This window comes from Pan paniscus, chromosome 8, assembly GCF_029289425.2.
Source record: "Pan paniscus chromosome 8, NHGRI_mPanPan1-v2.0_pri, whole genome shotgun sequence".
Classification (NCBI taxonomy): Eukaryota; Metazoa; Chordata; class Mammalia; order Primates; family Hominidae; genus Pan; species Pan paniscus.
The window spans coordinates 25,681,065-25,752,417 of NC_073257.2; the positions used below are offsets into that span (position 1 = coordinate 25,681,065).

The 71,353-nt window shown below is 44.2% G+C and overlaps 2 protein-coding genes and 1 pseudogene across 4 annotated transcripts in view; 1 reads left to right on the plus strand and 2 right to left on the minus strand.

Moving 5' to 3' along the window:
- Nucleotides 1–343: 343 nt before the first annotated feature.
- Nucleotides 344–2,271, minus strand: LOC100980495 (BTB/POZ domain-containing protein 7-like; annotated as a pseudogene).
- Nucleotides 2,272–5,087: 2,816 nt separating this feature from the next.
- Nucleotides 5,088–54,417, plus strand: MCM10 (minichromosome maintenance 10 replication initiation factor). 2 transcript variants are annotated; one of them, XM_003827823.6, is made up of 20 exons: nt 5,088–5,260; nt 7,790–7,870; nt 14,594–14,935; nt 16,039–16,143; nt 16,292–16,429; nt 19,189–19,360; nt 24,101–24,266; nt 26,598–26,765; nt 29,832–29,948; nt 32,528–32,727; nt 34,958–35,058; nt 35,906–36,016; nt 36,102–36,219; nt 38,691–38,919; nt 41,280–41,424; nt 42,341–42,459; nt 45,234–45,347; nt 48,046–48,191; nt 52,400–52,442; nt 52,536–54,417. In XM_003827823.6, exons 2-20 carry the CDS (start codon nt 7,864–7,866, stop codon nt 52,617–52,619), a joined length of 2,625 nt encoding a protein of 874 aa, XP_003827871.1. In that variant the 5' UTR covers nt 5,088–5,260; nt 7,790–7,863; the 3' UTR covers nt 52,620–54,417. The 2 variants fall into 2 exon arrangements, with proteins under 2 accessions (XP_003827871.1, XP_008951403.1); XM_008953155.5 differs by having other exon boundaries at nt 5,181–5,260; nt 16,289–16,429.
- An 8,888-nt stretch (nt 54,418–63,305) lies between these two features.
- UCMA (upper zone of growth plate and cartilage matrix associated) overlaps nt 63,306–71,353 on the minus strand; it is a 16,237-nt gene continuing 8,189 nt past the window's right edge. The window contains exons 4-5 of one of the 2 annotated variants that reach the window (XM_003827824.5): nt 71,171–71,269; nt 63,306–63,740 (exon numbers count right to left, since the gene is read on the minus strand). In XM_003827824.5, the coding sequence (XP_003827872.1) occupies nt 63,643–63,740; nt 71,171–71,269 (197 nt within the window). In that variant the 3' untranslated portion in view covers nt 63,306–63,642. Of the gene's footprint in view, nt 63,741–69,614; nt 71,270–71,353 lie in introns of those variants that run through there. The other variant, XM_034929974.3, reaches the window with a different exon arrangement.

Consider the following 71,353-nt stretch of genomic DNA (forward strand, 5'->3'; position numbering starts at 1 on the left):
TATGTAACAAACCTGCACGTTGTGCACATGTACCCTAAAACTTAAAGTATAATAATAATAAAAAAGATATATAGATATATATCTATATATAGATATATAAATTTATATATCTATATATAGATAGAGATATATATAGATATATAAAATATTTTATAGTATTGAGTGCTTGATTTTCATAGTAAAGAACCACATTAATACTGATGCTCAATCTGTCTCAGATGTCATAACTGAAGGTTCAAAAAAACTGACCCTGTAACATCCCAAACACTGAAATCATAGACTATGCTAGTTGTATTTTCAGTTTGGAAGATAAATACATAATTCTAGAAATCAAAATTAAAAATCAGAACTTCATACCTTGTGCAAGCATGTTAAATTCCAAGAACGGTGCTGTGTGGTAAAGTTCCATGGCTTTTCCTGCCCTGGTCATGTTTGGCTTCCCTGCGACGAGAGCCTGAACTTCACTGAGACTCCCCACAGAGGGGCTACAGTGCCAAACACAGAGGTCCACCGCTTCGGTATACATACAGTGTAATATCACTTTTGCATATTTTTGTGGTATAATGGACTCATCTAATATAATTCTTGTGGGAGTCCTCAAAGTTCCATCTGTGATTTCTTCAACAGTTTGTATTCTCCTTTGTAATAAATTTTGAAAAAATGGGGACCGTGCAGAAATAACAGCCTTGTGGGCTTTGAGCTCTTCATCTAAACAGTTCTGATTTCCACCAAAAGCTTCAACCAGTTCAGAGTCTGAAGAAAAACTAAGGACGACATCGTAATAACACATGTAATCAAAGAGTCCACGCATATCTACATCAAGGGAATTCTTCACTAAGCTGAACAAGGATAACGACATTTTGAAACCCTGAGTCTTCCATTCCAAACTCTCCTGTATAAAGATAGTGTAACAAAGCAGAAAACATGGGCATATCAATACCAGCTGTATTGATGTCCATTATTATCTCTGCCCCATACTCAGGTGAGGAAGAAAGCATTTAAAAAATGGACACCTTGCTGCCAAAATGGCACGATGAACAGGATAACAAGTTTCTTGAAATATGAAATCTGTATCAGTACGATACTTGTACTCATAAAGATCAGCCATATCTTTCTGCAATGTCCGGGCTTCCGGTCTAGCCAAACTGGCTTGTAGGGAAAGCTTCTATAATGCTGACCTTCCCTCATATTCCTCCACTAATGCACTGACATCTCTAATATCCCACCCAGAGAGGAGTTCTCGCATCTGCTTGGCATGATCGGCAGACCGATCAGATTTTCGACGCTTAATTAAGTTCTTTTTGAAGGTAGCAGGGCCAGAGGTCCTTTTTTTTTTTTTTTTTTTTTTGAGACAGTCTGGCTTTGTCGCCCAGGCTGGAGTGCAGTGGCGTGATCTCGGCTCACTGCAAGCTCCGCCTCCCGGGTTCCCGCCATTCTCCTGCCTCAGCCTCCCGAGTAGCTGGGACTACAGGTGCCCGCCACCACGCCCGGCTAATTTTTTGTATTTTTTAGTAGAGACAGGGTTTCACCATATTAGCCAGGATGGTCTCCATCTCCTGACGTCGTGATCCGCCCGTCTCGGCCTCCCAAAGTGCTGGGATTACAGGCGTGAGCCACCGCGCCCGGCCTCTTTTTTTTGTCCTGTGGTTTCTCATGGCCATGGTCAAGGCTACACAATTTTGATTCACAACCATAGCCTTGCTGAGAATAGGATGACGTCCCTATGAAAGTCTGTTGGGCCTGTGAATTTCCCCCTACCTTCGCGGAACATGGATGAGGATAATGAGATGCATTAGCACCCATTTTCTTCAGTCATTCAGGCATTCCGTCTGCGGGTTCTCCAGAGTATAATCCCAGAGGCCATTAGGAACCTTCAACCCTGGATCCAGCAGCCTCTTTCCATCTATTTCTATGAGAACAGGGCCATTAGACCTTACTTTAGTGCATACTATTGAAGTATGAAAGGCTGTGGGCAGCCACACACACGGACAGTGCATTCTGTAAGAACCACACAGCAAGCATCCTCAAGTGTTTACTATACAGTCTGCCCTTCGTATTCCGTAGGTTCCGCATCCACAGTTCAATCGACCCGGAGGCTCCTCCCGCCGCCGCTGCTGCTGCCGCAGGGACCTCGGCCGTCGCCCCCGCCGCCTCCGCCACCAGCACCGCGGTAGGCCCCGGCGCCAGCACACCGCCGCCATCCTCCTCCCACCGCCGCCGCCGCCCTCTCCTCTCCTGTCAGTGGCTCAGGCTCCGGGACTGCTCCAGGTTTCCCTCGCCGCCATTTTGATTCCTAGAGGGAGCAGGAAGGGCTCGGCTTGGCCTTTTTGTGTTTTTTTTGTTTTGTTTTTTGTTTTTTTGAGGCGGAGTTTTGCTCTTGTTGCCTAGGCTGGAGTGCAGTGGCCGATCTCGGCCCACTGCAACCTCCGTCTTCCGGGTTCAAGCGATTCTACTGCCTCAGCCTCCCGCGCAGCTGGGATTACAAGCATGCGCCACTACTTCCGGCTCATTTATGTATTTTTTAGTAGAGATGAGGTTTCACCATGTTGGCCAGACTGGTCTCGAACTCCTGACCTCAGGTGATCTGCCAGCTTCGGCCTCCCAAAGTCCTGGGATTACAGACATGAGCCACCGTGCCCGGCCCACTTTTAATACATTAAAGGGGTCTGTGATAAACATCCTCCTACCGCCCAAAAAAGGTTAAGGACCACTGCAATATGGGCTGTTTGCTTTAGATTTCATTTTAGATAGATGTTGATAACTGTCAGAGCTGTTCTTTTTTGGCCTTCGTTTGTATTCTAAGGAGAGTCCAGGCCTCTCCTTAGAACCCCAGATCTGGAGATCAAGCTGGCTACCGTGCCTTTCTTAATCAGTATCCCTCATACATCTCATTCTGAAATAGAAAACTAAATCTATCTTCTCCCCTAAACCTGTTCCGTTCTTCCTATGTCTCCTACTTCAGTGCACAACCTCAAAAACTACCCTTTGTATAAATCAGAAACCTAACAGTCATCCTAAACCTGTCTCCCCATCCCCTCTCTGCTTCCTTCTCGCTAATATCTCCACATTCAATGGATGTTTTAAAAATATAAACTCAAGATTTTATTGTCTTCATAATAAAAGAAAACATGACACTTAGAACTGGATCACTTGGCTGTTTCTCTTCTTACCTCCTCCCAGTTCAAAATGCTTGCATATTTTAATAGCCAGCACTCTCTTAGAGCTGCAGCTGGGCTCAACGCACTCAAGCCTTGGCACAATCTTCTGTAGTTTTAGCCTTTTCCTGGAAAATCGGCTTAATTTGCCCACGATAGCCACTCCGCTTCCTGTCATAACGCCGCTTTCCCTGGGCATACAGAGAATCCTTCTCCTTCGTGTACAGTGTCACTTTGTGGGGTTGGTGATTGCCACACTTCTTATAGAAAGTCTGGCGGGTTTTAGGAAACTTCGTAATGTTTGTGTGAGCGCTATCGGCACGGAAAAGCCACATTCAATGGATTTTTAAAAATCTATTTGCCTAATTGTTTCTCAAAATCACCACTTCTTTTCTCAAAGTCACCACTATACTAATTCCAATAAAAAGTGCTTGATTCTTCACTTAAGGAAGGTTTGCGGGCTTAGGTTGGTTCTGTTTCTGACTCCTTGCCCGGAACTGGATGCAAAGAGGACCTGGAAAGTGAAGGTGAAGAAAAGAACTTCAGAGTACTGATCAGAATTGGTCAAGGAATTTCTGCATAATGGCTAAGAATAAATCTATGACGAATCTTTTTTTTAATAACTAGATGTAGTGATGCCTTTATTTATTTATTTATTTATTTATTTATTTATTTAGACAGAGTCTGGTTCTGTCGCCAGGCTGGAGTGCAGTGGCGAGATCTCGGCTCATCACTGCAATCGCCACCTCCCAGGTTCAAGCGATTCTCCCGCCTCAGCCTCCCGAGTAGCTGGGATTACAGACGCGCACCACTACGCCCAGCTAATTTTTGTGTTGTGTGTGTTTTTAGTAGAGATGGGGTTTCACCATGTTGGCCAGGCTGGTCTCGAACTCCTAACCTCGTAATCCACCCACCTCGGCCTCCCAAAGTGCTGGGATTACAGGGGTGAGCCACCGTGCCCGGCCGTAGTGCCGTATGTTTAAAAGTATGCACTTAAACATACTTTTTCAATTTGATTACTAGAGTTCCTCCATTACTATGAATTTTTAACACTAGCAGCTCTCAGAAATGGTTGTATTCCTATTCCTGAGCCAATATAGGTTTAAGTAATAGGGCTGAGCTCATAAATGGAGCAGTAATATTCCATTAGGACACAGAAAAAAGTCAACGTAGATGGCATCAGGACTGTTTATCTTCAGTCTTCCTAAAGTCGATTTTAATTGTTCTGAAAATGAAAGTACGTAGTGGATAGAGATAGGATCTTATACCAAAGGGATTATTAGTGGGGGAACTGCAGTGCCTGAACAGTGCCTGCAAGGAGGAAAAGGGGGGAAAGACTTAAAGTGGCCATTTGGTCCATCAAAGTCTCTTCTGCTATCAATCCCTTGAAATTATGTAAAAGCTAAATGTTATTCTGCATTTAGAAACTATGTTCTTAGTATTATGTACAAACACTATTTTTTAGAATGTAAATACATAAAGAGGCCTGAATTTTACTGAAAAAAAAAAATCTTTGAAAGATATGGTCTGCTGATAAGTTCTCTTCAGCCCTGGCGCCCCTTAGAAGTCCCAAAATCTATGGAACAGGAATTACTCGGGAAATGGTGGCTTCAGTGTAAAAGATGTCATCTACCCTTTCCCTCACTGCACAGATGGTGAAGGGGAAACTCAGAGAGATAAGTCACTTCCCCAAGGTCAGACAGGGTAAAAGTGGACCGGATCTGTTTGGTCCTGAGCCCAAACATTTCGAATGGACATAAGGCTGACAAAGGAACAGTCGGTCCCAGAGCGTCAGGAGTTGAGGTGGGACCGCAGGGAAAATACTGGGTGGGACTACTTAAACTTCCCGGCACCAGGGGGCGCCAGACACTCTATTTTACCTAAAGGAGACTGGCTTCTGCCGACAGGAAGGTCCCTTGCCCCCAACAAAGAGGGCGTCCAATGACGTAAACTAATCCGATTGCTCTGCGCCAGGGCCGGGATTCGCTGTCGTAGCCAGTCAGTGCGGCCCCACAGCCGCGTGCGTCTGACGTCAAGGCAGGGGCGGGATCCGGTTGGAATTTTGGCGGGTTCGGCTGTGAACCTAGAAGGCGTCCCGGCATCGGGTGAGGAGCGCGGGCCCCGGGCGTGCGTGTGACCCTCGGGCGGCGGGGCCGGGGCCGCCTCGCACGTCTCTGCGCAGGTTGCAAGGGGTCCGAGGCTAGAGGCGCGGGGTCCCGGGAGCTCGGGTGGGCGCGATCTGGATTTGGCGGTAGCTTGGGACCGCTCGGGGCTGGCATGGCCGGGCCGGGGGCTGGGAGTTGCCGGCCGTCTACTAAGGAATCGGGTTCTTCCTTTTAAACGCAGCCTTTTAAGTGCTTGCCAAGTGCCTGCCGCCTGGGCTTTCTTTTATTTATTCATTCATTCATTCATTGATTTCACGTATTCATGATTTGCCAATGATTATTGAACGCGGACGGTGTGCAGGGCTCGGATCACATTTCCGCTGCCTTCACGGCGCTTACAGATTAAAGGCACGAGCAGGTAATAAACAAATGCACGACAGTGGACGACTCAGGGTGGTCCAGAAAGTCTCAGAAAGATGAGTAAGTGGAGACCGAAGGGCGAGAAGGACCTGGGGGGAGCTTTCTTCGACAGAGCCTGAGACCTCAAAGCAGCTTAGTGTGTTCCAGAAGGTGGAAGCGGGCTGGCCCGGCTGGAGCATCGTTTTGGGTGTCGGGGTGGGTAGAATTGGACGTGGTGGATTGTGGAAAATGTGAGGGAGTAGAAAGCTTGGAAAGAGAGAGAGAATATGAATCATTGCCTCGCAGGCTTTGTAGATTTTTTCTAAGGGCAATGGAAAATCATTAAAGAATTTCAATGAAGGGACCCCCATGATCTGATTTATGTTCCTAAAAGGTTACTAAGGAAAGGGAAGATTACCGTGGCTGTCGTATGCAGAACAGATTGCACGGGGACAAAGAGACCAACATAGAAAGCTAACAGAGTCATTGGGTTAAAGGTTGACGGTGGCTTGGCCTAGGGTTCTGGCAGTGAAGTTGGAGAGAAGTGGCAGATTTGAGCAGTGTTTTGGAGATGGGACCACAGTACTTGTCAGTGGCCGTGGATTTGAGGGCGAGGGAGGGTGCACAGTTTCATTTTGGGGGAAGGCGAGGCCGGTTACAGACTTGAACGAGACAGTTTGCTCCTAACGCTCAGGAAGCTTACTGTCCAATAGGTTCCGCAGTAGACAGCACAGTGTGTGGCACATGAGGGATCCGTGGAAATGTTTGTTGAATGAATTTTTAAAAAGCGGCCAGGCGCGGTGGCTCACGCCTGTAATCCCAGCGCTTTGGGAGGCCAAGGCGGACGGATCACCAGGTCAGGAGGTCGAGACCATCCTGGCTATTACGGTGAAACCCCATCTCTACTAAAAATACAAAAAATTAGCCGGGCGTGGTGGCGGGCGCCTGTAGTCCCAGCTACTCGGGAGGCTGAGGCAGGAGAATGGCATGAACCCGGGAGGCGGAGCTTGCAGTGAGCCAAGATCGCCCCATTGCACTCCAGCCTGGGTGACAGAGACTCCGTCTCAAAAAAAAAAAAAAAAAAAAAAAGCACCTTTGGGAGTCCAAGGCTGATGGATCACTTGACATCAGGAGTTCAAGACCAGCCTGGGCAACATGGCGAAACCCTGTCTCTACAAAAAACACAAAAATTAGCCGGGTGTGGTAGTGCACGTTTGTAATCCCAGCTACTTGGGAGGCTGGGGCAGGAGAATCACTGGAGCCTGGGAGGCGGAGGTTGTAGTGAGCCAATAGCACCAGTGCACTCAAGCCCCAGCGACAGAGCGAGATCCTGTCTAAAAAAAGAAAAGAAAGTACCATAATCACTGTAATTAGTTCCTTGGCATTGAACTTGCCAAAGAGCACATGTAAGTTAAATAAGAGCCTAGAAAAATTTATACTTTCTTACTTGCAGTTTAAAAAATAATCTTAAATGAAAAGAGAAGTGCACCAAGTGATACAACTTTGTCTTAATTAGCTACGCTGTTTCTCTGTGCTTTGCTGACTAGTATTGAATCAAAATCGTGATTGTCACTAAGGCTGCAACTAAGTAGAATCATACAGTAAGCTGTCGTGGATAACACACATGTCAGGTGTATTACCGCGAATAAAATGAAAGAATAGCCTAATTTAGATCAACCCCAATAATTTGTGTGTGTGTGTGTGTGTAATTTTTAAAAAAGACAAGGTCTTGCTATGTGACCAGGCTGGTCGCAAACTTCTGGCCTCAAGTGATGCGCCCACCTTAGCTTCCCAAAGTGCTGGTATTACAGGCGTTGAGCCACCGTACCTAGCCAACCCCAATAGTTCTTCCTCATAATTTATCTCATCCACGTAATCTAGTGTGATTTACAAACTGCTCTGCAGCTCAATAACTTTCTGTAACCTTAAAGACAAGTAAAAGTGAGCTGCTACATCCAAGGAAGGAGATGGCATTGGCGGTGTGGAGAGAGGAAGTGAGAAATGGTCAGATTCTGGATGAATTCTGAGGTTAGAACCCATAGGAGTGGTAGGATTCTGGGTTTGTTGGATGTGTGTTGTGAGAGAAAGAGAAGAATTGAAAGTGACATTTCTAATATTGCTTTCACACAGCCAAGATTCTACATTGCTCATCGGGCATCTGAGCCTCCTTTGAAGTTTCCTGTCACAACTGTCCTCTTGACAGCATGGATGGTAAGACCTGGCAGTTTTCTGTTTCTCTGTTTCAAGGAAAACTAACCTTTTGTCCATGGACTTGTTATTTATTCTACCTGTAAAATGGTGAAAATGCTCCCCAGCCCTCAGGTATCGTCTTAGTGGTTCTGAAGCAATCTCACATCTCACAGAGGTCACTGAATGTTACTTGCTTTTATCAGGGGAGATTTCTTCTGGCAACAGAGATTGTCTTTCATAATTACAATAGCTGGTAGGTGTACAGTGGGCCAGGCACTGCTCCAAGATCCTTGTGGAAATTAACTGATTCAGTCCTCAGGCAAACGTATTTTATAGGCAGGAAAACAGGGATGTTTAGTAACTTGTCACAGTTCAAGCTGGCATAGCAGGGCTTTGAACCAGGCAGTCTGACTTCAGAGTTTACATTTGATAATGAAATCTGTTGAAGCGATATTAGTCTAGCTCTGACTTAAGTTTTTATTAATATCATCCTTTCTAATTTTGTTCATTTTGCAAGGATGTGTACAAAATGTTTACCTAGAAAAGAGATGTTGCACTAATTAGCGATCACCTAAAATGATTGTGCTGGGCCGGACGCAGTGGCTCACGCCTGTGATCTCAACTCTTTGGGAGGCCGGGGTGGGAGGATTGCTTGAGCCCAAGAGTTCAAGACCAGCCTGGGCAATAGAGTGAGACCTCATTTCTATTTTTAAAAAATTAAAATGATTGTGCTGGTTGTGAAGAGATCTAGTTGCATAATTGAACTCATAATCTGAAACTGGGTTTTTAAAAAAAATTCAAACATATTACACTTTGCCCTTTAAAACAAAACTTGAAATTCCTCACACTGTGATGCACAGTGAACCCCCATTGTCCCTGAGAGATGTGTTTCCACACTCCCAGCAGATGCCTGAAACCCAGGATGGTACCAAACCCTAGGCATGCTGTGTTTTTTCCTGTACATACATACCTGTGATAAAGTATAATTTATGAATTAGGCACAGTGAGAGATGAACAACAATAATAAAATGGAACAATTATGACAATATACTGTAATAAAAGTTATGTGAATGTGGTCTCTCTCTAAAGTATCTATTGCACTCTCAAAATATCCATTGTACTGTCCTCAACCACAGTGACCATGGAAAATCAAAACCACAGAAAATAAACCCTCAGATAAGGGGTTATTCCTTATGTGAAACTCATTGCCTGATGCTATCATGGTAGTTTCCTGTTTCTTAAAATTGGCAAATTGCCTACAGGGCAGGTTATATAATACAAAGCATCACTTTTTGCTATCAGATTGACATGAAAATAAGAGGTGAATGGATACCTGTTCTCTAAGAAATCATAGTATCTATCTGGAAACAGTATAGGTCAAGAAAAAAGAAATCATAATGTTTAGGCTGGGTGCGGTGGCTCATGCCTGTATAATCCCAGCACTTTGGGAGGCCAAGGTGGGTGGATCACCTGAGGTCAGGAGTTCGAGGCCAGCCTGGCTAACATAGTGAAACCCCATTTCTACTAAAACTACAAAAATTAACCTGGTGTGGTGGCATGTGCCTGTAATCCCAGCTACTCAGGAGGCTGAGGCTGGAGGATCGCTTGAATCTGGGAGGCAGAGGTTGCATTGCATCGAGATCCCACTACTGCACCTCCAGCCTGGGTGACAGAGCAAGACTGCGCCTCGGGAAAAAAAAAAAAAAAAAAAGAGGAAAAAGAAATCATAATGTTTAGTAAGAAAATCTCATTTGATTGGCATGGGTTCACAATTTGGCCAGTGTAGAGGAAATCGGAAAGTGTATGGTACTTGGGATATACTGTTGAACAATGTTCCTGCTTATATTTTAGTGGAGGGAGCAAGATAACAAAATAATAAACTGGTAGTTAGTAGATGGGAGACACTGCTATGTCTTTGTATGCTGACAGGAGTGCTTCAGAGGAGAGGGAGAAACTGGGGATGCAGGAGCCAGAGAGGTGGTAATTGTAGAATGAAGTCTTTGAGAAGCTGAGAAGTGGGACCCAGTGTAAGAATGTAAGTGGAAGAATTGGCTGTGAATAGCACTAGATACTTAGTCCCAGGAGGGAAAGCAGAGAAGATACGTTCAGAGTTGGGAGTGAAGGATGAGGAAGTCTGATTGCATCTATTTTTTCTGTAAAATATAAGCCAAGGGCTGGGCGCTGTGGCTCACGCCTGTAATCCCAGCACGTTGAAAGGCCAAGGCAGGTGGATCACCTGAGGTCAGGAGTTTGAGACCAGCCTGACCAACATGGAGAAACCCCATCTCTACTAAAAATACAAAATTAGCCGGGCGTGGTGGCACATGCCTGTAATCCCAGCTACTCGGCAGGCTGAGGCAGGAGAATCACTTGAACCTGGGAGGTGAAGGTTGCAGTGAGCTGAGATCGTGCCATTGCACTCCAGCCTGGGCAACAAGAGCAAAACTCTGTCTCAAAAAAAAAAAAAAAAAAATATATATATATATATATATATATATATATATATATATCATCAGCTAAGAGTAAAGAGTGGGGAGTGGGCATAGGAGGTTTGAGGAGAGACAGTGTGAAGTGGTCAGAGCCTGGGAAAGCGAATGAATTGGGGAAGTGTGGGAATCTTTAAGCAGTGCTGAATGCTTGTTTGTTATGGGTGTGCAAAAATTTAAAGTTAGACTGAGGCAGGGTCTTGTTGATCACGCCTGTAGTCCCAGCACTTTAGGAGGCCAAGGCAGCAGCATCACTTGAGGCCAGGAGTTCAAGACCAGACTGGGCAACATGGCAAGACCCCATCTCTACAAAAAAATTTTTAATAAGCTGGGCGTGGTGGTATGCACCTCTAGTCCCTGCTGCTTGGGATGCTAAGGCAAGAGGATCGCTTGAGTCCAGGAGTTTGAGGCTACAGTGAGCTAAGATTGCAACACTGCACTCCAGCCTGTGTGACCCTGTCTTGAAAAATAAATAAATAAATAAATAAACAAACAAAAAAGACCAGTCAGCATGGTAGCGAGTCTTTCTCCAGGACCATTCACCAGCCAGGGAGCTGAGTCTTTAGAAGGCAGTGAGTATGATGGTGTTGAACATGGATCCACAGGGAGGGCATTAGGGGCAGGGGGTGATGGACAGGAAACACACTGTAGGTAGGCTGATGGGTTAGACATGTGGATGAAGCTGAAGAGCTGCTGGATGTGAATACTAGAGTGAGCGGGCTGAAAGGATGGGAGGTTGGATCACAGAGGGACGTTCAGAGGTCAGTTGTGCTTTGCTGTGATGAGTTGGAGTTACTATGGGAGTGGGTAGCTAAGATGGGGAGTGGATGAGAAACCCAGCGACCAAGATGTTGGCTGGATCATCCTTGCAGAGGTTGAAGTGCCCCAGGAGGGTGATAGCAGTAGAGATGGAGGGGAGGACCGGGGGGGCATGCATGATACACACATGATGATCAGCACATGACAGTGCCATGAGGGGTTCTTGATGCCAGCGTCTGGTGTCTTGAACTTCAGAGAGCTGTGATCTGGAAAAAGACTGAATCATTCCAAAGTGACAGTGATAAAGAAGACATCAGGAACCTGAAGTTGATCAAGTATTTATTGCATGCCTAATATGTGCCGAACACTATTCTAGACATTGCCATGTGAGGTGTGAACAATTAAACGCTTTCCATTCAAGAGGGTTCCAGGAGTAGCCAGATTTCTGTTGTAAGAGCCACTGGGGATCCGGGAAACGTGCTGATAGTAGATTTCACATCCCAGGGCTTTGAGAACAAAGAGGCTGGGAGATTGAGTCAGCGTAATACAGAGAAGACATGATTTTTGGTGGTGACTGAGGTAAACAGGGTTGTGAGGCACCATGGGATTAGCCCTGGTTCTCTTGTGAAGGGTTCAAAGTGAATGGTATGGGGTCCCCAGGCAGCATTTTCCACCTGTGGCCCCCAGTGGTGTGAGCCAGAGCCTCTTCCCGGGGTGTGCCCTCTTTGGCAGATGGGGAACAAGAGATGGTGGAGGCCTCTTTGCTTCCTTGCAGGCATGTGACATTCTCAGAGCACAGGGGGCTGCCTGGCCTCTTCTCTCTTGCACTGTGCAGTCTTGGAGTCTTCGTGGACTAAGCAACTCAAGCTAATCCTTATACAACCTCTGACTCTGAGCATTAGGCCCCATCATCAGATTCTAGGCCTGAAGTTTGGCTACTGGCTTTTTCCTTCTGGTAAGGGAGTGTAGAGTGGTGGAAAGGATATTGGTTTGCTGATCTAGAGATTCCTTATTAACCCAGCTCCTGAACTGATCTGTTTCTCCATGTGATCCTGAACAAGCCCCTCACCCTCTCATACTCTAGCCCCTGAATTTCAGACAGGGAGAGTAGGTCAGATATCCTTAATATTTTTCCATTGAATACCTCTGATTTTATAAACAAATAGTGCCCAAATAGGGGGGAAAAAAGAGCAAAGAAAATAGATAAATCAAGAAAGAAGAAATCCGATTGGCAAATAAACAAACAATTCTTAACCTCACCAGTAATCCAAGAAATGCAAATCAAAACAGTGAGATGACTTTTTAAATCGTCCATCAGATTGACAAAAAAAAATTTAAGTGACATATCAGATATTGATGAGGTGGTGGGGAGAGTGGCCCTTGTGTACAGCTCTAGTGAGAGTGATACGGATGATAGCAATTATTTAGGGAGATAGTAAGGGCAACAGAGTCCTCAGCAGAATTTCCCTTTTAACAAAAAGCAGCCCCCAATAATTTCTAACAAAGGCCAGCCTGAAAAATCAAGCGGCAGACATAGAAAAGCAAGCTAGTAATTTGCACGGATGAATACCTGCAGCTGTGCCAATAGGAAAAGGCTCCCTGGGGGCCAGGCGTGTTCAACATGGCGGCCCCTTTTCTGTGTCAACCACGTGTACAGTAAAGAAACAGACAACATGGCGCTGGCCAGGTAGAGAACCACCTACATAATAAAAGATTAGGGTGGGGCAGCCAGGTTTTCCACCCTATGCAAATGGCATACCTAGTCCAGCCAATCTTTTATGTCCTATGTAAATCAGACATTGCGTCTTCAAGCTCGTCTATGAAACCCCATGCATTTTGCCATGGAAGCGGCAACCTGTTTTTCTGGGACCTCTCTGCTGCTGAGAGCTCTTCTCTTTCTTTTGCCTATTAAATCTCTGCACTTAACCTCACTCCTTGTGTGTCAGCGTCCTTGATTTCCTTTGCATGAGACAACGAACCTCAGGTATTACCCCAGACGAACTATGCCATTTCAAGAGTGCATCCACTTTGAGAACAATTTGGCAGCATCTAGCAAAATTGGAAAACGTGGATACCCAGCAATCCAGCAATTCCATTTCTGATAGATATTCCCAAGAAACACATGTGCGAGAAGACGGATACACGATTACAGGGTATTTAGTAGTGGGGAAAAATTAGAAATAGCCCATATTGTCCTTTATTGGAAAATGGATTAATAAGGTGTGATACAGTCTTATTATAGGATACAATATAGCAACGAAGAGAAAGAAACTAGAACTATATGGGGTTTTTTGTTTGTTTTTGAGATGGAGTCTCGCCCTGTCACCCAGGCTGGAGTGCAGTGGTGCGATCTCGGCTCACTGCAACCTCCACCTCCCAGGTTCCATCAATTCTCCTGCCTCAGCCTCCTGAATAGCTGGGATTACAGGCACGGGCCATCACGCCCAGCTAATTTTTGTATTATTAGTAGAGACGGGGTTTCACTTTCTTGGCCAGGCTGGTCTAGAGCTCCCGATGTCAGGTGATCCTCCTGCCTTGGCCTCCCCAAGTGCTGGGATTACAGGCGTGAGCCACCACGCCTGGCTAGAACTATATGTTTTGATTTGGGTTAATCTTACAAGCAATGTTGAATGAACCTGGAATGCAGAGTAATGCAGTGTGGAATATTTATGTAAATATTTTTAAAACCATCTAATATAGATTGACTATGACTGCCTATATATTTATGTAAAAGCATAAGAATGGACTGGAATGATGCCTCAAAATTATGAAAGTGTTTACAATGGGAAGTGGGGGCAGTGGTCAGGAGTTGGGATAAGATTTGGCATGACAGACTTCATCTGGAAGGTGTTATTTAATGTTAAAGGCAAGAAGCAAACAACAAAATGTTAATGATGGCTAATTCTGGGTGATGGGATCTTAGTATTTTTTATATGGTTTGTATCTTTTTTAAAAAAATCTCAAATAATTTAAAGGTCAGGAATTATATACATCTAAAGCCTAAATCTATGTTTGGTGTTTTAAAATTATTCCCTTGTTGGTTGAATTTCATGGAAGTCGGTGTGCGGGAAGCTGTCTCATTGATTGGAGTAGAATGCTTGAGGACATTTGGCCCCGTGGCTGGCCCACTCTACTCACTAAGCAGTATTGGCTCCTTCTTAGCCCAGTGTCCCCTAAGAAGCACCTGGGGACAGGAAAGATGGAGACAAGGAGAACAAAGACCAGGCAAAATGGTGCATCTGTAGGGTTTTTTTTTTGTTTTTGTTTTTGTTTGTTTTTTTTTTTTTAGTTTCAGCTTTCATTTTAGATTCAGGCTTGTTACAAAGATGTATAGTGTGATGCTGAGGTTTGGAGTATGGTTGAACCCATCATCCAGGTAATGAGCATTGTACCCATTAGGTAGTTTCTCTTACCCCCATGGGGTCATTTAAATTGCCTAAAGTTGAATGTTTGGAATTAGCTGTGCTTATTCTCTGTCCTTTCTCTTCTTTTCGCCTAGAGGAGGAAGACAATCTGTCTCTGCTGACCGCACTGTTGGAAGAAAATGAGTCAGCCTTGGATTGTAATTCAGAAGAAAGTAACTTCTTGACGCGGGAAAATGGCGAGCCCGACACATTTGATGAGCTCTTTGATGCCGACGGCGACGGTGAATCTTATACAGAAGAGGCTGATGATGGAGAAACAGGAGAGACCAGAGATGAAAAGGAAAATCTGGCCACTCTCTTTGGAGATATGGAGGACTTAACAGATGAAGAAGAAGTTCCCTCATCACAGTCAACTGAAAATAGGGTCCTCCCTGCTACTGCCCCCAGGAGAGAGAAAACGAATGAAGAGTTGCAAGGTGCCCTAACTACTTGCCTTCCTTATTTCTTTCGGATAAGTTGGATGAAGACCACCAATCTGATAGTTGTCATCAAAATAGCTGCTGATTCAAGGGTAGAGATAAATGACTTTGTAAAAAAAGAAAAAAAGAAAGAAAATTATATGAGTTGGTAGATGAAATGTTTGGGCCAGCATTTCAGCACAAACTATAGACTCTATCAGTGTCAGCCAGCTGCACTTGATCCTGTACGGAATGGCTCTGAAACTTTTCATGTTTCTTATGGAATAGTAGCACTTTGGGATGTATGTGGATGCGGAGCCAGAGACAAGGCTGCAAAGCTGCCACATATCTGTTTGAGCAGAGCATTCCTGAACAGAAGCTTTGACACATGTTCTTTTCTCATTCCTGGCATCTCATACATGTTTAAGCTATAGTAAAATTCAATGGTTAGCTGTTTCTTCTAATACAGAAGCCAGCATTTATTATATTAGTTATGATATCCAATTTATAAAGTAAATATAATTTTTTTTTTTTCCGAGACAGATTCTTGCTGTGTCACCCAGCCTGGAGTACAGTGGTGCAATCTTGGCTCACTGTAGCCTCCACCTCCCAGGCTCAAGTGATCTTCCTGCCACAGCCCCCCTAGTAGCTGGAACCATAGGCATGCCCCACCATGCCCAGCTAATTTTTTTTATTTTTTGTAGATACAGGATCTCCCTATGTTGCCCATGCTGGTCTCGAACTCCTGGGCTCATGCATCCTCCTGCCTCAGCCTCCCAAAATGCTGTGATTACAGGCACGAGCCACCATGCCTGGCCTATAATTATTTCTCAACTCCTAAAAACTTGTTAACTGTGGATTTGTATTTGGTATCTCTTAATAGTAAAGATTTATAACTAGTTTGACTATTGGGTGCTTCGTTTACTTTAAATAAAATATGTATTTCTCTAAGAGACCTCTTTGAAGTACAAAAGTTAATCATGAGCTTTGGGTATGTGACTATATTGTGGGTCTCAAGGTATTGGGGCAGGGAGTGGACAACAAAAATATTGCCCGCATTTTTGTCATGTAGAACGTTTTCTCCTGCCTGGTTCTTAAATTAACATATTTTCATTTCCTAGAGGAATTAAGGAATTTGCAAGAGCAAATGAAGGCCTTACAAGAGCAGCTAAAAGTAACAACAATTAAACAGACAGCAAGCCCAGCCCGTCTGCAAAAATCCCCTGGTAAGAAGACTTGTCATTCTGGCAATCGTGTGCATTTATTTTATTAGAAATTATCACATCATTTCTGCATCCAACTCCTGTCCAAACAGCCCTTTGAACCTCTTTCTGAATGGGTTTTTACTCACTTATTTTACTTTTGATTAAGTAGAGAAGTCTCCCCGGCCACCTCTTAAGGAGAGGAGAGTTCAGAGAATTCAGGAGTCAACATGCTTTTCTGCGGAGCTTGATGTCCCTGCGCTACCAAGAACCAAGCGGGTGGCCCGAACACCAAAGGCTTCACCTCCAGGTGTGGTACTTGCGGTCTCAGTATCTTGGCACTGTTGTATGTGTTTGTGTGTGGGGGGGTGTTCATGTGTGTGTGGGTGTCTGTGTCTTTTGGTCTGTCTTATGTCCCCATTGAGAAAGAAAGAAAGTTTCTTGGGAATGGAAGCCACATGATATATTTTGTGTTCTTCGTCTACATCTCAAAGTGCCTAGAAAATCCTTAGGGCCAAGGCACGAGGCAGGAAGACTGCTTGATCCTAGGAGTTTGAGACCAGGCTGGGTAGTATAGCAAGACCCTATCTCTACAGTAATAAAAAAATTAGCCAGGTGTGTTGCTTGCCTGTAGTCTCAGCTACCTGAGAGGCTAAGGTGGGAGGATCATTTGAGCTCAGGAGGTTGAGGCTAGAGTGAGCTGTCATCACACCACTGCACTCCATCCTGTTCCACAGAGTAAGACCCTGTCTGAGAAAAGGAAAATCCTTAGGTACAGAGTAGCTATTTACTAAGTACTTAATAGGTTGAATTTTTTTTTTTTTTAGCTCTGTAGTCTCATAGTTTTACCCGGACTGTAGTAAGTAAAGCCACTGGTTAGGTTCTCATGCTTTAGACTTGTGAAGTTATTCCCTTAGAAAATGGTCAAGTTTTATTTGAAGCCAGGTCGTATCAAATCAAAAGGGCTGTTTTCTGGAAAAGACTTCTTTGCCACTAGTAGAGGATGGTATTCAAATACAGTCCTAGTTCAGCACACACATGTATATGCACAAAACAGCAGTGAAAAGGCTTTCTGCCCTATGTATTGCTTTTCTTGTATTGCCGGGAGACCTAAGACAAGATGGGCCTGATAAAACATGGGTTGGAGGACACAGCATTTTATTGGCTGCATGTGTTTGGAAAAGCCCCTTTGAATAGCATGGGTCTGTGCCACAGTCGTAGAGAACTACTTCTGCCTGAGTGTTCACATTAATCTGACAGCAAGTTATATATTCAGATATCCATTCAGGAGTAGCATCCATCCCCTCAGGACCTTTGGCATTACTAGGGTGTTGCATTAGGTAATGTCCAAAGTTTGGTTTTAAGGGGTGGGGAATGGGCCTGGCCTCTAGGTTCTAAAGTTCTAGGGTCACCCTGGCCCCCAGTGTGAGAGCAGTGATCCAAAGTCCCTTTGAGGGCAAACAACAATCTTATGAAAGAGAGAGTGATATTTTATTAAGGAAAACACCCAAGCATCTGACTTTCAGGAGAATTATCAAACACTTCTAAAATATGAAAAGTAACTCCATCAGGGATATTTAATGAAGCAATAGTGAATAGAATACCAGACCCCTAACTTTCCTTGGTCCCACAAATAAAATAGAATGGAATGAAATGAAACAAGAAAGAAGAAAAGGGGAGCTAGTTTTGGATTTTTTTTTTTTTTTTTTTTTTTTTTTTTTGAGACAGAGTCTCACTCTGTCACCCAGGTTGGAGTGCAGTGGGATGATCTGGGCTCACTGCAACCTCCACCTTCTGGGTTCAAGTGATTCTCCTGCCTCAGCCTCCGGAGTAGCACGCCCCACCATGCCCAGCTAATGTTGTATTTTTAGTAGAGACAGGGTTTCATCATGATGGGCCAGGCTGATCTTGAACTCTTGACCTGAAGTGATCTGCCCACTTCAGCCACCCAAAGTGCTGGGATTACAGGTTCTTAAAGTAGAATTTGAACTGTACATAAATCTCCACTAATTACTCATTCTGAAGGAGGTCTTGTCCTCCCTTTGATAATCTGCGCCAGTGCTCTGTATCTTGATGAATATTCAGTAAACATCATTGCATAGAGAATCAGTATTATAGAGCGGCACTATCTAGTACAGTAGCCACTAGCCACCTGTGGACATTTAAGTTAAAATTAGATTAAATTTAGTTAGAAATGTATTTCCTTAAAAGCACAGGGTCACATTTAAGTGACTGATGGTCACATGTGTCTGGTAGCTAGCACCATATTGGACAGCACCAATGTACAACATTATTATCATCAGAGAAAGTTCTATTGGACTGTAAGTCCAAGAAATGGTCTTGTGGGGCATGCTTTGTTCCCAAGATTTGATTATTGCATGTGTTGCTTTAAAAAAGGAACAATCCTGGCTGGGGGCGGTGGTTCATGCCTGTAATCCCACACTTTAGGAGGCTGAGGCAGGCGGATCACCTGAGGTCGGGAGTTCGAGCCCAGCCTGACCAACATGGAGAAACCCCATCCCTACTAAAAATACAAAATTAGCCGGACGTGGTGGCGCATGCCTGTAATCTCAGCTACTTGGGAGGCTGAGGCAGGAGAATCGCTTGAACCCTGGAGGCGGAGGTTCTGGTGAGCTGAGACCGCACCACTGCACTCTGGGCAACAAGAGTGAAACTCCATCTCAAAAAAAAAAAGGAACAGTTCAGACTGTGTGTGTGTGCGATGTCTCACACCTGTAATCCCAGCACTTTGGGAGGCCTAGGTGGGTGGATTGCTTGGGCTCAGGGGTTTGAGACCAGCCTGGGCAACATGGCAAAACCCGTCTCTACAAAAAATACAAAAATTAGCCGAGCATGGTGGCACATACCTGTGTTCCCAGCTACTCAGAAATCGCTTAAACCCAGGAGATGGAGGTTGCAGTGATCCCAGATTACGCCACCACTGCACTCCTGCCTGGGTGACACAGTGAGTCCCTATCTCAAAGGAACAAATCTGTAAAAACAAATTTCCAAATTCCGTTCGTGATTATCAGTGTGGTTGCCTTTTCATTAATTGTGTTAATTTTCTAGAGCCCAAAAGCTCATCTTCAAGGATGACAAGTGCACCCTCCCAACCCCTACAGACGATTTCTCGGAACAAACCTAGTGGGATAACTAGAGGTCAAATTGTGGGGACCCCAGGAAGCTCTGGGGAAACGACTCAACCCATCTGTGTGGAAGCCTTCTCCGGCCTGCGGCTCAGGTCAGTAGCTATACCGTCTATTCATGTGTGCCACTGCATAGCTTTTTGTGCCTCTCGGAGTCCTTTAGAAGTAGTGTGTTTATACATCAGGATCCACAAAACACCAGCAGCTCTTGAACTGGACAAAACACCACTGGAAGACTAGCAGTAGCCCTAGGTTTGACTAAGTACAGTTGCATATAAAATGTTTAAGAAAGACTTTTTCTTGTGTATGTAATCAACAAAGAATATGTATCTATAAAAAGAAATGGACAAATGGTAGTATATTTAATCAGAAATTGACAGATGGAAATAGTAGATTTTAAAAATTTTTCTCCATCTCTATTGAGGTATAATTTAGACTTTTTAAATACACAGACAGTTTAACCAGGATAATATTTATGCAATTAAGCAGTTACTGGATTGCTTTGGCTCTTCTGGGTCTTTTGCGGTTCTGTATAAATTTAGGATCATTTTTTCTATTTCTATTGATTCTTGTAGTTGATGTTAAGAAAAATAGCTATGCTGTTTTTCTTTCTAATAGCCTTTTTAAGGCAAATTTATATTCTTTGCATCTGTTATAGGGATACATTTAAGATAGCCTGTTATAATAGGAATATATTCCAAGCTCAATTCAATTAAAAGCTATATTCAAATCTTGGACTTTTTTTTAAACTTTATTTTAATTTTTTTAATTACCTATACTCTGTATCACTACTCCATTGCATCTCCATCATTACATCTGGATAATCCCAGGGCAGAACAGTACTCCTTACTGTGAGACTGGATTGCTTTCAGCACAGTCCATTTGAGGAACCAAGTGAAACCCTCTAAAACTCTGAAACCTTGTCAGTGTAAATATCAGCCAACAACTAAAACTGCTAAGCTCTTAAAGTATATATTATTAGCAGAGGAGAACAAGTGTTGCCAACATACAATAAAAGTGTATTATAAGGCTGGGCGTGGTAGCTCACACTTGCTATCCCAACACTTTGGGAGGCCGAGGCAGGAGGATTGCTTGAAGTCAGGAGCTCGAGACTAGCCAGGGTAACATAGTGAGACCTCATCTCTACAAAAAGTGAATTAGCTGGACACAGTGGTGTGCACCTGTAGTCCTAGCTACTTGGGGGTGCTGAGGCAGGAAGTTCGCTTGAGCCCAGGAGTTCAAGACTGCAGTGAGCTATGATCATACCACTGCACTCCAGCCTGGGCAACAGAACAAGACCGTTTCCACAAACAAAAAAGAAGTGTTTTGTAAAGACTTGGTATTCTCCAAAACTGAAGAATGTATTTATATCTTAATTACATCTGAGACAGACTCTAAGAAAGAGAATACAGCAGTAGAAGCTGTGGTTCTCATTGAGGGGGCTGCAGGCTTCCTTCTCAAGGTAGAGAATTGCCCCCACCTGAGATGCTACTGCCTGCCCCAGCCACGGCCCACTTGAAGCTCCCTATGGGTAATGAACCATGTTGCTGCTGGTGGGCATTTATCGCACATGTGAATCGGAATTGAGATAGAAGAGACAAACTACTCAGCAAAAGCTTCTGAGTGGCTTTTAAATTTAAGGGATCACAGAATTGTTTGGGTCTCTTTGTCATTGTTAAATGTGAACCTCAGGCCCTAAAAATACTCTAAAGGACATAGTCATAGAAATTCCCTGACACAGGTCGAGGGTCCCTTATCCAAAATGCTTGGGACCAGAACTGTTTTGGATTTTGGATTCTGGAATATGTACATTAAATAGACTTGCTGGTTAAGCATCCCAAATCTGAAAATCCCAAATCTGAAATGCTGCAGTATTTCCTTTGAGTGTCATGTTTGTGCTCAGAAAGTTTTAGATTTTGGAGCTTTTTTTTTTTTATCTATTAACTCGTTATGGAAAAAACCCTGGGCTGTATAGAAGAACCTTTCCCTAGCTGGGCATGGTGGCTTACACCTGTAATCCCAGCACTTAGGGAGGCTGAGGGTGGCAGACTGCTTGAGCTCAGGAGTTTGAGACCAGCGTGGGCAACAAGGCAAAACCCCATCTCTACAGAAACAAAATTTAGCCCGGTGTGGTGACATGCGCCTCTAGTTCCAGCTGCTTGGTAGGCTGAGTGGGGAGGTCAAGGCTGCAGTGGGGCAAGATTGTACCACTGCGCTCCATTCTGGACAACAGAGCAAGACCCTATCTCAAAAAAAAAAAAAGTTTCCTCAGAACTGGGAAGGATCCAAAAGCCAAAGAATGACTCAGACTTATATGTAAGGTACCCCTGGATGGCAGCAAGATTGTTTGGGAGATCTGCTTATTTGTCTATTTTTGCTTTGGTTACCTGTGCTTTCGTGTTACTACTCAACAAATCTTAGCCAAGACCAATGTCCTAGAGAGTTTCCCCAATGTTTTCTTTTAGTAATCTCATAGTTTTGGGTCTTAGATTTAAGTCTTTAATCTTTTTTTTGAGACAGTCTTGCTCTGTTCCCTGGCTGGAGTACAGTATCGTGATCTCAGCTCACTGCAACCTCTGCCTCCCGAGTTCAAGTGATTCTCTTGCCTCAGCCTCCCAAGTAGCTCAGACTACAAGCACGCACCACAGTGCCTGGCTAATTTTTGTATTTTTAGTAGAAACCGCCATGCTGGCCAGGCTGGTCTCAAACTCCTGACCTCAGGTGATCCACCTGCCTCGGCCTTCCAAAGTGCTGGGATTACAGGCGTGAGCCACAGTGCCCAGCCTCTTGAATACATTTTGAGTTGATTTTTGTATATGGCGAGAGATAGGGATCTAGTTTCATTCTCCTGCATATGGATATCCAGTTTTCCCTGCACCATTTGTTGAAGAGACTGTCCTTTCCCCAATGTATGTTCTTTGCACCTTTGTTGAAAATGAGTTCATTGCAGATTTATGGATTCGTTTCTGGTTTCTCTATGCCAGTACCATGCTGTTTTGGTTACTATAGCTTTCGTATAATTTGAAGTCAGGTAATGTGATTCCTCCAGTTTTGTTCTTTTTGCTCGGGATTGCTCTGGCTATTTTGGGTCTTTTGTGATTCCATATACCTTTAGGGTTGTTTTTTCTGTTTCTGTGAAGACTGTCATTGGTACTTTGATGGAGATTGCATTGACGCTCTAGATTGCTTTGGATAGTATGGACAGTTGAACAACATTGATTCTTTCAATCCATCAACATAGGCTATTTTTCCATATTTGGCATCCTCTTTAATTTCTTGCATCAATGTTTTTTAGTTTTTATTGTAGAGATCTTTCACTTCTTTGGTTAAGTGTATTCCTAGGTGTTTTATTTGGAGCAGTTGTAAACGGGATTACTTTCTTGATTTCTTTTTCAGATTGTTCGTTGTTGGCATCTAGAAATGCTACTAATTTTTGAATATTGATTTTGTATCCTGCAACTTTATTGAATTTGTTTATCAGTGCTAATAGTTTTTTGGTGGAGTCTTCAGGTTTTTCCAAATATAAGATCATTATCATCTGCAAACAGGGATAATTTGACTTTTTCTTTTCCAATTTGGATGCCCTTTATTTCTTTCTCATCTGATTGCTGTAGCTAGGACTTCCCTAAGCTGTTTGCCTACTGTGTATGTGTGATGAGGCTGTTTTCTTGGTGTGTTCCCAGATATGCTCCAGAATGGTTGGGTTCTTAGGGACATCTGCTCCTTGGCTGGGCACCATGGCTATGGCCCCCTACCTGGCCTTCAGGGTTCAGGCAGCTGACATACACCCTTAAGTAACTTGGGGTGGGGGGAACCTATCACACTACAATCACAGAAATCAGACAAAGGAAAGAATTTTCCCACTGAAGTCAATGTTTTGCTTCCTGAATATTCTTCATTGTTCAAACTTAGCTCTGGGACTTTCTGTTCCAGAAGATTCATGAAATAGTGAAGAACCATGTTTTTCTCTGAGTGTCTTTTCTTGTCTGCAAATATATAACGCTATCAAAGATGAAACAAATGTTAATAACCCTAAGAGTTTTTTGACTCGGTCATTAGGAATAAGAATATATTAATTGAAGCTACATTCAAAAGCCTTTATTGTATGTCAAAATGTTGTCTTTAAAAAAAATTCAATTAGAATAGTAGAACCTGTGAAATTCTTGCATAATCGATGAAATTTAAGTGTCTTATTTATGAATATTAATTCATGGTTTTGTAATAAAGTAAAAAAGGATTGTTTGCAGAAGAATATTAAAATTTGCATAATTTAAGAGCTTAAAGGATTTGCGATCTTTCTTGTATTATATATAAGCCCTAGATCTATATCCAAAGAAAGGCAAACCTAGCTTTAAAAATTATCTTAGAGGCCAGGCGCAGTGGTTCACACCTGTAATCCCCACACTTTGGGAGGCCGAGGCGAGCAGATCGCTTGAGGCCAGGAGTTTGAGACCAGCCTGGCCAACATGGCAAAACCCCATCTCTACTAAAAATACAAACAGTAGCACATGATGGCATGTGCCTGTAGTCCCAGCTACTCAGGAGGCTGAGGCAGGAGAATCACTTGAACCCGGGAGGCGGAGGCTGCAGTGAGCCGAAATTGCGCCACTGCACTCCAGCCTGGGCAACAGAGTGAGACATCTTTAAAAAAAAAAAAAAGAATTATTTATTTATTTGCTATAAAAATGGATGCCTTGGTCATACTATATAACTAAGCTTCCCAAGAACAGGTACTGTAGAGGTTTCTGACCATCACACTCCCTTACCACCTGCTAAGGTGCCAGGTGATTTTTTTATTAGAATCATAATTACTAATCGCTGGTTTCTTAACCCAGGCGGCCTCGAGTGTCCTCCACAGAAATGAACAAGAAAATGACCGGCCGAAAACTGATCAGACTGTCTCAGATCAAGGAAAAGATGGCCAGAGAGAAGCTGGAAGAAATAGATTGGGTGACATTTGGGGTTATATTGAAGAAGGTTACGCCACAGAGTGTGAATAGTGTGAGCCATTGTATTGGTTTCTTAGCTGTTTTACTACAAACTGACAGTGGGAATTCGATGTCCTGAATTTGTTAACTGGAACCTGTTGGTGTTTCATTTAGAAATAAGTATAGTAAGTTCCAGAATCACCACACATCATTGAGTTGGTATCCAGCGGGTATAAGCAAAGGATGCCCTGTTTAAATAAGACCTGGTGGTACAGGTTTCTTGGGCTTTCCATTGTCCAAATCATCCTTACTGCATTTCACTTGTCATTGTTTTGGGTGACACATGTGGTTGTCCCTGTGACACTGTGATCTCTCCCATGGAGGAGAGGCGCAAGTAACCAAAGAGGCTGAGCTCACAGGTTCTTTGGAGGTCCCTTTAGATGTAAGGTACCAACCACAGAAGTGCTGAAATTGCTGGCCTGTGTCAGTGCCGTGTGATATATTTAATTTGATGGTTATTACCAAAGATCTAACAAGTTTCAAAATCAGTTTTGACTGAGTCATAAATGGGAAAGTTATTCTGTGACCTGGCAAGTCAGATAGCCTGGTTTCTAAGCCTTGTGCCTTTAACTAGCGATGTTACCTTAGGTTGGCCGTTAATCTTTCTTTACCGGCTTCCATTTCCTTATTTATAAAATGAAGGAACTGACTTTGATTAGATTGAAAATCTCTCCTATCTCTGAAATGCTATGATTGATCATGCTCAATCATGATGTTATTCTCTAATTTAGATCTTGGCCCACCTTTGGTTTCTCATTAGAGCTGACATGGGGTTGAATTTTAAGAGTACCCGGTCCTAAGCCATTATCCTCAGCAAACTAATGCAGGAACAGAAAACCAAACACTGCCTGTTCTCACTTATAAGTGGGAGCTAAATAAATGAGATCACATGGACACAAGGAGGGGAACAACACACACTGGGGCCTGTTGGTGGAGGGCAGGGACGGGGAGAGCATTAGGGAAAAGAGCTAATGCATGGCAGGCTTTATACCTATGTGATGGGTTAGTAGGTGCAGCAAACCACCATGACACACGTTTACCTATGTAACAAACCTGCACATCCTGCACATGTACCCCAGAACTTAAAAAAATTTAAAAAAATTAAAGATTACCCGGTCTTACACTAGCCCTGTCACTGCTGAGGTAAATGTGGACAGGTCTGGTTTTCCTTTGATCAAATTCTTAGTTACTTCATAAGTGGCTGTAATGACATAATAATAATAGACACGAGAATTTATCTGAACTCTTCCAAGACAGGCACTGCAGAAATCCCTGGAAGATGGATTCCAGCTCAGAGTCCGGGCAGTAGATTCCATGCTGTAACCCATAACCATCCCCAGCCCGGGATGCCTCTGTGAGATAGTGCAAGTCAAGATTATTCACAGTATTCTGGTTTTAAAAACAACCGTAAAAGTGGAGGTTTTTCACATTATAATCGGTCAGCATTTTGAGCTGTATTTCTTCAGATACTTAATCATACTTCTGAAATGTTAAGGTTAAACTCAACCAGTTTTCTTGAAATGATGCTTTTGTAAGCTAAGCAGAGATTTAATAGCCTAGAAAGGAAAATTCTTTTTTCATATTAATAATAGACTTAGGCTAGGCTTGGTGGCTCACGTCTGTAACCCCAACGCTTTGAGAGGATGGGGTGGGAGGATCACTTGAGCCCAGGAATTCATGACCAGTCTGGGCAACATAGTGAGACCTCATCTCTATGAAAAGAAAAAAAAAATTAGCTGGGGCTGGTAGCACATGCCTGTAGTCCCAGCTGCTTGGGAGGCTGAGGGTGGAGGATTCTTTGAGCCCAGGAGTTGGAGTGAGCAATGGGACGTGATTGCACCATTGCACTCCAACCTGGGTGACAGAGCAAGACTCTGTCTCTAAAAATAATAATCATCATATAGTTAACCAATGATATGGAATAGATTTACTCATTTACGTAATATTGATTCATATCAGTAAGTTATTAAATGGTACTGTCATACCTTCCACTGTCCTTTTAATGATGTGCGTGTGTGTCTCTGTGTCATTAGAAAGGCAGTGCTATCCCACTCCCTCTGCTTAGACCCGAGATAATTAGAGACTCTGCTAACAAGTTTGCCACTGGCTTGCTTTATTTCACTTTCATCTCTAAAATGAGAAGGGTAATAGAATGCAAAAGCCTAGAGAATGGGTTAAAGTTATCACACATGCTGATGATACATATTTGAATAACAACAAAAAAACTTGGATTTTATGGATTATAGGCATATAGTTTTCCATAGTAAAACTCTTGAATCATAAATGAGGACGGCATAACCTACAGTTCAAAATTATAAAAAATAAAAATAACTATTTGTTCCAGGGAAAAACCTTCAGCATATGGAAACTGAATGATCTTCGTGACCTGACACAATGTGTGTCCTTGTTCTTATTTGGAGAAGTTCACAAAGCACTCTGGAAGACGGAGCAGGGGACTGTCGTAGGGATCCTCAATGCCAACCCCATGAAGCCCAAGGATGGTTCAGAGGAGGTAAGAGCCTGTTTCTGGGATTTGATTGATGATTGTCTTTACAAGTTAACTGAGTTTTATCAAAGATGTTTGATGCTGCACACAGTGGCTCACACCTGTAATCCTAACACTTTGGGGAGGCCAAAGCGGGAGGATCACTTGAGCCCAGGAGTTCAAGACCAGCCTGGGCAACATAGTGAGAACCCCATCTCTACAAAAAATGTAAAAACTGGCTGTGAGTGGGGGCACACAACTGTTGTTCCATCTATTCAGGAGGCTGCGGTGGGAGGTTGAGGCTGTAGTGAGCCCTGATTGTGCCACTGCACTCCAACCTAGGTAACAAAGTAAGACCCCATCTCAAAAAAAAAGACAAGAAAAGAAAAAAGTTTGTATTAGTCTACCTCCAGAAAATAAGTCATGCTTTTATGTGATTGTGTCTCCGTGGATCTGGCTTTTCATTTTTTGTTCATTCATTACCCATCAGTATTCTGAATTTCCACCTATTCTAAAGTGTTTTGTAACAACTACTTTTATTCCATCTTTTCAAATTAGTTACAAAGTTCCTGGAGTTTTTGAACTATTGTACTCAGGTTTCCTTGGATTCATACCTTCTTTTTTTTTTTTGAAAGTGAGTCTTGCTCTGTTGCCCGGGCTGGAGTACAGTCATGTGTTCTTGACTCATTGCAAACTCCATCTCCTGGGCGTAAGTGATACTTCCACTTCTGCCTCCTGAGTAGCTGGAACTACAGGTGCATGCCACCATGCTCTGCTAATTTTTGTGGTTTTTTTGTGTGTATGTGATGGAGTTTTGCTCTTGTTGCCTAGGCTGGAGTGCAATGGCGTGATCTTGACTCACTTCAACCTATACCTCCCAGGTTCAAGTGGTTCTCCTGCCTCACCCTCAGCAGCTGGGATTACAGGCATGTGCCACCATGCCTAGCTAATTTTTTTTGCATTTTTATTAGAGACGAGTTTTACCATGTTGGCCAGGCTGGTTTTGAACTCCTGACCTCAGGTGATCCACCTGCCTCAGCCTCTTAAAGTGCTGGGATTACAGCCATGAGCCACCACGCCCAGCCTATTTTTGTGTTTTTTGTAGAGACAGGGTTTCACTATGTTGCCCAGGTTTGTCTCGAACCCCTGGGCTCAAGTGATCTACCCGCCTCGGCCTCCCAAAGTACTAGAATTAGAAGTGTGAGCCACCGTGCCCAGCATGATTCCTTATATAAATTTTTATGGTGGCATCAAGAAAGCAGTGTTTTATAGTTGAGGGAATTTTGCTCCGTTGACTGTGACAACCATAGCTGCAATTTAAAATCAAAGTGAATTTTCATCTTCTCAAATACTAGAGTTTTGGCACTACCTACTGCTTCTCTAGGAAATCGCAAATCTAGACACAGTGTGAATAGCAACTGGCAGTTTCTCTACTCTGACCCAGCATGGAGCTTTACTCTGTTGTAGTCAGATCATTATTTTCAAGAGAAGTGAGAAAAATGTTATCTCATTCCTTGCTTTCACCAGAGAATGGCAACAAATCTTCCTCTATTGGTTAGGAATGTGTTTGGCTGCAAGTAACAAACAAACTTAAGTATAGTTTCTTTTCAACAACAAACAGTTGGGCTTATTTTTCTTACATATTAAAAAAATTCAGATTTAAACACTATAGTGATTTAAGAGTGACATCTCTGTGAGTCTCAGCCTTTCTCTCCTGGTCACAAGATGCCTTTGAAACTCCAGCCATCACTGTGAAGTGGCATACCGTGGAAGGGTGCCAGTTTCTTGGAGAGGAATACCATGCACAGTTTACCAGTCCCGTGGGAGGGCTCTAAACACCTTGCCAATTTCTACTATTTCTAGATCTGGTAGGTTCCCAGATCTGGCTGGAAGCTTTGTACAAACCCAGCTGCCAGTGGTTCAGCATAAACCAAGCTACCTGCAGCTTTGCACAAGCCTGCCTACAGGAGTATGCATCCAGGAGACAAAGCACTTACACAAATTGGGCAAAGCACCTTAGGCAGTGAGAGTCCACAGAAGCCTAGGATCTGGGTTGAGCCAGTCCACCAAGACTCAGTCAAGGCACTGCAGGCAGGCAGAGTCCTGTCTGCTCATGGCTCTCTTCACCCTGCAGCGGAGGGATTATGAAAGCACCCTGATCTGGGTTTTATAACCTGGAGGCTACTTGGCTTATTGAGCTCAAGTGTTGTAAGAGATCTTGTCCTAGGAGGGGTGAGGACAAAGCCTGAGCTATTCAGGACAGTCCCTCTTGGTACAGTCTGTCCAAGAAGAGAATTGCAAACAAGAAGGGAGAGAGCTGAGTTCAGCAAGGGCCTTGAGGGACTTGTCTCCCTCCAGTCATCTCCATTCAAGGCAAGAAGTGAAGAGGAAGGAGGAGCCAGCCTCCTAACTCATTTTGTCAGGAAAGCAGAAGCTTCCCTACCAACTCCTGTTTATGTCTGAGCATCTAGAACTCATCACATAACCAATGCTAGCTCTAAGGAGTGCTGGGAAAACAGGGAACAGGATCTATTACCTGAGGCTGAGAACTCAGCCAGCCCAGACAAAATCAGGATTCCAATCGCAAAGATGAAGGAAAGGATGGAAAATGGGAAGAGAACTGAAGGTGCCTTCTGCACCCCTGTTCCTAAAACGGTTATAGAGCACTGGCTTCAAATTCCTTTAGAGCAGTAAAACCTCTCTCCTTTTTGAGACGGCCTCACTCTGTTGCCCAGGCTGGAGTGCAGTGGTGTGATCACAGCTCATTTCAGCCTGGACTTCCCAGGCTCTAGTGATCCTCCCACTTCAGCCCCCCAAGTAACTGGGACTACACGCATGCACTACCATGCCTGGCTAATTTTTGTGGTTTTTTGTAGAGACAGGGTTTTGCCACATTGCCTAGGCTAGTCTCAAACTCTTGGCCTCAAGCGATCCACCTGCCTCGGCCTCCCAGAGTGCTAGGATTATAGGTGTGAGCCACTGCGCCTGGCAATAACCTTCTTAAATCAGCACCAACCATTCTTTTTTCTATTCCTGCTAATAAAAGGCCATAATTTTGTCCGCCTTTAACTCCTGCCCCACCTTTTCTTACAGGTGTGTTTATCTATCGATCATCCTCAGAAGGTCTTAATTATGGGTGAAGCTCTTGACCTGGGAACCTGTAAAGCCAAGAAGAAGAATGGAGAGCCGTGCACGCAGACTGTGAATTTGGTTAGTTTCAGCCTTGTTAGGATGGTTTCTGCTAAAGAAAAGAACAGTTAGGAATAAACTGTTGGTGCTTTAGCTGTGATGACCAGTTTGGAACTGAGTTTCCCACTTAAAGGAAGAGTCAAAATGAGAAAATTTAATGTGTGGTGAATAATTGCCAGTTTAAAAAAGTGAGGGCAGGGGAAAGGTGAGGGCATTTAACCTCTTAGGAAAGTGATCTTTTATCTGACCAAGAAGTTTAAGACAGAATTTTTGTTTGCCTTTAATTCTTGTAATTCCACAGAGCAAACATGATGAAATACAATGAAAATTGTATTTTAGCCTATATTTTAACTCCATTATACCTTTTCTGAGGGCTTTTTAAAAAATAATAGCTTCATTTAGGTATAATTCACATACCATGCAGTTCACCCTTTTAAAGTAAGCAATTCAGGCCAGGTGCGGTGGCTCACTCTTGTAATCTCAGCACTTTGGGAGGTCAAGGTGGACAGATCATCTGAGGTCAGGAGTTTGAGACTAGCCTGGCCACCACGGTGAAACCCCATCTCTACTAAAAATACAAAAATTAGGCGGGCATGGTGGTGGGCGCCTGTAGTTCCAGCTACTCAGGAGGCTGAGGCCAGAGAATCACTTGAACCTGGAAGGCAGAGGTTTCAGTGAGCCGAGATCACACTATTATACTCCAGCCTGGGCGATAGAGTGAGATTCTGTCTCCAAAAAAGAATATAAATAAATAAAGTCAACAATTCAGTAATTTCTAGTACATTCACAGAGCTGTGCAACCATCACCACTGTGTAATTTCAGAACCCTTTCATTGTCCCAGAAAGAAACCCAGTACCCACTAGCAATCACTCCCCAGTCTCCTCTCCCCCAGCCCCTGGTAAGCACTAACCTACTTTCTGTCTCTATGGATTTGCCTCTTCTAGACATTTCATATAATGGAATCACAATATGTGGCCTTTTCTGTCTGGCTTCTTTTGCTTAGCATAATTTTTCTCACAATTGATCCGTGCTATAGCATTTATCAACACTTTATTCCTTTTTGTGGGTAAATAATATTCCATTGTATGGATATACCATATGTTGTTTATTCTTTCATCAGTTGATACACGCTTGGGTTGTTGCCACATTTAGCTATTATGAATAATGCTGCTAAAACACTCACATACAAGTTTTTATGTGGATGTATGTTTTCCACTCCCTTGGGCATATACCTGGGAGTGGGATTGCTGGGTCAACATGGTAACTGTCCAGAGTTTGGAGGAACTACCAGACTGGTTTCCCAAGTGGCCCACCAGCAATGGATGAACTTTCCAGTTTCTCCCTGTCCTCATCAGCACCTGTTACTCTATTTCTTTTTTGTTATAGCCATTGTAGTAGGTGTGAAGAGGTACTTCTTAGAGTTCTTTGAAAGGATTAAATGACAGGCTTTGGTTTCATCTTTTTTTATTCCCTTATTCCTTCCTATTAGATTAATTGGTGGACAGGAAAGAATAAGGTGGGAGACGGTTGGAAAATGAGGTTTCAGAGTGAAGTACCCAACAGATCTCCCCGTGAGAATTAGATTCTTAAAAATCCATTGTCTGGATGGGGCGGTGGCTCACACTTGTAATCCCTGCATTTTGGGTGGCCGAAGTGGGCCGATCACTTGAGGCCAGGAGTTCAAGACCAGCCTGGCCAACATGGTAAAACCCCGTCTCTAGTAAAAATACAAAAATTAGCTGGGCATGGTTGTGCACGCCTGTAATCCCAGCTACTTGGGAGGCTGAGGCACAAGAATCACTTGAACCTAGGAGTTGGAGGTTGCAGTGAGCCAGGATCACACCACTGCACTCCAGCCTGGGTGACAGAGCGAGACTCTGTCTCCAAAAAAAAATCCATTGTCGCCGTAACTACTGTTCACCCAGCAGAACAATGCGGCACCATCTCTCTTTGTTTCTTTCACTGAAAGGATAGCACTTGTCCGAGGATCAACCAGAGAAACAGCTAGAAAAACCTCGCTGGGAGCTGATTTTGTTTTTAAATTATTTTTTATTGGGGCAAAATTCACAATATACAGTTAATCATTTTAAAATACATATATAATTCAGTGGTATTTAGTTGTGTAACCACCAGCTCCCTGGTTTCAGAATTCCATCACCCTGTAAAAACACTGGCACCATGAAGTCATCACTCCCATCCCCACTCCCTCCATCTCCTGGTGACGTCTAATCTGCTTTCTGTCTCTATGGATTTGCCTCTTCTATAAAAACTTCCTTTTATATTAAATAACATAGGACCTTGTGTGTCTGACTTCTTTCACCTAACTTGTTTTCAAGGTTCATCCTAGAAGCTGATTTCCTTTGTAGAAAGAGGGCAAGGGGTATTTCACCAGAACAGTGCTTTCAGGGGACTCGAAGGGAAGAACTTCTTCCCCTCAGGGACTGAGCAGCCCTACCACATTGGGAACGGTCGTGGAGGGCAGCAGGGAGGACTCTGCATGTGTCATGTTCCGGGAAGTGGGGAGAAGGAACTGTGTCTGCTCACTGCTGTTTCCTGGCCTGTTGCCCTCACCCTGATGCCACTGCTCTGCCTTTTGCAGCGTGACTGTGAGTACTGTCAGTACCATGTCCAGGCTCAGTACAAGAAGCTCAGCGCAAAGCGTGCGGATTTGCAGTCCACCTTCTCTGGAGGACGAATTCCAAAGAAGTTTGCCCGCAGAGGCACCAGCCTCAAAGAACGGCTGTGCCAAGATGGCTTTTACTACGGAGGGGTTTCTTCTGCCTCGTATGCAGCTTCAATGTAAGACGTTCTCGGGCTTCTTTTGGGCAGAGGATTTTGCTTATCAAAGACTAAACCTACTGGTTGTACCTTCCTGTAACCGTCATAGGATACTTGTACAGGTTTTATCTTTCATAACTCACTACCTGAAACAAGTTGGTTAAAGACCGCTTTTATTCCCAGGTAGAGAGAAAAACTTTCAGGAGAGAGAGAGATTGACTTATGTTGTGTTGGACTTTAAGAGAGCCCACTCTTCCTCTTCAACTTTTTTTTTTTTTTTTTTTTTTTTTTTTGAGACGGAGTCTTACTCTATCACCCAGGCTGGAGTGCAGTGGTGCAGTCTCAGCTCACTGCAACCTCCAAGTCCTGGGTTTAGGTGATTCTTCTGCCTCAGCCTCCTGAGTAGCTGGGACTACAGGCGTGTGCCACCACGCCCAGCTAATTTTTGCATTTTTGGTACAGACAGGGTTTCACCATGATGGCCAGGCTGGTCTCGAAATCCTGACCTCAAGTGATCTGCCTGCCTCGGCCTCCCAAAGTGCTGGGATTACAGGCATGAGCCACTGCTCCCAGCCCCTCTCTGACTTCTAATGTGAATAGTGCACCTTCATCAGGGCCATTAAAAATGTGTTAATTACAGTGTTAACACCCTTTTAATTATTTCTCGTACGACTATATGAGTGAGGCTACAGACCTCATGGAACCCAAATTTCATTCAGTGAGTGAATATACTATGAAGCTTCACATGGGGAGTGGGGCGATGCTGGGCAGGCATCCATGGCCCCTTGCCTGGGGGTTCAGAGTCACTACAGCCCCTGACGCTGTAATCCAGGGGTGTCCAATCTTTTGGCTTCCCTGGGCCCCTTTGGAAGAATTGTCTTGGACTACACATAAAATATATTAATGATAGCCTATAAGCTTAAAAAAAGAAAGAAAAGAAAAGAAAAATCTCTTAATGTTTTAAGAAAGTTTATGAATTTGTGTTGGGCCGCATTCAAAGCCATCCTGGGCTGCATGTGGCCCGCAGGCTATGGTTTGGATAAGCTTGTAATCAGTGGCCTCGTCACTACATTATATAAAGCATATCTGAGGACTTGGCATGAGGCAGCTACAGTTGGTCCAAGAATAAAACATAGATTTTTGTTCCCAATCCAGCAGGAATGGGGCAAGAGGACTCATTTCCTTTTTCTTTTTTAACAGGAAGCATGTTTTTGAGATTTAAAATTATTTCTGAATTTTTCCAATCTGCTAAAAGCAATACATGTATATTAGTCTTTTAAAAGAACATACAATCCAACCAATGGAGAAAATAAAAACCAACTATAATCCTATCACCTGAAAAACTGTTAGTTCTAGGCCAGGCACAGTGGCTTACACCTGTAATCCCAGCACTTTGGGAGGCCAAGGCAGGAGGATTGCTTAAGCCCAGGAATTTGAGACCCACCTGAGCGACATGGCAAAACCCCATCTCTACAAAATGCAAAAAAATTAGCTGGGCATGGTGGCACACGCCTGTAGTCCCAGCTGTTTGGGAGGCTGAGATGGGAGAATTGCTTGAGCCTGGGGAAGTTGAGGCTGCAGTGAGTCAGGATTGCTCCACTGTACTCCAGGCTGGACAACAGAGTGAGATCTTGTCTCAAAAAAAAAACCCCAAACTGTTAGTTCCTTGGTATATATACTCCTAGGTGTTGTGTTTCTTCATATGTGTACATTTTTAGTAATTTAAAATGAGATCATATTGTTCCTATTCTTTGTATCCACTTTTTTTCCAGCGTAAAATAATTAATGTTTTTCTCATGTATTTTCAGTGGCTACATAGTGTTCTTTTGCATACTCTGCCTTAATTCATTGAAACAATTCCCTGTGGGTGAACGTTAATGGTGTTTCCAATGTATGACATTATAAACAAAGCTGCCATTAATATCCTAAATTTTTGCATAATCCTTAATTATTTTAAGATAAATATCCAGACTGCTAGATCAAAGCATTGGCTTTTTTTAAATTTCTTTTGCCAAATTTCCTTCCAGAATGGCCTCAAGTGGATTTGTAGGCTGCCTCTAGCTTTTCCTCTGTGACACAGTGCATAAACCAGTTATGCTATTGGGCCGTAACATTAAGAAAGCCTACTTAGATGGTGTTTTGAGAAACTTTGACGGTGTGTGTAATAAATGATGATATCTATGCCTTCTTTACCTCATCAGAGCATTGAGGCTTTAGTGATTCTCCTTTTGGGGGTGACTTGTCATTTCAGTGCAGCAGCTGTGGCTCCTAAGAAGAAGATTCAAACCACTCTGAGTAATCTGGTTGTTAAGGGCACAAACTTGATCATCCAGGAAACACGGCAAAAACTCGGTAACTTTGTTTTTCCATAAGAAATTTCTTTCTCCAGTTTAATTATGCAGTCTTAGGGATAAAAGACTACACATTGGGTACAGTGTACACTGCTCCGGTGATGGGTACACCAAAATCTCAGAAATCACCACTAAGAACTTATTCATGCACAAAAATAAATAAAGAAGCAAGCAAGCAAGCAAGCAGTCTTTAGGGTTGAAAATGGATACAGCTCATACTCTTAAGTAATAAGAATCCAGTCGTCACCTGTACTTAGTGAGTGGCGCGGTCTAACCTAAAGGAATCAAGCCAGGTTTGCAGGACCTTAAGGAAAAAAACAGCATATTGATTTTAGCTGTGTCTTACCTTAGTATGCTTTTTAAAATTTCTTGGTGTATCTGGGTCCAACTCTTTACATCCAGCATTAGAATCAGCAGTATTATCTTCCTGGCCAAGCTTATTGGTTATCTTTTGTTAAAATGGGTCTTGGTCATAAAAACAAAAAATTTTTTAATAAAATAAAAACAAATAAAAACAAGTCTTGATCAGAGAATGCAGCCCCCATCCTGGGCTTGTGGTCAGGGACCCTTATCCTTAGCGGATATTCCAGAAACAGGGTATGGAATGACCCCTAGATTTAAGGGCTTAATATTCTAATCATTACTAGAAATAAAATATAGTCGAGATACCCTGCCATCCTATGAGTCTGATGATAGAGGTTAAGGATTCTTTTCTTTGCTCTTGGTATTCCGTCTTCTTCGTTTACATATGACTAAAATTACAAGTGCAGAGTTTAGAAAGTGGTATGTCACATGACCTCAAACTATCTGAATGTGAATCCTCTAAAGCTGGTGTTGACCTGGCACAGGGATACCCCAGAAGAGCCATTCTTGCTCTGAGGAGTTCAAGGAACTGATGGACCTGCCGACGTGTGGAGCCAGGAACTTAAAACAACATTTAGCCAAAGCCACAGCTTCAGGTACCATCAGCTGCACGGCCACACGTGTGTCCCTGTGTTCCCTCAGCCTCCCGGGGCACCCCCTCAGTCTGGGCTTCTGTTTCAGGGATCATGGGGAGCCCAAAACCGGCCATCCAGTCCATCTCGGCCTCAGCACTCTTGAAGCAACAGAAGCAGCGGATGTTGGAGATGAGAAGAAGGAAATCAGAAGAAATACAGAAGCGGTAAGAGGAGCAGATTTAATATTCCCCGCTTGGGTCATCCATCTCAGGCGTCCTCAGAACGTCTTCATCGATTTCCAGAATGTGACTTCAGGTTTCGGTTGGCTGCGTTTTAACTCTGAAAGTTTAAAATAGTTTTCCCATAACCTGAATAGCATTTAAGGCTGTATTATTTCTTACACTGGTGACTCCCAACACCAAATGGTACAGGTTAGAGTCGTTATCACCATGGAAAAGGGAAAGGAGTGAAGTGTATGTAAAGAGGGTTTTTGTGAAGGGGGAGAGCGTAGGTTCACATGCTGGCTGTCATTTTCTCTCTCTCTCTCTTTTTTTTTTCTGAGACGGGTATTCACTCTGTCGCCCCAGCTGAAGTGCAATGCTGCAGTGTCGGCTCACTGCAACCTCCATGTCCCAGGCTCAAATGATCCTCCTGCCTTGGCCTCCCAAGTAGTTGGGACTACAGGCATGTGCCACTATGCCTGGCTAATTTTTGTATTTTTTAAATAGAGACTGGGTTTTGCCATGTTGCCCAAGCTGGTCTCAAACTCCCGGACGCAAGCCTGGATTTGCCTGGCTGCCATTTCTGGGTTTTGCCACAATTCAGTTTTTTATGACAGGCAGAGCCAGTGAGTAGAGTACAGTTCTTTGGATAAAGGATAAAACTGAAGCACTAAAAATGGAGAGTCATTTTAGAGGCAAAAGCAAGTGGAAATGTGTTACTTGGCTTCAGCCAATAAGTAAAAAAAAAAAATCAAGTGGAAATGCATAGGGTAGGTGGACAAATGAATGATTCCTGAACTCAGGTCACCTGAATACTAATGGGAGCTGCGGTTCACAGGCACTTCATACGTACTCCATAAACACAGCTTCTGAGCCTCTGGAGGCTTCTCAGCCTTGTTTTACTAATAGTGTGCCTGGAGGTCAGAGAGCTAGTTTATGGTGGGGCCGAGTTTTGGGCTCACACATGTTGTGCTCTGGTGCTGAACCTTTTGCCATCCCGAATCTGGGCTGCTGAAAGGCAACCACATCCATGAAAGGGAGTCAATGATAAGACAAGAGGAAATTCTTTGGGAAAGTAAGAGAATGGGTTTGGTCTCAGGCAGATTAGTTTGAAGTGCTGGTGGGATATCTATAGAGCTATTCATCTTGAGCCTACAGATGACATAAATTATACACGTGGACATAGAAATATGTATGGAGTTGGGGGCCTCGTGGGAAATAGAGAATGCCCATCAGCTTGAAGGCATTGCGTAATGAAAATTTTCAGCATTTTGTTGGCCAAGGAAACCTTATCTTTGCGTAGGATTTGACAGGCAGTTTGCAAACACAGCCTAGAGCTTGCAAGAGTGGCTGTGCGGTTGGGAAGAGTACTGCTCTGGGATGGCCTGGCTCTAATCCTGAGTCTGGCCCTTGTGAGTAATGTGATCCTAGGCCTCAGTTTCTTCATTGATCAAATGAGAAGTTTGGACTAGATGATTTCTGGGGTTTGTTATTTGTTTTTAAATATCTCTTATGAGGCTGGCTTGGTGGCTTATGTCTGTAATCCTAGCACTTTGGGAGGCCGAGGCAGGCAGATCGCCTGAGCCCAGGAGTTTGAGACCAACCTGAGCAACATGGCGAAATCCTGTCTCTACAAACAGTACAAAAATTAGCTGGGCATGGTGGTGCACACTGTGGTCCCAGCTACTCGGGAGGCTGAGGTGGGAGGATCACCTGAGCCTGGGAGGCAGAGGTGGCAGCGAGCTGCAATCATGCCAATGCACTCTAGTCTGGGTGACAAAGCAAGACCCTGTCTCCAAAAACAAAAGTAAAATAGCTCTTAAAATTATTTTTTGCCAGGCGTGATGGCTCACGCCTATAATCCCAACACTTGGGAGGCTGAGGCACGAGAATCACTTGAACCCGGGAGGCAGAGGTTGCAGTGAGCCAAGATCATGCCACTGCACTCCAGCCTGGGTGACACAGCGAGACTCTGTCTCAAAAAAATCAAAAAAAAGAAAGGGGATGTAAAATAATTGCTGCAAGTTACAGTGTTTTTCATTAATGACTTCCGAATGTCTCACATGTATTGTCTCTTCCCAGTAGCATAAACAAAGATGCAGGGAGGTGCAATGAGTTCCTACAGGCCCTAGAGCTGACGGTAGGGGTGGGAATACAGTTCACACCGTGTCTTCAGCTGTGTTCCTTGTGGATGACATCCACTGGACAGCCAATTGATAAAAACAGTTATCAGTTCTAAAGTGTTAGAACAATTACAGCTTATTCAAAGAAAACTCAATTAAGGAGGAGTTAGTAAAGCTGGTATTGTTCTTATCGTGTGCAAATTTGAATTACCAGCCTAGAAGGGGACATTATTTTGCCAACAACTAGCTCCCAACTGGTGGCCTGCCTGCCACCTCCCAGTCCACTTTGAGTTCTAGAGTTTTTATTTTCGTAAACCCTGTTTGCATATTTTGACTGTATGTTCTTTAAAGATTTCTGCAGAGCTCAAGTGAAGTTGAGAGCCCAGCTGTGCCATCTTCATCAAGACAACCCCCTGCTCAGCCTCCACGGACAGGATCCGAGTTCCCCAGGCTGGAGGGAGCCCCGGCCACAATGACGCCCAAGCTGGGGCGAGGTGTCTTGGAAGGAGATGATGTTCTCTTTTATGATGAGTCACCACCACCAAGACCAAAACTGAGTGCTTTAGCAGAAGCCAAAAAGGTAACTGACATCTCTTCTCTTTAACACTTGAGTTTGCATTCTGTAGGGCAGAGCTGGAGGAAAGACAGACACCTAATAGCTCTTTATTGATCGTGATCATTAGAGTCAGTGTAATTTGAAAACATGGTAGTGTCAACATAATACTAAAAGAAAGTTAGATCTGTTATCTCAACACTTTTTCTTGTCAGGCTACAAGAGGTAGCCTAGAGGAAGACAGTGTTTTATAACCAGAGGCATTGATAGTAGGAAAACAATTCTTGGAATTGTTGAGGTGAGACTGTAAAATGGTGGTTTAAGGAATCCTTCTTTTTTTATGTTTTATTTATTTATTTATGTATTTATTTTTTTTTTTGAGAAGGAGTCTCACTCTGTCACCCAGACTGGAGTGCAGTGGCGCAATCTCGGCTCACTGCAACCTCCTCCTCCCAGATTCAAGCGATTGTCCTGCCTCAGCATCCCGAGTACCTGGGACTACAGGCGCCTACCACCACGCCCGGCTAATTTTTAGTAGAGACAAGGTTTCACCATGTTGGCCAGGCTGGTCTAGAACTCCTGACCTCAAATGATCTGCCCACCTCGGCCTCCCAAAGTACTAGGATTATAGGTGTGAGCCACCATGCCTGGCGGTTTTATTTTTTATTTGTTGAGACAGACTATCCCCCTGTCACCCATGCTGGAGTGCAGTGGTGCATTATGGTTCACTGCAGCCTCAACCTCCCAGGATCGATTGATCCACCTGCCTCAGCCTCCCAAGTAGTAGCTGGGACTGCAGGCACATGCCACCACGCCTTGGCTAATTTTTGTATTTTTTGTAGAGATGGGGGCCTCCCTTTGCTGCCCAAGCTGGTCTTGCACTCCTGGACTCAAGCAGTTCCACCTCAGCCTCCCAAAGTGCTGGGACTACAGGCATGAGCCACTGTGCCTAACCAAGAATCCTTTAAAAGAAATCTTACACAAAAGTCCAGTCCCATGACAGGTGAAAGCTGAGTTGCTGCGGCTGAAGTAGGGGTAGGGCACCCAGAGCCCCACCTGCCCGCTTCCTGAGTGCCCCGATCGAGCCTCTCTCTTCCCTTAAGATAGCAGCTGCAGCCAAATGAAGGGCAAAGCTTGCTGTATGCCAAAATCTTACCTATAATAATAACAACAGGAATACCTACAATAACCATGGCACATGTCCATATTACTCCGTACTTGTGATATGTGTGTGCCATGTATTCACTATGTTTGTTTGTTTATTTATTTATTTATTTATTTATTTATTTTTTGAGATGGAGTCTCGCTCTGTCACCCAGGCTGGAATACAGTGGTCCGATCTCGCCTCACTGCATCCTCTGCCTCCTGGGTTCAATCGATTCTCTTGCCTCAGCCTCCCGAATTGCTGGGATTACAGGTGCCCACCACCATGCCTGACTAATTTTTGTATTTTTAGAAGAGACAGGGTTTCACCATGTTGGCCAGGCTGGTTTCGAACTCCTGACCTCAAGTGATCCACCTGCCTCAGCCTCCCAAAGTGCTGGGATTACAGGCATGAGCCACTGCGCCCGGCCAGGAATGTATTTACTATGTAAAGATTCATACTTTGCAGATATTATCTTATTTCATCCATACAACCATGACCTTCAAAGGTAGGTCAATGCTATATCATCATTTCCTTCTCTTTATTTGTGTGTTTGTTTTGAGACAGGGTCTCACTCTGTCTCCCAGGCTGGTGTACAGTGGTGCAATCACAGCTCACTGAAACCTCCATCTCCCTGGGCTCAGGTGATCCTCCCATCTCAGTCCCCTGAGTAGCTGGGACTACAGGCATGCACTACCATGCCCAGCTAATTTTTGTATTTCTTGTAGAGATGAAGTCTCACTATGTTGCTCAGGCTGGTTTTAAACTCCCGAGCTCAAGAAATCCACCTGCTTCAGCCTCCCAAAGTGCTGGGTTTACAATGAGCTACCATGCCAAGCCCCATTTCCATTTTATACATGAAAAATTAAGTAATTTTCCTTGGGTTACAAGCTAGTCTGTGGCAGAGCTGGATGGAACTGTATCTTAATTCTCTCTGATTCTAAAACTTCCAAAATGGTGATGTGGCTCCTTTATGGATCTGGAAGCCTGCAGTCTTGCTGATGTCAAACTTGTTATATTTAAATAAATTAAGATTTTATTCATCAACATATAGACCTGTCTCCCATGCTATTGTATTCTAGTAATTGTGTTAATAATACTAAGTAAAATTAAGATACGTTCTGCCAATTTCTGTCAGAGAACAGCCAGAATTCACTGGTTACTAATAAAAAAGGGATCCAGGTCTATAAGTGCCTCTGTCATCTTTTAGATCTTTACCTCCCTCTCATTCCCTTTTTTCTAGTTAGCTGCTATCACCAAATTAAGGGCAAAAGGCCAGGTTCTTACAAAAACAAACCCAAACAGCATTAAGAAGAAACAAAAGGACCCTCAGGACATCCTGGAGGTGAAGGAACGTGTAGAAAAAAACACCATGTTTTCTTCTCAAGGTACTGCAGTTTCACAGTTAACAGTGGGAAAGAGAAACTGTTTCTAAGGGAAATATGTTCTAAACCCAAACCAGCACCCAGATATCAAGCAATTACTTCCATTTCCTCCTATATGGAATACCTAAATAGAATTTCTACGGGTGGAACTGATTTTTTTTTTAAATGGAGTCTTGCTCTGTTGCCAGGCTAGAGTGCAGTGGCGCAGTCTTGGCTCGCTGCAGCCTCTGCCTCCTGGGTTCAAGCGATCCTCCTGCCTCAGCCTCACAAGTAAGTGGGACTACAAGCGCGCGCCACCACGCCCAGCTAATTTTTTGTATTTTTAGTATAGATGGGGTTTCACCATGTTGGCCAGGATGGTCTCGATCTCCTGACCTCATGATCCGCCCGCCTTGGCCTCCCAAAGTGCTGGGATTACAGACGTGAGCTGGAACTGATTTTTTTATAATCACATTAAATTGGAATGAAATTGGGCACAATTTGAGTACTTGGGAATAGGATTGCTCATTGGATCTTTGTACATATATATATTAGCATAAAGATTTACTTTGACAGAACTAGAATTCCTTTGTTTTAAATTGCCATATCTTTATTTTTAAAACTCTGAAGTTGGCAATATCATTTTAACATAATCGTCAACATTATTTACATTGTTGTTATCTGTTACTATCGGCAGCTGCCTATTTGAAGGTGAAAAAGAGATTCTATTTAGTGGTAAAATCTGCCACCACCCCACATTCTAGGCTCAGCTTCTTGGCTCACCTCTGAGAGCTTTTCCCTGCTGGGACCAGCTGGGGTAGGTCAAGTTTGAAGGGCTGTTAGGCAGAGGAGGAGGGAGTGGGAGGGAGTGGAGTTGATGAGGCGCACTGGCTTTCTGAAATTTCTTGGTCACTGCTAATGTTTGTTCCTTGTGCCCTAGCTGAGGATGAATTGGAGCCTGCCAGGAAAAAAAGGAGAGAACAACTTGCCTATCTGGAATCTGAGGAATTTCAGAAAATCCTAAAAGCAAAATCAAAACACACAGGCATCCTGAAAGAGGTAAGAGCCCAAAAGCTCAAGGATGGTGTTGATGTCCGATGTCCTTCAAAGCCAAGGTGCTAGCTGTAGGACCAAGAATCTGTTGTTTGTTTTATTTTGTTTTTCTGAGACAGAGTCTCAGTCTGTGGCCCAGGCTGAAGTGCAGTGGCGCAATCTCGGCTCACCGCAAGCTCCGCCTCCCAGGTTCAAGCAATTCTCCTGCCTCAGCCTCCCAAGTAGCTGGGATTACAGGCGCCTGCCACCACACGAAGCAAATTTTTGTGTTTTTAGTAGAGAGAGAGTTTCACCGTGTTGGCCAGGCTGATCTCTAACTCCTGACCTCAAGTGATCCTCCCGCCTTGGCCTCCCAAAGTGCTGGGATTACAGGCGTGAGCCACCATGCCCGTACCCAGCCAAGAATCTGTTTTTTACATAAATCTAGAAGTAGGTATATGTCAGTTTGTTTGAGTTTGCTTTGAAGAACAGGAGAATTTCTAATAAATTTTAGCTTTGTCCTTGTCTCTTTACTGAAGAATATCATTTGATTTAACATGACTTAAATAGATATCAATATTATAAAAATGTTTGCATTTGGTTATGGCTGTGAAATTATGTTTAAATGGCTCTACACTGCTGCTATTTTCTGCCTTGCAATATGCAAAAAGAGTTTTCCCATTCCAGTATTTTTATATTGGCATTTCAAATGCTCTAAATCACTAGTTAACCCCATCACACCCAAGGACCCTTTTTAATAACAAGTATTTTGTATTGCTTCCTTATCTTGAAATAAAATTCATAGATAATATGAATTACCTATACTAGTCATATCGAAAAAATCAATAAATATCCTAATGCAAATAAGAAAAAATGAAAAGATTTGTGATAAAGATACAGATTTCATTATGGATTCATAAATGCAGAGGCAGAACTAGCTTAGGGGAAATAATCAAGTCGTCAGAGGCTTGGACTTATCAGGGTAAATGAGCCAGAAATGGAGGCTCACATAGGTTTGTGTCTTGGTGAATAGCATGGACCTATTTCTTTGATAATGTAGGGGTTTTGTCAGGGGTTGGAGGGGTGTTCAGACAGGGTCTCCGTATGTTCCCCAAGCTGGTCTTGAACTCCGGGGCTCAAGCAATTCTCATACCTCAGCCTCCTGAGTAGCTAGGACTAGATAATGTACTTTTTGGGGGGGGGTTGGGGAGGTTTTGTTTTTTTTTGAGACAAGGTCTTTTTCTATCCCCCAGGCTGGAGTGCAGTGGCGCCATCAGGGCTCACTGCAGCCTCAAACTCCTGGCTGTAGGAGTGATGTTCCCACCTCAGCCTCCCAAGTAGCTGGGACTACAGGCGCATCACCATGATGGGCTAATTTTTTTTTTAATTAATTTTTTTTTTAGAGACAGGGTTTATCTATGTTGCCCAGGCTGGATTGTGTGTGTGTGTGTGTGTGTGTGTGTGTGTGTGTGTGTGTGTGTTTAAGTAAATAATCCTTAGAAACCAAAGCACCATTGTCCCTCAGTATACACAGGAGTCTAGTTTTACTCTTGGAATAGTCAACATAGGTTAAAACCATGCACAAATATTATAGGGTTGTGTAGAAAGCAGTTAGATTCTAGGGTTTTAATCAGGTTCCCCATCCACACAGATGTCTCATAGAGCACACAGAAGCCAGGCAGGATGAGAAGCAATCCTTGGTTGTGTTGGTGACGGTCGCATGCATTGCAGACAGTGCAGCACCCCTGGTCCCCGCCAGCTGCAGAGGTAGCAATCATTGCAATGAAAAGGAAAGTGCTCCCACCAATTTTCAAAATATCTCCATTCAGCATCACTACTCCGAATGATCTGCTCTTCGTTTGATTAACAAATAACTAACGAGACAGTTCTGCATCATATCTTTTCACTGGACTTGAAACTCAGGAGAGATGCCAGAGCTGACTCTGCAGGCTGCAGAGCTGAGCTCCTCGCCTCTGTGGCACCCGAGGCCCCGGGCCCTCCTCTCTGTGGAGCAGCACTAACCCCATCGCTGCACCCACCTTCTGCCACAAGCATCTCTGCCCTCAGGCTATTCCCTGATGTTCTGTGCACCCAGGAAACTCACCAGTGGGGGCCTGGAACACCTTGTGTATGTGGAGTCTGTATTAGAACAGTAGAAATAACTGCCTTCGGGCACACACTTGACATACTGATACTGTCATGTTAGGAGTGTTTATTTGTATTTGGTGCTTTAAAAATCACCAAATGGGCCAGGTGCGGTGGGTCACGTAATCCTAGCACTTTGGAGGCCAAGGCAGGCGGATCACCTGAGGTCAGGAGTTTGAGACCAGCCTAGCCAACAGGGTGAAACCCCATCTCTACTGAAAATCCAAAAATTTAGCTGGGCATCGTGGCAGGCACCTGTAGTCCCTACTACTCAGGAGGCTGGTGCAGGAGAATCACTTGAACCCAGGAGGTGGAGGTTGCAGTAAGGTAGAGATTGCACCACTGCACTCTAGCCTAGGTTACAGCGAGACTCCATCTCAAAAATAAAATAAAATAAAAATAAAAATCACCAAATGCTCTCATGTCCCTTTGTTTTTGCATATTAAGAGTTCATTTCTATGCATCATCATCTTTTGCTTTGCAGCTCATGAGGTGCTGTCCAGGGCCCTGTCACACTTAGCCTGCCTCTTCCATTCTGTTCTGTTTTAATTATTATCAGCTGAGTCATTTGAATAATCATTGAGTTACTCTTACTGCACTGCCTGAGTGCATACTGGATTTAGTACCAGGTCTTTCATTATGCCCTGTCATTCCAGGCTGAGGCTGAGATGCAGGAGCGCTACTTTGAGCCACTGGTGAAAAAAGAACAAATGGAAGAAAAGATGAGAAACATCAGAGAAGTGAAGTGCCGTGTCGTGACATGCAAGACGGTGGGTGAAGGCGGGGGCTGCAGCAACCCATGGGCCCTGTGTGGTGCTTTTGTGACTCGGCAGCATGTGGAGAACCTGTGGGATCTGGGGCCCTATCTCGTGATGTGTCAGTTAATTAGGCTGGAAAGCAAAGGGCGCAGGTGGCCCAGGACCCAGCTTCCTGCCTGACCTGGCTGCTGTGCTCTGCTGATGGAGTGTTTGTCGAGGGCATTCTTCTCTCATTTGACCACAGCCCCCAGTTTGGATGGGCCCTAACATCTCTTGCCCTGGACCACTGGGTCCGCGTGGCTCTGACTGCTCTTTCTCAGGTTCTGGCGTATCCTCGCTCAGCGTTCTCAGGCCTTGGGACCGTGGTTGAACCCCTTGGCCTCTCATGTTACGATCCACCACTGCTTTCCTACTCCTGGCTCAATCTGCTCTGTTGAGTCTCAAGCCAGAGTGTGGATTAGATCATCATCTGTGTTCGCAGAATTTTTATCATAAATCTGTTAGAAAATTCTAAGTCCTCTATTCTTCAACACTGATTAAAAATGGGAAGAAAGGGCTGGGTGCGATGGCTCATGCCTGGAATCCCAGCACTTTTGGATGCCAAGGCAGGAGGATCACTTAAGGCCAGGAATTTGAGACAACCCGGGCAACATCGTGAGACCCCATCTCAACAAAAAATAAAAAATTAGCCGGTGTGGTGGTGCACACCTGTGGCTCCAGCTACTTGGGAGGCTGAGGCAGGAGGATCACTTGAGCCCAGGAATCCAAAGCTGCAGTGAGCTATGATCATGCCACTGCACCCTAGCCTGGGCAACAGAGCGAGATCCTATCTCAAAAAGAAAAAAGACAAGAAAGAAGAAAGCTCTTGCTGAACACTGTTCCTTCCATTACCATTTGTTCCCACTATCCCTGTGTGGCAAATCAGCCTACTTAATAAACGTGCGGAAGAGGTGGAAGTGGCATAGCTTACCAAGTGCACCTTTCTCTGTCTTATTCCTTTTAACACTTTAGCTCTCCTATGCATTTGGGGGTCAGCTCCAAATTAGCTACCACCAAAAGTAGGGCTTCCTTTAGAAAGTTTCTGTCTTGGGGCATAAGTAAAGATGATTCTTTTAAACGTAATCTTTGGAAGATTACGTGTCTTTGGAAGACAGGAAACGCAAACCCACCATTGCATTTCACCCCAGATGACAGCTCTTACTCCGACACAGCGGTGGACCTGCAGGCGGACTTAGTGGGTTTGTCTCCTGTTGCCACCGTAACAATGATCACAGATGAGGTGGCCTAACACAATGCACATTTATTGTTATTTTATTATGTATTTATTTATTTATTTTTGGAGACAGAGTCTCACTCTGTCGCCCAGGTTGGAGTGCAGTGGCACAATCTCGGCTCACTGCAACCTCTGCCTCCCTGGTTCAAGCGATTCTCGTGTCTCAGCCTCCCGAGTAGCTGGGATTACAGGCACGCACCACACTGCCTGGTGAATTTTTGTATTTTTAATAGAGATGGGGTTTCACTATGTTGGACATGCTGGTCTGGAACTCCTGACTTCAGATGATCTGCCTGCCTTGGCCTCCCAAAGCGCTGGGATTACAGGCATGAGCCACCATGCCTGGCCTCACAGTGTACATTTATTATCTCTTATGTAGGTCAGAAGTCTGTGTGGGTCTTGCTGGGCTAAAATCAGGGTGTAGCCAGGGCCGGGTTTCCTGCAGACAGGGCTGCAGCAGGGGAGAATCATCTCCTGGCCCAGCTTCTGAGTCACAGCATTCTTGCCTGCCCTTACTTCCTCCACGCAGCCAGCGGCAGCAGGTTGAGCTCTCACCTTGCAGCCCTGAGCTCCTCTTCCACGTTTAAGGGTCCTTGTGATTCCACTGGGCCCACCCAGATCATCTAGGACAATCTCCCTATCCATTAGCAACCTGAATTTCACCTGCAGCCTCGATTCCCCTTCCCTCTGGACCATCACACACTCACAGTTTCGGGGAGTAGGGTGTGCACGTTTTTTAGAGGGCCATCGTCATGCCAGCCTTGGGCTCACCACTCTGCTCTGCACTTTCTGAGGTTGTCCAAGTGTTGAGTTATTGATCAAGCTCAGCGTAATTCCCGGAAGTTACATCGCTCTCTCCCGCACATGTTTTGCTACTCACCCACCCCTTCTCATTCTCCTCGGTCCTTCTGAGGATCGAAATTAAAAGTGAATTCCTCAATCTCTCTGTCTTGGCTTTGCTGCTAATAGGGAGTAAGAATAAGCCTATATCCTTTTTATAGATCATAGAAGAGAATGAAAGAGATGCTGATCAGTCTTTCTAAATAGATCCCAAGCCTCAGCATCCTATATAAGCAAGGGGCCGTAATGACTCTAGCACAGACTGCCCGAAGCTATTTAGGGGTTGACAGTACGTTTCCTCTTCTGCCCTTGCTGTTGTCATCATGGAACGTGTTACACAATAACAGAAAGTTATTGTGTACTTTGTGCCTGATCAGAAATTGGGCCAAACGTGAGAAACGGTGGTATCAGTGTGAGGGAGTCGGGCAATCACACGGGTGACTGTAGCAAGAGGCGAAGGTGGCCCAGTCCCCTAGCAAGGGCCCAGGTAGTGATGAGAGACCAGGTGGTCATGGAGCAGATTGCCCTTACTGCAGCTGAGCATTTGTCCTCAAAGGCTCTTCACCGGCGGTGTGGGTTTTTTGTTGCTCTGTGCAGTGCGCCTATACCCACTTCAAGCTGCTGGAGACCTGCGTCAGTGAGCAGCATGAATACCACTGGCACGATGGTGTGAAGAGGTTTTTCAAATGTCCCTGTGGAAACAGAAGCATCTCCTTGGACAGACTCCCGAACAAGCACTGCAGGTATGAGAATCACCTGGAGCTCTTTGTCCCACGTGGGGATTTTCATCTCTTTTTCCAGAGTCTGTGATTCTGTTCCCTTGGAACGTTGGATGATCATTCCATGCCTTCCTATAGCTCCAGGCTACCCTTGGGACTCAAGCTGTTAACTGAAATCCCTGGAAGGAAGGGACCCTGCCCTTTCACTGCTGTCCCCAACACCTAATATAGTGCCTGGCCCATAAGGGGTCCTCAGAAGTGTTTGTTGAATAAATAAGTGAAGAATCATAGGGTGAGGTGGTGAACATGTGTGTGTTTGTTGGGGGCTAGGATGCACATAATATTTTTTTCCTCTCTCCAAAGAGTTATTTGATCATTTTAAATGTCTTTAGCTTGTGAGGACTCTGCTGTTCTTCAGTATCCAAGGGGCATTGGTCCCAGGACAGCACTCTTCCCCACAGGATACCAAAATCTGTGGATGCTCAAGTCTCTGACATGACTTCATTCTTTGTTATGGCTGAGCAGTATTCCATTGTGTTTATGTACTACATTTTCTTTATCCAGTCATCTCTTGATGGGCATTTAGGTTGATTCCATGTCTTTGCTATTTTGACTAGTACTGTGATAAACATACATGTGCAGAAATCAGTGTACCGATTTCTTGTTCTTTGGGTAGATACCCAGTAGTGGGATTGCTGGATTGAATGGTAGTTTTATTTTTAGTTCTTTGAGAAATCTTCATATGTTTTCTATATGAGGTTGTGCTAATTTGCATTCCCACCAGTGTGAGCATTTCCTTTTCACATCCACGCCAGCATCTGGTTATTTTTTGCCTTTTTAATAATAGCCATTCTTACTAGTATAAGATGATAACTCTGATGATGAGTGTTTTTCCGAATACTTTGGACCCACGGATGGGATGCTTGAACCCACAGGTGTGGTAGGCTGACTGTGTGTGTTGTAAGCGTCTTTTGTTTCTCTTTTTACTTTTGGGGGCAACGTCAGATACGGAGGCAGAGCTGCTGTGTTTGACAGTCAAGGAACATCCTTCACATAGAATACGACGATGGCACCTCTGGAGCTGGGTTAAGGAACCCTCCCTGGTGCAGCATGCTGCCATCGCAGGTCCATCCAGTGCCCTCCCTGTCTCATTCACATGCTCTTCTTACCCATTCTCCCTCCATCCTATCCCTTCGCACCATCCTCTGCCATTCTCCAATGGTTGCTGTGATCCTCTTGTTAATTTTCTTGTGAACGTGTACTGCTTGCTCTGCAGCCGTTTTTATTTCACATAGGTGGTACAGAATTATGTCTCGTTTGATTTTGTTTCTCACTCGGCTCTGTGTTTGTAGGATGCGTCTGTGCTCGCTATGTTCATCGGGTTCCTAACTGATGACAGTACCCAAGGCAGCACCCATCACATTTCACCCGCGGGCACCCTATACCCTCCCCACACATGTCCCCTGGCCTCAGCCCCTCAGTGCTTTCACCACAGTGAGTTCTTATTCTTGTCAAGAGCTCTCACTGGGATGGTATCACTGCCTTTTTGTGTGCTTGCTTATTTTCATTTGTTGTTCACTTCCTAGAGTTCATACTTCACTCTCACTTCAGATTCTCCAGGGTCGATCCAGAGATCCGAGGGAGGGAGCCAGGAAGCCGGGCCAGTTCATCACTTTACCAGGAGCTGGCTTGCCAATTTTTCACATTCTAGATTATAATTTTTAAGTAGTTATTTATATATTGATACTTGACTTATTTCCAAAATAGATGACTAAAAATGTCATTATAGCAAGAGCTTATGGAGAACGTTAGAAAAATAAAAAAAAATTCTGTTTATTAAGTACAGGGCACAAATGGAAGGGCACGATGCCTTTCAGCCTCCAGGTGGCACTGTGATTGTAAGAACCATGCTTTTTCTGGACTTTTTGTCAGTTGCTTTTTTTTTTTTCCTTCTTTTTTTGAGACAGGGTCTCACTCTGTCATCCAGGCAGGAGTGCAGTGCCATGATCATAGCCCACTGCAGCCTTGAACTCATGGGCTCAAGCGATCCTTCTGCTTCTGCCTCCTGAGTAGCTGGGACTACAGGTGTGCACCACTACACCCAGCTAATTTTTTTAATTTACTTTTTTTTATAGAGACAGGGTCTCACTATGTTGTCCAGGCTGGTTTCAAACTCCTGGGCTCAAGTGGGCTCAGCTGCCCAAAGTGCTGGGATTGCAGGCCTGAGCCACCATGCTTGGCTAGTTCTTGATCTAGAACAGAAGGCAGCACACATTGCCTGTAAAATGTCAGTGGTGAATATATTAGGCTTTGTGGGCCAGATGATCCGTCACAACCACACAGCTCTGCTGGTGCAGCCTGAAAGCAACCATAGATAATACACGGGCAACTGGGCACGGCTGTGTTCAAATAAAACTTTATTTATAAAAACTGGTGATGTGCTGGATTGGGGTTGTAGTTTGCTGACTCCTAACTAGAATAGTGATTTTTTTTTTTCTCACAATTTTATCATTGATCTACATATAGGCTACCAGAGTTCTCTTCATTGATACTGAACCAGTCTCTAGAGGTGGAAGGTGATGGTTGGGAGGTTGTAAGGGCTAAGGCCACTGGCGTGCCACCTTTCAGGGCAGAAATTGTGATATGGTTTGGCTGTGTCCCCACCCAGATCTCATCTTGAATGGTAGCTCCCATAATTCCCACAAGTTGAGAGAGGGACTCAGTGGGAGGTAATTGAATCATGGGGCAGGTCTTTCCCGGGCTGTTCTCATGAAAACAAATAAGTCTCATGAGATCTGATGGTTTTATAAAGGAGAGTTCCCTGCACACACTGTCTTGCCTGCCGCCATGTAAGACATGCCTTTGCTCTTCCTTCGTCTTCCACCATGATTGTGAGGCCTCCCAAGCCATGTGGAACTGAGTCCATTAAACTTCTTTCCTTTATAAATTACCCAGTCTTGGGTATGTCTTTACTAGCAGCATGAGAACAGACTAATGAGAACGAGTAGACTCTAAGCTAGGTAAGGGGAAGGGGAGACAGGCAGCATCCCACCCCACCCCAACCCTCTGAAATCCAAGTGAGCTGGCAGACATACTTCCTTGGCTTTATTATATGTCTTCTCTCTTTCTCTCTCTTTTTCCCAGAGTAAACTTCATAGGAAATAAGTTTTCACCATAGTGTTCACATCCCTTCTCAGGGTGGAAGTCACCCACCATTTTAAAAACGAGAGCAAGAAGGGCTGGACTTGGTGGCTTATGCCTGTAATTCCAGCACTTTGGGAGGCTGAGGCAGATGGAACACTTGAGCCCAAGAGTTCAAGACCAGCCTAGGCAACATAGTGAGACTCCCCATCTCTACAGAAATTTAAAAATGAGCTGGGCATGGTGGTGTACACCTTTGGTCCCAGCTACTCAAGAGGCTGAGGCAGGAGGATCACTTGATCCCTGAAGATCAAGGCTGCTGCAGTGAGCTGTGATCGCACTACTGCACTCCAGCCTGGGCCACAGAGTGAACCCTGTCTCTAAAAAAAAATAAAAACAAAACGAGTCCCTGGGCCCTTTGAACAAAAAGAGAGTAAAGAGGCTGGGCACAGTGGCTCACGCTTGTAATCCCAGCACTTTGGGAGGCTAAGGCAGGCAGATCACTTGTGCCCAGGAGTTTGAGGCCAGCGTGGGCAACATAGCAAAATCCCATCTCTCCAAAAAAAAAAAAAAAAAAAAAAAAGGAAAAGAAAAGAAAGTGAGTAAAGGCTTTTGGGTTATAAAGAGAAAGGGAGAAGGATGATCCAGACTAGAAAGAAGATTATTCCTTTCTTAGCTCAACCTTTTTGCTCCAAAAAAAAGAGGAGGAAGGGGCCAAACATAGATTATCCTGCACCAGAGGGCCAGCTCCTTAAATCTGAGTCTCATCCCAACCACCATCATTTGTAAAAACCAAGGGTGGTGCATTCATTACCTGCAGTGCGTGGATCCCTGTGGTGCCATCATTATCATTTGAAGCTCCATCTCTGAAGCCTCTAGCTTTGTAAGGACCTACAGACCACTTCCCAAGTCATTGCAGGTTTATTTTTGTCGCATTTGAGCATAACCTCAGATTTGGCATACAATACGAATGTCACCTTGAACAGCTCCTTGAATGGGGGCCTACTCTCCCCAGGTGCAATGAGCACCGTCGTCTTTACATGAGTGAGCCTACACCACCCTGCTGAGTAAATCCATCTGTTCTGTTTCAGTAACTGTGGCCTCTACAAATGGGAACGGGACGGAATGCTAAAGGTATGCCATTTGCGTACTAATTTTTGACTCCTTTTAGTGACCCATGCTAATAATGTTGAACCATCTCCTATTAAAATATTTTCATTTTTCTAGGAAAAGACTGGTCCAAAGATAGGAGGAGAAACTCTGTTACCAAGAGGAGAAGAACATGCTAAATTTCTGAACAGCCTTAAATAACCCGAACTTCAGACTTTCCCACAGCCTTCCTGGCCTCCTGTGACTCTGGAAAGCAAAGGATTGGCTGTGCATTGTCCATTGATTCCTGATTGACGCCGTCAAAAACAAATGCTTGTTAAGCCCATAAGCTTTGCCTGCTTACTTTCTGCCATTGGGTTGGTTTGATACCACATTTAACATTGACATTTAAGTGGAAAACCAAGTTATCATTGTCTTTTCTAAGCTCAGTGTGGATGATTGCATTACTTCATTCACTGAAGTTTTTGCCCAAAAATCGGAAGGTAAACAGAGAGCTATGTTTCTGTATCTTTTGGTTATAGAGTGTTCACTTCTTTATCATAACAAAATTCTAGTGTTTATACGAACACCCAGAGGCAAAAGAATTTGGCTTAATTCTCACTCCAGGTAAGTTGCTTAACTTCTGGGCTTCAGTTTTCTCATCTGTAAAATCAGGAAGATTGGACTAAGTGATCCTGAAATGTATTTTTTAGCACTGGATTTCTACAAATAATAAAACTTTTTCCCATCTAGATAATGATGATCACATAGTCTTGATGTACGGACATTAAAAGCCAGATTTCTTCATTCAATTCTGTTATCTCTGTTTTACTCTTTGAAATTCATCAAGCCACTGAACCACTTTGCATTTCAGTTTATATATAGAGAGAGAAAGAAGGCTGTCTGCTCTTACATTATTGTGGAGCCCTGAGATAGAAATATGTAAAATCTCATTTTATTTATTTTTTATTTTTTTATTTTTTATGACAGGGTCTCGCTCTGTCACCCCGGCTGGAGTGCAGTAGTGCGATCGCGGCACACTGCAGCCTTGGCTTCCCTGGGCTCAAGCAGTCCTCCCGCCTCAGTCTCCCAAATAGCTAGGACTACAGGTGTGCGTGACCAAGCCCAGCTAATTTTTGCATTTTTTGTAGAGATGGAGTTTTGCCATGTTGCTCAGGCTGGTCTCAAACTCCTGAGCACTAGCAATCCACCCACCTCTGTTTCCAAAAAAAAAAAAAAAAAAAAAAGAAAGGTCAACCCCTATGCAAATTAACACAGCAAAGGTTTCATTCAGGAGATTCTTCCATCTGGGCAACCTGGTTTTCCAAATATCATTTGACCTAAGTGAATGTTGATACCAGCTAAAGATTGGGTAAATTGGTTGAATTATTGTATTGAAGCTTGAGCTGTAGCTAAAAGTAATTTAGGTTTCCCCTAAGATGTTATGTTAGGGACATAACACTTTTGGGAGGTTCTTGTGGGAGATGGTTGATTTAGGTTTTCAAAAGCTAGAAATAAAATTTACATGCCTTAGATTTCATAAAATTCTGCTCTAATTGGGTGGAAGGTGCTGTATCTAACTTGTGTTCCTCCTAAGGTTATGTCCTAATAACTATTCTTTTAGGAGTATACTTCTACTTTATAGAAGGTTGCTTTTCTTTTTAATTTTTTCTAACAAACAAAAGAATAAAGTATTTATTAATAAGAACCAGAAAGCACTTGAAACTGATGTTTTTAATGACTCATTTAGGGTAGATTTATCTCATTAACTTAAAACAGCTATGTGTATGAAATAGGTCACAACAGAACTTGAACACCAGGTTGGTGTCTGAGCAATCCCTTTCTTATGGGAAAAACAATGTTCTTGTTTGAACAGAGGGTATCATTGCAGTCAGTATTCACGTGTATATTGTTATATAAGTTGTATAATATGCTTGTAAAGGCTGAGGGTGAGCCGTATCTGGATGCCTTTTTACAATTTGATTTTAACTTTTAAAATAAATTTAAAACATAATTGTCACTTCTTAGTTTTGCTCAATCTTGGGGGACTTTGCTTTGAGGTGCTCTGTGCATGTGCTTTCTTAGCATATTTGGGGATGAGACGCGGTCGGTAGGGGTGGGGTAGGGAAACTTGTTATTTTATTTTACTTATTTTTTTGAGACAGAGTCTTGCTCTGTCACCCAGGCTGGAGTGCAGTGGCGCAATCTCGGCTCACTGCAACCTCCACCTCGTGGGCTCAAGCAATCCTCCCACTTCAGCCTCCCGAGCAGCTGGGATTACAGGTGCGCGCCACCGTGCCTGGCTAATGTTTGTATTTTTAGTAGAGAAGGGGTTTCACCATGTTGCCCAGGCTGGTCTCAAACTCCTGGCCTCAAGTGATCCACCTGCCTCGGCCTCCCAAAGTGCTGGGATTACAGGCATGAGCCACTGTGCCCAGCCTAATCCTACCTTCCTTATCAACCTTTATGAAATGCTTTCATGCAAATCCAACATATGTGTTTTATTTTTCTTAACCTGTCATTGGTAACATAGGGATTAAATGTGTAATCACAGGCCACTGGAACAGGTAAGTACACAGTGATCTGAACTAGCAAACAAAAACAACCGTGTCCTTCAAGGAGAACCTGGTTGATCTAAAGTTTATAATCTTCACAATAGATTTTTTTTTCTTTTTACTGTGCCTTTTTCTGTTTAGAGGAAATAAATGGCTTTCTAAAGAAAATCATCTTTGTCTTGAGTTTCGTTAAAATAAATTTTCCCTTTCCAAACATCAAAAGGAAATCTGAAGTATTTTAGATACCAACCATCCTGAATAGCAAATGAGGAACTTCTGAATAATGGGTGTGGAATTTTCCCCAAAGGGGACTTCAACATTCAAAGCTTCAGGCGGACTGATGGATAACAAAGTGGACAGGAAGAGATCGCATGGATTGGGTTTCTGTGTAGAAACTGGTGATGACAGAAGTAAAGCTTGATGTTTGTAGCAGGTGAAATCGTACCTAATGACATTTTAGAAAATCTGGAGCACAAATCTATGTGCGTAAGTATATCTCTAGTAGCAACCCATTAGGTGTAAAATAGACTTCTCTGATCCCATGGCTAGAGATTTGGAAATAATACAGCTTTCAAGAATGATAGGTGAAATCTGGCTGGGCGTGGTGGCTCATGCCTGTAATCCCAGCACTTTGGGAGGCTAAGGCGGGTGGATCACCTGAGGTCGGGAACTGGAGACCAGCCTGGCCAACGTGGTGAAACCCTGTCTCTACTAAACATACAAAAATTAGCTGGGCATGGTAATGCACATCTGTAAGTTGGCTAAGTAATTTGGAAATAAGATCTGAAACAGAATTGGAACCAAATCTGTGGGAATGTTGCTTGACCAAGACTTCTATGGTAGGTTTTTGGTTTTTTCGGAGTCTCACTCTGTTGCCCAGGCTGGAGTGCAGTGGTGTGATCTCGGTTCACTGCAACCTCCGCCTCCCAGGTTCAAGCAATCCTCCTGCCTCATCCCCCCTAGTAGCTGGGATTACAGGCACGTGTATAGTGATATTTTTAAAATCAACTGTGTTAAAGTATAAATTTCTTACAGTAAAAGGCGCATATCTTAGGTGTGCAGTCAGCTGCATTTAGACAAATGTATACATCTGTGTAGCCACACCACAAGCAAGATACGAGACACTGCCATCATCCCAAAAGGCCTGTGCCTCTTCCCAGCCCCAGCCCCAACCCATCAGGCATCTATTTTCTGTCACTATCGTGTAGATTTGTCTTTCCTAGAATTTCATATACACAGTCATACAGGACACACTTTGGCTTCTTTCACTGGGCATAGTATTTGGCAATTCATGTTGCATGGATCCATGGTTTATTGTGTTGTATGAATATGCCCCAGAATTTATTCACCTGTTGGTGGGCATTTGGGTTGGATTCCCAGTTTGGGGGTGTCCTGAATAAAGCTGCTATAAATATTCAGGTATAAGTCTGTGGCTATGTTTTTGTTTCTCTTGGGTAAATACCTAGGAATGGAATTTCTAGGTTATGTGTTAAGTATATGTTAGCTTTGTAAGAAACTGCCAAACTATTTTCCAACATGGTTGTACCATTTTTCGCACTAACTAGTAATGTACGAGAGTTCCATTTACCCAACTTCCCCACCAATACCTTTTTCATTTTAGCCACTCTGATAGGGTCTGTGGGACAGACCCAGGCTGAGCGATGGATGAAAGGAGTACTCAGACACAGGTATGCAGTATAAGAGCAGCTAGGGGGCTGTGTGGCTCTAGGGGCCAAAGTGCAGCAGCAAGAAGCTGGAGCTGCTTGCTTTTATTCAGTGCAGGCATAATGCAGAAAGCCTGGAGCAAACACAGTCTGCAGGTAATTAGCATTTACTGTTCCCCTTTCAAGGAACGTTTGTGCGCCTGATCAAAGGTGGTCAACATAAGTAAACAAGCCTGTTTAAGATAAATTCCCCATCACTCCCTTATACCTACTCCTTGCCCTCTGCCTTAGGGTTAGAGAACAGCTGCCTTCAGCTATTCTCCCCCGAAGCTTTGCAGAGCCTTCTGACCTTTCCGAAAGCCTGTTTCTTTCCCTGTGGTTTCTCCCACCACTCTGACTGATCTCCTACAGATAGATGTGTAGTAGAATCTCATTGTGATTTTAATTTGCATTTCCCTGATGACCAATAGTATTGAGTATCTTTTCACGTGCTATTGACCATTTGATGTCTTTTTTGGTAAACTGTAACATGTTTTTCTGTATTTTGGGAAAAGGAATACCTCCTTTTTTTGGACTTTGCAGATACTGCGATTTTTAACCCTGCATCAAGCAAGCCTGTTGGCACCATTTTCCCAGCAACATGTGCTCACATTGTGTAGCTGTCACATACTGGTAATTTTCACAATGTTTCAAACTTTTTCATTATTATTATATCTGTTATGGTGACCTGTGATCAATGATCTTTGATCTTACTATTGTAATTGTTTTGGGGTGCCAGGAACTGTGTCCATATAAGTAGCAAACTGAATCCATAAATGTGTGTGCTGACTGTTCCATCAACCAACCATTCCCCCATTTCTCTCCCCTCCTCATATCTCCCTATTGCCTGAGACACAACAATATTGAAATTAGTCCAATTAATAACCCTACAATGGCCTCTAGGTGTTCAAGTGAGAGAGTCCTGCATCTCTCACTTTAAATCAAAATCTGAAAGTGATTAAGTTTGGTCAGGAAGGCACATTGAAAGCTGAGATAGGCTGAAAGCCACGCCTCTTGTACCAGTTAGCCAAGTTGTGAATGCAAAGGAAAAGTTCTTGAAGGAAATTAAAAGTTATTCTAGTCAACACACAAATGATCAGAAAGTCAAACAGTCTTATTGCTCATATGGAGAAAGTTTTGATGATTTGAGTGGAAAACAAGGCCCTAACTTTCTTCAATTCTGTGAAGGCTAAGAGAGGTGAGGAAGCTACAGAAGAAAAGTTGGACGCTAGCAGAGGTTGGTTCATGAGATTTGATGAAGATGCTGTCCCCATAATATAAAAGTGCAAGGTGAACAGTAAGTGTAATATAGAAGCTGCAGCAAATTATTCAGAAGATCTGTCTAAGATTATTGATCACAGTGGCTACAGCAAACTTTTATTTATTTATTTATTTTGAGACTGAGTCTTGCTCTGTCACCCAGGCTAGAGTGCTGAGTGGTGCAATCTCAGCTGTCTGCAACCCCTGCTGCCCAGGCTCAAGTGATTCTCCTGCCTCAGCCTCCCAAGTGGCTGGGACTACAGGTGCACACCACCACGCCCGGCTAATCTTTTGTATTTTTAGTAGGGATGGGGTTTCACCATGTTGGCCAGGATGGTCTCAAACTCCTGACCTCAGGCGTTCCACCTGCCTCGGCCTCCCAAAGTGCTGGGTGCCTGGCCCACTAAATGGATTTTTAATGTATACAAAACAGCCTTCTGTTGGAAGAAGATGCCATCTAGGACTTTGATAGCTAAAAAGAAGTCAATGCCTGTTTTCAAAGGACAGGCTGACTCTTCTGTTAGAGACTAAGACCACTGGTGACTAAGTTGAAGTCAATACTCATTTATTATTCCCCAAATCCTAGAACCCGTAAGAAGATTTAAGCTAAATCTACTCTGTGCTCTATAAATGGAAAAGTAAAGCCTGGATTGGAGCACATCTCTCTACAGCATGGTTTATGGAATACATTAAGCCCACTGTAGAGACCTCTTGCTCAGAAAAAGATTCCTTTCAAAATATGACTGCTTGTTGACAATACACCTGGTCATCCAAGAGCTCTGACAGAGATGTACAAAGAGATTAATGTTTTCATGCCTGCTAACACAACCTCCATTCTGCAACCCATGGATCGAGAAGTCATTTCAACTTTCAAGTCTTATTTTTATGACTTTTTTTATTTATTCTTTTATTTTTAGATGGAATCTTGCTCTGTCACCCAGGCTGGAGCGCAGTGGCGCGATTTCGGCTCACTACAACCTCTGCCTCCCAGGTTCAAGTGATTCTCTTACCTCAGCCTCCCGAGTAGCTGGGATTACAGACACCCACTGACACTCCCAGCTAATTTTTGTGTTTTTAGTAGAGACTGTGTTTCACAGTGTTAGTCAGACTGGTCTGGAACTCCCGACCTCAGGTGATCCACCTGCCTCGGCCCCCAGAGTGTTGGGATTACAGGTGTGAGCCACCACACCCCGGCCACATCTGCAGTGACTTTCTAAAGGACATGCTACACTATTTTTTCAGTAATGATTTCAGGATACCATTCTAATTGTGTAAATCACTTTAGTTTAAAAGTTCTGTCTCTAGCAGTTGAGGGATTTGTCCATAAGCAAATTTGTTAAATATGAATATTCTAGTCTACAACTGATGGTTTTGATATACTCTGTGATCTTACAATGTACTAACACTTTTAAGAAAGTTTTGGCACTTTCCATATTATCTTGACTTTTGTAATTAAAAATAGTTTGAATACACATGGTTTAAAATGTTTAAAGGACAGAGGAATATAACACAAAACATAAATATAGAATATCTTGCCCCTCAGTGCCCTTCTGTTCCGTACTGAGTACATGAAAAATTACAATTTAGAACATGACCTAATAAAATCGTAAGTTAGTACTCCAGACCTCAGTGCCTCGGAGGAATGGGATCATCATTTTTATTTCTGCAAGTCTTTAACTTGGGGGTTTACACACTAAATGATCCAGACTCACTAGTGTGTTATTTGAGACTCAAAAGTATTATTAGAGTGTCTAAACTAATGAGACATTATCTAGAAAAATGGTCACCTTTGTTTGCATGTGAAATCAGGGTTCTTTTCAAACACATCCCCTTCAAACACTGCCATTCCTGTAGGAAGTTTTTTTTTTTTTTTTTTTTTGGAAAGTTTTACAAAAACTGCTTAACTGTGAATTAACTATACAGATTTTTATTCGTGGTAGAAAGTTGGTTTAATAGGTAAACCAACTGGTATTAAACCAAGCATGGCATCCAACCAGGAGGACAGTTTTGTGTGAATACAGCGCAACCTTCCTGGTGTCGCTGGCTGAACAGCCTTCAGGGCTGACTCAGGATCTGAGCTAGCAGCAGGATGAGCTTGCACTCCTGCCCAAAAACATATCACTGGTCAAAAATAAATTCTAAAGTTTTTTTTAAAAATAAAAATGGTCAGCACAGTGTTCCTGGCAGAAAAATAAATAAATAATAAAAATAGAAAAAAGTTTATATACTTAGATGTATACAGATCACTCAAAGGAAACTCAGGACAATGGTGATAATGGTTTCTTTCAGGAGACCCAGGAGGGACTACCTTTCTGCTGTATTCCTTTCTGTTCTTTAAAAATGTTAAACCATGGGTGTGCATTACCTGTTAGACTATTTTTTTTTTTGAGATGGAGTCTCGTGTACCTGGTTAGACTATTTTTAATTTTAAAAAGCCAAGATAATGTGGAAAGTGAATAAAACATTTTTAAACATTTATAATTTTAAACATTATAAGATCACAGAGTATATCAGAGTTCTCAATTGTAGACTAGAACATTTATATTAAACAATTTGTTTTTAGAGAAATCCCTTCAAGGCTAGAGACAACTTTTTTTAGAGACAGGGTCTTACTCTCTTGCCCAGTCTGGAGTGCAGTGGTGTCACATAGTTCACTATACCCTCAACCTCCTGGGCTCAAGCAATCCTCCCACCTCAGTCTCCCGAGTAGCTGGAACTACAGGCATGTGTCACCATGCCCAACTAATTTTTAATTTTTTTTGTAGAGATGGGATCTCACTATGTTGCCCAGGTCAGTCTCAAACTCCTGGGCTTAAGCGATGCTCCCACCTCGGCCTCTGAAAGTGCTGAGATTACAGGTGTGGCTCACCACGCCCAGCCTTTTAAATTATGAAAAACTTTTAAATTATGAAAAACTTCCCAAAGAATTAGAACATAATTGGCAGCAAATGAATTAGAAATAAAATAACCCAACTCAATGTAACTGATAAAAACCACAGAAATTAAAAAAATTTTTTAAATCATTCTGTGGCTCACAAAGCTTACCACCTCCTTCTAAAAAATCTAAATAAACAAAGGCACACGATAATAAATTGTAAAATCTCTCCTGGAACACACAAAAACATTGTTTTTTCCTTGTACCTTTAACCTGCACCGGGAAAATGAAATTCCAACATATGCGAAATTGGTGAATAAAAATGAATGACAGATATATCCTTTGACAAATTTGTTTTCAACCACTTAGCTAGAACCCACTAAGAACTACGGGAAAGTAATGAAAGAACAGAAAAATCCAAGCAAAAGAAGCCCCGAAGGCCACACTTTTGACAAGGCCAGTCTCCAAAATACAAACCGCCCTGTTCTAATTTCATGTGAACTGTGGCTGTCCAGATCCCAGATCGCGTTACCTCTGTTATGCTTCTCCCGCCCAAGGAAATGACCGCAGCTGGCATTTGGTGAAGGAATTCTGGACCGAATTTGAAAACCCTGAAGTATAATGGAGCCCTTGTTAAGGATGGGGGTAGAACAAGGTAATGGAATTCTTATTTGGCTCCTTTCTGCCAGAGTTCTGTATCTAGAGCCACCATGCTAAGCATGAGCGGGGAAGAGGCAAGAACAGGCTGTTTTGCTTTTTTAAAGCAAGCCATTCTTGGTTTTTGACGTCTGAAAAGCCCTGCATTCCTTCCTGTGGACACACGACAGGCAGGTGGTGCATGGTGTGGCTGTGAGTCAAGTTATCGGTTGACATCCACCTGATCACTACCTTGCAGCAAAGGGGAACTGCCCTCTTGCCAGAAAGCACTGGGGTGTGTTATCCTGACCAATATGAACCAGACTGGGGCTTCTCTTGTTTCCCCATGGAAGTGACAGAGCAACACTTTGCCTTTTTTTCTGTTGCACCTGAGTATTTTTTTTTAGTCATTAATTAAAAAAACAAAAACAAAAACAAAAACCTTGTAAGCAGAGGCTACCTACCTCAGGGCCTGACTGGGCATCCAACCAGAAGGTCAGTTATGTGCAAATACAGTGCAACCACCCTGGTATCGCTGGCTGAACAGCCTGCACCCCTGACTCAGGATCTGAGCTAGCAGTGGTTAAGCTTTCACTGCTGCCCAACTACCAACCCCAGTTGGCAGGCTCACCATCCACTCGGTAACTGATCTAGATAGACACACGTTGTTCTCAAATTTCATTTTTTCTTTTTCTTTTTTTTTTTTTTTTAGATAGGGTCTCACTCTGTCTGACAGACGGGAATGTAGTGGCCTGATCATAGCTCACTGCACCCTCAAACTCCTGGCCTCAAACAATCCTCCTGCCTCAGCTTCCCAAAACACTGGGATTACAGGTATGAGCCACCACACCTGGCCTTAAAGTTTTTCTGTATACCAGTCTCTTCCACTGCTAGAACACTGCTTACTAAAAGCTGTGTGTCACTTTCAAGGAGGTTTGTGGAGAGCTGCGGGTTCCTAAACAGCCTTTCTGTTTAGCCAGGCCCAAAGGCATTGGGGTAGGTGGTAGAAGTACATCGATCACATAGCTAGGGTCTGCACTAGGAACCTGGTTAAGTCTGACTTGGTTAAATTTAATGGAGCTGGAAGTGAGATTTGCCATCTGAAAAGACACCATGAATAGTGTATATTTCAAGCACCCCTGTCCCCTGCCCAGGACTTTTCTGGTCTTAAGTTTACTTGCTTTCAGAAAGGATCAGCAAAGATACCCAGCGATAGGAAGCACGCGACCTCTTCAAAGAGAAATTCGATTTAGCCAGTTTAAAATATGTAGAAGTCGGCTGGGTGCAGTGGCTCACCTGTAATCCAGCACTTTGGAAGGCCAAGGTGAGTGGATTGCTTGAGCTCAGGTGTTCAAGATCGGCCTGGACAACATGGCAAGACCCCGTCTCTCCTGAAAATACAAAAACTAGCTGTGCGTGGTGGTACATGCCTGTAGTCCCAGATACTTGGGAGAATGAAGTGGGAGGATCACCTAAGCCTGGAAGGTCGGGGCTGCAGTGAGCCATGATCTTGCCACTGCACTGCAGCCTGGGTGACAGAGTGAGACCCTGTCTCAAAAAAAAAAAAAAAAAAAAAGTGTACATATATATATATACACACACACACATACACACACGCATATATATATATATATATATATATATATATATATATATATGTTATGACCCAACGTTTCATGTCCAGAAATCGATCACACTGATAGACGACTGGGTGAGTCAACTCTAGCATATTCGGTGGCATATGGGACATATTGAGAAGACTGAGCAATGCTCCTCAAGTTCAAGCTTTCAAACACCCAAGTCAGCAAGAATCACATCATCGCTCAGGGAAGACAGCATGACACCCCTCGGTCGGAGATTTGAGAAGATAATACACATGGTTGATTCAGCGTTTTTATTTGTAAGCCATAAGCAAACATGTGATTCTTGACTGATTCTTTTGCTTGGGAACGAAGCCAGGGGAAGCCACTGTAGGTTTGGTGCTAGGAGGCCCTGCAGGCAGTTGCTCACCTCAGAAGATGGTCTGCAAAGAGGTGAAAGTCAGGACACTTTCATACACTGGAAGGAAAGGCATGCGTCTTTTCCAGGGCTGCTGGCCACTGCAGACCCCAAGCTGAGACCCTCCGAAGGGCCGGTTTGCATGGGAAGGATTGCTGGAACACGGGGATGCCAATGGTGCTACAAGCTTCGTCTTCTTGGCCGGCTTCAGGATGGGATCAGGTGTGGTGGCGGTTGTAGAGATAGGATGGGTGCAGGCCGTCATAGTGCCACTGGCGCCACTGCTCCACAGCCTCCCGGCTCCTCTCTTCCTGCTCTGGGGAGGAAAGACAAAGCCACCTGTTAGGACAGGGGGCCTCTGACCTGCCACTGAGCCCAGCAGCCATCAGCCGAACCCCTGCCCTGTGGTGACCTGCACTGAGAGTGTTTGTGAGCCCTGGTGAGAGAAGGCCAGGACTGGTGAGGATCCAGAGTATGTGAGCTGACAGGCCTTGTGTATAAGTCAGGCCCAGATGGGCGAAGGTCACAGGCAGGTGTAGACCAGGGCCGGGCATCTCAGGCTCTTCTGCCTGCCCAGCCAGTGTAGGAGGGCAGAGGCTTATGCAGCCCTGTTTCAAAGACTTAACAACCAAGACACAAGACGAAAAAGTAACAACACAGTAGCAGGAATGGACTACTGGAAGGACATGCAAGAAAAATAAGGGACTACAAACCATGCCTTGAAAACATGAAGGAAATCATTGTCGACTTGGAGGTTTTTTTCCTCTATACTGTTCTGAATTAATTTTCTTTTTTTTTCTTTCTTTCTTGTTTTGTTTTGTTTTGAGACAGGGTCTCAGTCTGTCACCCAGGCTGGAGTGCAGTGGCGTGATCAGGACTCACCGCGGCTTCAACCTCCCAGGGCTCAGGCAATCCTCCCACTTCAGCCTCCTTTGCCACCACGCCTGGCTAATTTTTTAATTTTTTTATGGAGGTGGAATTTCACTGTATTGTCCAGGCTGGTCTCCAACTCCTAGTCTCAAGCAATCCTCCTGTCTCAGCCTCCCAAAGTGCTGTGATTGGCCGGGCGGGATGGTTCATGCCTATAATCCCAGCACTTTGGGAGGCTGAGGCTGGCTGATCACCCAAGGTCAGGAATTCTAGACTAACTTGGCCAACATGGTGAAACCCTGTCTCTACTAAAAAATACAAAAATTAGCCAGGCATGGTGACACACACCTGTAATCCCAGCTACTCAGGAGGCTGAAGTATGAGAATCACTTGAACCTGGGAGGTGGAGGATGCAGTGAGCTGAGATCATGCCACTGCACTCCAGCCTGGGCGACAGAGTGAGATCCTGTCTCCAAAAAAAAAAAACACAAAAGAAAGAAAAAAAGAAAATGCCCAAAAGAATTGAAAACAGGGACACACAAACGGATACTTGTACATGAATGTTCGTAGCAGCACTAGTCACAACAGCCAAGAGGTGGAAACAACCCCAGTGTCCATCAACAAAGAAATGGATAAACAAAATGTGGTGTGTATGTGTAAAATTTCGCCATAAAAAGGAATGAAGTTCTGGCACATTCTACAACATGGACAAACCTTAAAAATATTCTGCTAAGTGAAATAAGCCCAGACTCAAAAAGATGAATAGTGTATGATTCCACTTAGATGACATGTCTAGAATGGGCAAGTTTTTGTTTTTGTTTTTGTTGTTTTGACTCTCGCTCTGTCACCCAGGCTGGGGTGCAGTGGCGTGATCTCGGCTCACTGTAACCTCCGCCTCCCAGGATCAAGCGATTCTCCTGCCTCCACCTGGAATAGCTGGGATTACAGGTGCATGCCACCACGCCTGGCTAATTTTTATATTTTTAGTAGAGATGGGGTTTCACCCTGATGGCCAGGCTGGTCTTGAACTCCTGACCTCAAGTGATCGAACCGCCTCGGCCTTCCAAAGCACTAGTATTACAGGCGTGAGCCACTGCACCTAGCCTAGAATGGGCAAATTTACAGAGACAAAAAAAAAAAGAGGTTGCCAGAGGCTTCCGGGAGGGAGGAATGGCGAGTTACTGCTTTATGAATGCAGTTTCTGTATGAGGCTATGCAAGGGTTTGGAAATAGCAGTGACTGTTGCACAGTGAATGTAGTAAATGCTGCTGAATCGTATGCTTAAAAATAGTTTATGCTGGGCATGGTGGCTCACACCTGTAATCCCAGCACTTTGGGAGGCCAAGCTGGTAGGATCGCTTGAAGCCAGGAGTTTGAGACCAGCCTGAGCAGCGTTAGCAAGACATCGTCTCTACAAAAAATAAAAAAATATTAGCCAGGTGTGATAGCACGTGCCTATAGTCCCAACTACTTGGGAGGCTGATGTGGGAGGATTGCTCGAGCCCAGGAGGTTGAGGCTGCAGTGAGCTATCATCACACCACTGCACTCCAACCTGGGCAACAGAGCAAAACCCATCTAAAAAAGAAAGAAAGGAAGCGGCGGGGAGGGAGGGAGGGAAAGAGAAAGTAAAGAAAGAGAAGAAAGAAAGAGAGAAAAAAAAAAGAAAGAGAAAGAAAAAGAAAGGAAAAGAAAGAAAAGAAAGAAGAGTTTAAATGGCAAGTTTTATGTTGTGTGTGTTTTATCACATTTTTAAGATGCATTTGTCAAAGATGTTGGAAGGATGGGAAATCCTAACAGAAAATGATGCCAAGAATTAAAGAACCAAGATGTCTTTCTTACCTCTGTTTTCTCAAATGTGGACCTCACCAAGAAGCCCATGAACCTGATTTTGGTACTAGCGAAAGTGAAACTGGCATCCTCTGTGGCAATGGCCAACAGGACCGCCTGGTGGCTTCAGGGTGTGAGGAATGGAGACGTTGCTTTGGTCCTTAGCACCTGTGAGAGCCGCTTGCTCAGGCCTAGTCTCACCTCGGCCCAGCTAGGTGCAGGGCCCAGTGACCAAGGCATGTTGAGGCACCACGGCTGCCAGAAGTGTTTCCTTGCTATGTGGGCTCAGAGCTGGCCCTCCCCTTGGTGCTGAAAATCCCATTAGGTACTTGATAGCCCAGGGGCAGCCTGGAGCTCACAGAGCCAGGCCCAGGCCGGAGCTTTTTGTGTTCATCTTCAGCTCTTTCGGGCATTTCTCAAGCCCAGTAGACGAGCTACTCTTTGCCAACCCTGAGAGTGTGGTTTTGACGTAGAAGTTGATTCAGCATCCCTTTTTTTGTTGTTTTTGTTTTCGAGACAAGTTCTCATCCTGTTGCCCAAGCAGAAGTGCAGTGGCACAATCATAGCTCACTGCAGCCTCCTGGACTCAAGTGATTCTTCAGCCTCAGCCTCCCAAGTTGCTGGGACTACAGGCATGCACCACCATGCCCGGCTAATTTTTAATAGAGACAAGGTCTCGTTATGTTGCCAGGGCTAAATTCCTTGGCCTCCCAAAGTCCTGGGACTACAGGCTTGTAGTCCCGGTGGGCATTCCTTTTATGAAGTAAGTACTTTGGGGAGATGTCGAATATCCAACTGCTATCAGTAACCCTTAGAATAGGTGACTCGGGGTGGGGGCGGGGCTCACGCCTGTAATCCCAGCACTGTGGGAGGCCGAGGTGGGCGGATCACCTGAAGTCAGGAGTTCAAGACCAGCCTGGCCAACATGGTGAAACCCTGTCTCTACTAAAAATACAAAAATTAGCGGGGCGTGGTGGCGGGCACCTGTAGTCCCAGCTACTCAGGAGGCTGAGGCAGGAGAATCACTTGAACCCCGGAGGAGGAGGTTTCATTGAGCCGAGATGGCACCACTGCACTCCAGCCTGGCGATAGAGCGAGATTCCATCTCAAAAAAAAAAAAAAAAAAAAAAAAGAATAGGTGACTCGGTTAGATAGGACAGCTAGCTGAAACCAGGGTCCTGACTGACAGGCATGTCAGGGGCCTCGGGGGAGGGCTTGGAAGTCAGACGCCTTGAGCACCACCCCAGGGATGGTTTCAGGCAAGCAGAACCCTGTGCAACATTGTGAGCCACAGGCAACGGAGAGGAAAGAAGATTGAAATGATTTCCACCTTTTCCAAAACTCATCCTCCGGAGGCCAGGCCTGCTCTACCTTGTGACCCCTGCCTTGATGGAGCTCTGGGGAGACCCCCTGCGGGCTACTCCGCTTTATCTTTCTCACTCACTCCATCCGGGGGCCAATTCCTGGACCACAGAAGCTCTCCAAGACCTCCATGCATTTGCTCATCCTTGATTTACAAGAACAGGAGCTTTGCTGGCAAATAAGCCTTGGGGTTCTAATGCTAGGGCTATCTACTAGCCTCGTCTCCCTGGGTATACATGTATCCTTTCTAAGCCTCAGTTTTTTATTTTTGTTGTGGATTTTTTTTTTTTTGAGACAGGGTCTTGCTCTGTTGCCCAGGCTGGAGTGCAGTGGCATGATCATAGTCACTCTAGCCTTGAACTCCCCAGGGTCAAGTGATCCTCTCTCAACCACCCAAGTAGCTGGGACTACAGGTACATGCCACCAGCCAAGTTAATTTTCTCATTTTCTATGTTGCTCAAGCTGGTCTCGAACTCCTGGGCTGAAGCCATCCCCCTGCCTCAGCCTCCAGTGTAGCTGGGACTACAGGCACATGCCACCATGCCCAGCTTATGTTTTTTAATTGAAAAATTTTTTTTCTTTTGTAGAGACAGGGCCTCGCTTAGTTGCCCAAGCTGGTCTTGAACTCCTGGCTTCAAGCAATGCTCCCACTTTGGCCTCCCAAAGTGCTGGGATTACACGTGTAAGCCACGGTGCCCAGCCTGAGCCTCAATTTTTGAAACATGAGCTGGAAATTACAAGACCTGTCTCAGAGGCAGTTCGTGAGGATTAGGTGGCCACTTACAGTGCCTGGCAGAGCAAGGGCTCAAGGACAACAGCTCCTGGAACTGCATTCCCCAAAGGCCTGTGTTTTCTCCATCTGTGTGGGTGAGACCTAGGGTCTCCTGTCTTCCTATCCTGTAAGAGGACCTGCAGGCGCCCAACCCTGCATCCTGAATTCATCAAGAAAGGGAAAACAGTGAATGTTTTTCCATCTACATGCTAGAGCTTTGGACCTAAAACATTTAAAACTGCTCAAAATAAAATGCTATTTTAATAGTATGAGTCAAAATCACACTGAAGGAATTTTGAAGGCCACATTCTCAACTTTTAAGTGCTTCTCCCCAAGCTGCCCACCAAGATAAACACATCTCTAGCAGAAGTGTGTGCTTCCAAGCTGTGACTGCCTGAAGTTTTCCCAGTATGTTCCTAAGAAAGTTTGATTTGCCAGGATCCAAGCCCAGCACCTGTTTGCAGGCCTCAGCCAGGTGCACCTGCAGGGCAATGGGCACAGCCTGCAGCACCTGACCCAGGGGTGGTTTCCTTTTTACTAGGAGATGCCTTCTGAGGGTGCTGCCTCCCCAGTCCATCAGAGCAAGCAGCCAGGAGAACTGAAAGAGCTGACTCTCTCCCACAAAGGCGACCTAAACTGGGGCCTCACGTCCAAGTTCACGTGCACCCAGGAGGTACCAGGTGATTTTCTTCAGGAGCATTACAATCTTGAAATTTGGAGAAAGACCAAATAAATAAACAGGGCTAGGTGTGATGGCCCACGCCTATAATCCCAGCACTTTGGGAGACTGACATGGGCAGATTACTTGAGGTCAGGAGTTTGTGACCAGCCTGGCCAACATAGTAAATCCCCATCTCTACCCAAAATACAAAAATTAGCTGGGCATAGTGGTGCACACCTGTAATCCCAGCTACTTGGGAGGCTGAGACAGGAGAATCGCTTGAACTTGTGGCGGGAGGTTGCAGTGAGCTGAGATCATGCCACTGCACTCCAGCCTGGGCAACAGAATGAGACTGTCTCAAAAAAAAAAAAAAAAAAAAAAGGAAAAGAAATACATACACACACACACACACACACACACACACTCTCTGGTATGCTGGTGTGATCCCCCTTAAACGGTCCTAAGGATGTTTGCTGTGGGTGACCCTTGAGGGTACTTCACAGCAAAATTAAATCCCACTCCGTGGAAGGCTGTGGCTCAAAGACAGAGCATCCTCTACCCGTGTCCCCAGCCGCACCATCCTCCACTGAGCCCTGGCACAGCCAGCACTTTCTAAGAGCAGACAGGAACCCTGTCTGCCAAGGGGTTGAGGGGTGCGGATTGCCTGGCCAGAGACACTAAGCTCTCTGGTCTGGGCCTTTTCTTTTTTTTTTTTTTTTGAGACAGAGTCTTGCTCTGTTGCCTAGGCTGGAGTGCGGTGGTGGGATCTTGGCTCACTGCAAGCTCCACCTCCAAGTTTCAAGCAATTCACCTGCCTCAGCCTCCCAAGTAGCTGAGACTACAGGTGTGCACCATCACGCCTGGCTAATTTTTAGTTATTTTTAGTAGAGACGGGGTTTCGCCACATTCGCTAGGCTAGTCTCAAACTCCTGACCTCAAGTGATCCACCCACCTCAGCCCCTCAAAACTCCTGGCCTCCCTGGGCCTTTCCTACTCTCTATTTTTTGCTAGTAAGGAAAAGACCAAGGCTTAGAGAAGAGGATACAAATAGGAGAAGCATAAGGCCACAAGAAAACCATATAAAAATTTCCAGGTGATCTGATGCTTTTGGATGAGTTGGAGCCTGAAGATAGGCTATAGATGTTGATGCTGCAGGTGGGGTGAGAGGGTAGAAGGCAAGCTGTTTTCTGAGTTCAGTTTTCCTGATTTGCTTCTGCCAGTCAGTAAAGATGCTGAGTACACTGAATAGGTCAATGAAGGCCTTGATTTTCCAGGATAGAGTAGGACCTGGAGCCAGGACATTGACGTGAATATAAGGCACCTGCGAGTGAGTGTGGAATCTGCCCAATATGATCCTGCCAGAGCTAAGCCTAAGTTTTGGTGCTTAGATGGAGAACACAGACCAGTGCGGTGATGCCCAAATAGGAGGAGGGAGGGAAAGGAGTTTTATATCCACACAGTCAGCAAACAGTTGCCCCATCCCCACAGCCCCCAAGCCAATGGGAATAAGGGTATTCTGTCCCCTTCCACACCTTCTCAAGTTCTGTGTAGCCATTTTTCTCCCTTCTTTTTATTTTATTTTATTTTATTTTTTTGATATGGAGTTTCACTCTTGTTGCCCAGGCTGGAGTGAAGTGGCACAATCTCCACTCACTGCAACTTCTGCCTCCCAAGTTCAAGCGATTCTCCAACCTCAGCCTCCCGAGTAGCTGGGGTTACAGGTGCCCGCCACCACACCCAGCTAATTTTTGTATTTTCAGTAGAGATGGGGTTTCGCCATGTTGGCCAGGTTGGTCTCAAACTCCTGACCTCAGGTGATCTACCCGCCTCAGCCTCCCAAAGTGCTGGGATTACAGGCATGAGCGACTGCGCCCGGCCCTCCCTTCTTTTCGAGGCTCTCCTGGATATGAATTGAAAGTAGACCTTCCCTTTCCTCCCTCCTCCAATTAAAAGTTCAATACCAGCCTGGCCAACATGGCAAAGCCCTGTCTTTACTAAATATACAAAAATTAGCTAGGGGCATCTGTAATCCCAGCTACTCCGGAGGTTGAGGCAGGAGAATCGCTTGAACTTGGGAGGAGGAGGTTGCAGTGAGCCAAGATCACACCACTGCATTCCAGCCTGGGCAACAGAGCAAGACTTCGTCTCAAAAAAAGAAAAAAAAAAAAAGTTGGGTAGAAGAAGAGAAAGCAAACCATGTGATTTCTCCCCAACGCTCCACCTCCCTGAAGACACTGGCTGAAGAGCTCTTACCATCATTTTGTTCCTCCACGAAGTTCTCAAATTCATTCCTTTGTTCCTCGTAATATTCTCTCCGCAGCTCATCAACCCGAAGCTTCTGCCTGTTTTCCGCTGTGAAAGGAAAAGAAGCAAGAGTTGCCCCTCAAGAATGAGGACACTTAGGGGCACACACTTAGGGGAGCACAGTTCATCTGA

Bases quoted from the DNA above. Each gene is read 5' to 3' on its own strand.
- MCM10 (XM_008953155.5), top strand. The intron at 32,728-34,957 runs GTAAGACGTTCT...TTGTCATTTCAG, and splicing joins GCCTCGTATGCAGCTTCAAT to TGCAGCAGCTGTGGCTCCTA. The intron at 42,460-45,233 runs GTAAGAGCCCAA...CTGTCATTCCAG, and splicing joins ACACAGGCATCCTGAAAGAG to GCTGAGGCTGAGATGCAGGA.